We start from the raw sequence: 71,310 nt of genomic DNA on the forward strand, positions 1-71,310 counted from the left end.
CTGCATGTACACGGAATAAGCTTTGTGTGGTTTTAAACACCTGCATGTACGCGGAATTAGCTTTGTGCGATATTAAACACCTGCATGTACACGGAATAAACTTTGTGCGGAATAACACACCTGCATGTACGCGGAATAAGCTTTGTGCGGTATAACACCTGCATGTACACGGAATAAACTTTGTGCGGATAAACACACCTGCATGTACACAGATTAAGCTTTGTCAGTATTACACTCCTGCATGTACACGGAATAAGCTTTGTGCGGTATAACATACCTGCCTGTACGCGGAATAAGCTTTGTGTGGTATAACACACCTGCATGTACGCGGAATAAGCTTTGTGCGGTATAACACGCCTGCATGTACGCGGAATAAGCTTTGTGCGGTATAACACACCTGCATGTACGCGGAATAAACTTTGTGCGGTATAACACACCTGCATGTACGCGGAATAAACTTTGTGCGGTATACCACCTGCATAATAAGCTTTGTGCGGTAGAACACACCTGCATGTACACGGAATAATCTTTGTGCGGTATTAAACACCTGCATGTACACGGAATAAGCTTTGTGCGGTATAGCACCGGCATGTACACGGAATTAGCTTGGTACTGTGTAACACGCTTGCCTGTACGCGGAATAAGTTTTGTGCAGTATTACACCTGCATGTCTAGCATGACCTTCGTCGATGATGATGTTGTCCCTGATGAGCTATGCGCGGAATGAGCTTTATGCTGATAACAACAAAATAAACAAATGAAATACGGTCGGCAATAAATGATAACTTTGTTCTAACGTATGTTCAGTTAAAAACAAAACAAAAAGCAGTAAATTGTTGACAAATGAACGAAGTATACGTTATATGAAACCCAATGAAGAATATGTCCCCACCGGCGCCGTTGATGAGGTCGCTGGTCGCAAACCCAAATGTGCTGACGATTGTTTTCTTCTTTATTTTTCATTTGTGTCTAAGGAAAAAATGTTTAAAGAATTAATTCAATTTATAGCCAGCCATGATTTTCAAAAATGAAATTTAGAAGTATTTTTGATATAATCAAAAACGTTATGGATATTTTGAGACATTGTGACCGGTACTGAAACTAATCTCATTTTGATCGATCGAGATTAAAAAATAAAAAAGGCTGCTTTAATATACAGTTTTATTAATATACACTATCTACAATCTTAAAAAGTTTAAATTCAGGACATAAAGATGCACAAAATAATAATTTTGAAATTATTTAAATTCATATCCACTGTTTCGTATACAAAGTTTTTGTATTTTATTTATAAGGTCCAGAGATTGAATGATATGTTTTCTGCAAAAAAAAACTTATTCATACCCGCATGATATGAAATAAATTACATGAAATGCACAAAAACCTTTCAGTGGTTTATGTATTATAGCATTTCATTATAAGAGATCAGGTTCATAAACAACGTTCTGAACAAGCAGTTAAGATATAATTTATATTCTGTCATATGACATAACATTTTGGATTTCGTATTAATTATGCATACATACAACACATATCTTGATGACGTGAGACTCAAAAAGTAGTTCATACGTAGATGAACCCGCACACGTAGTGCGTCACGCCTCTACGTTGTAGCATATCGTATCTAAGTACTGGGCGAAGTTAAAATAAGTTTCATATATAGAAGTCACCAGCTTACTTATATTCATATATTTACATGTATTTTCACCTCAACTTCAAACAATGTGTCGAAAAATTATCATTTATGATTTGTTAGGATTATTGCTATTATTAGCGTTTTAATTTTACGTTAAAAAGTAATTTGACGTATCAACTATGAAATAATTATATTCTTTCTCGCGTTTGTATGACGTCATTTAATAAAGTGTTCCATGTGACGGTCGGGTCGATCCATCTACAGAATGGGTGAAAAGAAATTACTAAAAGGTATTCTCAAATGAAAGTATTTTTTTAACAATTATGGTAAGAAATATTGAACTTTTGGTGAAAATGAAAGGAATGATTGACTTCATTATCGAGGTATGAACGCATTTGGGCTGGTAAAAGTGTGTGGAGTCCGAAAATTCATTCCTGAAATAAACACTGACCAGTCAGACATGTTGTCGACAAAGCATTGTAAGGCTAAATTATCGATTTAAAAGAGGCACACTATTGGTTAACACTACGCAAAAAAATGCATTTATACAAACTGCAAAAATCATGTTAAAATCAAATAGTTAAACATTATAATATATCAAAATCAATACCTTTCTTTTGTGCATCTATAAAGTGTAAAACTATACTGTGCCCATTGCCGATTAACTTTTTTAAAATTGCAACACCATCTTGAAGTTACATTCCCCGAATAAAGTTAAAATATGACGTTTACATCGCGTCAGAAACATTGGAGCAATCGCAACATGATTCAATGGCTCAATTAACTAACTTTTCACAATAAATGCAGCAGAAAATTACATAAAAAATGTAGAACTTCACCGACAATTTATCATTTCTATACACACTACAAGAGTTGACATGGATTAAAATAAACAGTGGAGGAGGGCTGACACACTTGGCCTACCGAAATGTCATTTTCTGCTACTTGCTTTCAGGCGATCGATTGCAAGTAAGAATTTAACGTTGCGCGTATAAGACGTTTGTGTCCGTTACTTACAAAAAATCAAATCAGGAATGTTTTTATAAAGCCAGCCATTCTGTCACTAGGAAGCTACTTTCGAAATGGCTGACAACATTAGTATTAGTTTCTTTAGCACTTCCTTCACAGTTTGAATTTTGCATTTTGCAAAATTACCTGATCATTTGCTTTTTGCAATACGTCACACTTTGCTTTTTGCACTACGTTACATTTTGTTATATGAATTACGTCACAATTCGGTATTTGAAATACGTCACAGGTTTCACCACGTCATATTTTGTTATTTGAATTACGTCACATTTTCGTTCCATTCTGTTGCACAACTGGCACTTCAACATCTACAGAGTTTTCATACGCGTATTTTTCTGGACCGGTATTATCTGTATTGGAGTTCTTACAGCAGCAACACTTCTGACAGATCAGAGACACATCCTTGTCGAATGATGGGGAGATGGGGATATAGGCGCACCATCCGGCCCGCCGGAAGCACTTAGTGACCAAGGGAAGATCGTACATGTTGGAGTCTTTGTTGTAGATGGAATTCTCGGCGGCTAAATTCTGACGCCAGGATAGGATACCGCGCTCCTCCGGCGTCCCTGGAAGTGATTGTCTATTTTTAAAACAATGTTCTAAATAACTAGTAAAAGCACAATCCACAATATACTAGTTACCATTTTTTTTTTCTCAAGCGACACGAATATTCGAAATAAGACAAGGTAATAACACTAAAAGACTTAACCAAGAAGTAGGATTAAGAAACAAACAAATAATAATGTGTACAAATTATTAAAGAACCTTTTCGAAAATGTATGTAAAACTAGCTATAATTGCCACGAGGCACGTAATCTCGCAAAAAACACCAACATGATTTTTCTCCTTATGATTCGTTTTCGCTAACGACGTCACTTAATGTGTATAACCATTATAACGATATCTAGAAATCTGTGTGATTAAAGTACAACAATTTTGACCCACAAAGATATGCCTAGCAAGTTGTGGTTAATAGAGCAGTCGATACCAAAACCGATTATCATGGAAGTGGCAATACATATACTTCAAATGTAACCTCCTTTTGAAGTAATTGAAGCGTCTCTAAAGCGACAACACCTTTGTATCACATATTTTCCGGTAGTTTATAGAGATATATCAGTAAAATAAAAAAAAATCACTGTTTCAATCACAGAAAATGTTTTTCATAATTGTTTCCACTGTTTTTTTAGCCCGTTCTCACGCACAAAACAAACTTCAGCGGAAACAATTTCAACGACGTCATTTCCGAACTCGAAATGTAACTTTTTGCGGCTCGTTTGGTGAAATATATTGCGATCATACACTGAAACAATCAATATTCCTCTTTTGACCTACACTTGGACGTCTTACCCACAGTTACTTGGTATTTGGACAGCTTTTTTGGCCAGTCGAGCTACCTGATTCGAGCAATTTTCCTAGACTGATTTCTTTGACTGAGAATAATAAAAAAATGTGTTTTAGTACTCTATGATAGACATAATAAACAAATAATACACTTTTGGTCGTTTATTTTTACATATTAAATATTTTTAAATTTTATACAATCTTTATCATTGTAGAATTTTTTTAAATATTTAATATGTAAAAATATACGACTAAAAGTGGATTATTTGTTTATTATGTGTTATTATGTATTTATGATTCTCAGTCCAAGAGATCACTCTAGGGACCAAACGCTCCAATCCTGAGATAGCTCGACTGGCCAAAAATGCTGTCCAAATACCAAGTAACTGTGGTCTTACCTGGCACGGTATTATCAAGGAAGCAGCCGACGAAGCCGCCGACGAACATGGCGGTTCCCAGCATAACCCTGATCATTTGGTCCAGCTCCTCGGATCCTGCAAAGTGAACATATATGATCGTGGTAACATAAGGACACTAAACTAAACCTAAGGTGTGTACACATGGCAAAATAAGGTCAATAAACGCCCTGCGACAAACAACGAAGTGACGCACAAATCGGAACACCTCGGTCTTCTCCGCCATACGACGTGCTGCGGATGTTTGCCCGTGCATTAGTAAAAGTAGTTCGTTAAAGTAATAATAATTTCAATTAACTAATTGTAGTATTTTAACGTGTAATTTGAAGTTCAAATTTATTACCATTCAAGTGTTTTATTGCATAATTCAATCAAGTCCTTAGGCTTAACTGCTTAATCGAAATTACTCTGTGATCTACATACAGGGTAATCAAATGTAAAGATGCCTGACATTGTAAACCACCCATATACATCCAAGATTGTTTTTGATGGAAAATGGTTTAGGTGCTTCCATTGAAATTCGAACTGTACAACAATGGATAGTAACCACTGCGAAGAGTTTGGCCATACCTGTGTCAATGGCCGCGGCATTATTTGGATCATTGATGAATTGCGGAACCATGAGTCCAAGTAAAAGGGAGGTTCCCAGGATAGTGAGGTTCCGGGTAGAGTCTAGGTCCACATACTTAAGGGTGGAGATCCCGACGGCCGACACCATCCCAAACAGCACGGTCAGGGTGCCTCCGATGACGGGGTCGGGTATTAGAGACAGGACCGCCCCAAACTTGCCGACGACGCCGCACACAATTAGAATACCCCCCGCCGTCAAAAAGACCGCGCGGCTCGCTACCTGAAATATTTGGAGATATGTATTCGCTAACGGTTGTGAGGTCAGGGATTACCAAAAGGATCACCAAAGCTTGTCCATTTCCCCACATAATATCGGATTCAATGCCGCGCTGTCTAAATGGTTAGTCATAATTAACTGGAAAAATGGATGCATTTCTGGGTTAAAGAGTATCTCCTATATCTCCTCGTAGTAAAGGAAGCAATATGCATCAAGGTTTAGCGGATCAAGATTTTGATGAAGCTTCGTCTTCAACAAAGTGTTCATGTTCATAAGATAATTGTGTCGCATTTATACGGCACTCTGAGGCACTGATTATCCGGTCTGAGCCTTCCTTGGGTAAAACATTGTAAATTCACCAAGGCGCCGCGACAATTTAACCGGTTTCTTTTATTTTCTCGGTGATGTAACGCTTAAGATGTCATTTATCTTTCTTACACAGCAACCTTTTTGGGTCTAAACTGCTCTGCCATGCTTTAAACCGCGTTCAATAATAAGGGTACATTACATCCTTTCGGTTTCTTAATTGACCTTTTAACTACACAAGGACGGCGAGGGGGCTGTGTGGTCAAGCCATCATGCAGCCAATAGACGCGGGCAGACTTTAAAAGCCCTAAGACCTCATCTGTTTGTAGTGCAGCAGCAAATCTTAAGCAGTGTTGCTCGAAAGTATGATCGTTTCTGATAAAAAAAATATGCAACAGAAACAAGGAATTCGCGATCGTATCTGATAAAATTATACAACAATAACAAGGAAAAGGTGAGCGTTGAAGTTGTTCCTGGTTAAGCTTTTCTTGTGCGCCAATCGGCTGGCCGAGGGGTGGTGAGCGGCTATAAAGTTGCATACCTAACAACAATAGCAGTTTGATGGAATCAGTTCTAAGTGTCACTGTGTGAGTACCTTGTCTTTAAAACTCACTTCTTAAGAAAAAAGTAACTCCGTATAGAAAACAAATACTGACCTCTCGTGCATGCTTACTTCAAAAGTGTTCATAAACTGAAGGTGAGAGTGAAGTGTATATATCGGTCAATAAGAGCCTTTTGCTTTAACGTGGCGATATACACTTAAATGTTTTTATTGAATGCTATAAAATACATTCATTATCGTGTTCATGTATGAGAACCTTTGTGATGCCGATAGCTCCAATATTTCCGCTGTACGATGTGGTTCCATGGCCCGCCCCTACCAGACCGGAAACGATACTAGAGAGGCCCTCAATGCCGATCCCCCTGTTGACAGCATGCGCGGGCGGGGGTGGCGCCCCTGATATCCGGGCACACGCAAAGTAGTCGCCGATGGATTCTATGATAGAGGACAGAGTGGCTGCAAGGAGACCGACATAGCCGGCGGCACTGACGCTCGGTATTCCGAACTGAACTGAAACGAAAGGTTCGCCCAAAAAGGAATTACTGTATTGAGTCTATATCATGGGATGAGATCTTCAAGGCATTTTTTCGATAGAACGATTACATTTTAAGAAGAAAAAAATACGGGAAACGTGACCTTGATCCCAATGAGTGATCTTGACCTTAAATCACCGTTGTTGGAATCTTGCAATTTGTACTAAATTCAGTGTATATCAGGGAATTAAGACACCAATAAATCTCTTTCATAAAAAGATTAAAACATTAGAAAAAAATAAACGGGAAACGTGACCTTGACCACTAAGCGTGATATTGACCTTGAAATATTGCACCGTGTACGAAACTTCGTTCCTTATGAACAATGTTATATTGACATTTGTCAGTGGTTTAAAAGTACAAGAGCTCTCTGTGTGATCTTGACGTTCGATCAAACACTGTTTGAATATGCACCCTTGACGTAATCACGCTATGATGAACATTTATGCACCAGTCAACCGTAACCACGCACCCCCCCCCCCCAAGGTCCGAGGTATACCGGGAATAGCGGGGAAATGGGCCGTGTTTACCTTCCAGGTGTTCCCGCAGTGCCGGGTGAATGCAGTGGTTTTGTTATCGTACCATAAACGCGGGGAATGGTCCTTACCTAGGATGTCCCCGGGACGCGGGGGCATTTGGTGGGGATTTTACCAGCAGTTTGTCCCCGCAGGACGGGGATTAAACCTGGGATTGGCTGGGCAGAAAGTCAAAGTCCCCGCTATTCCCAAGAACTGGGGGCGTGGTTTCAATTGACTGGTGCATTACATGTGCGATATAACAACAAAATATTTTAAATGGTTAAGAACTATAGTACAATGTGAGCAGCGAGGGTGGCAATATTGTATCAATGAGAGGACATTAGTGTACCTACTATAGAAAGACTGAAGGTATTTCAAATTCATACTCCATTGGTCAAGGGATATAACTGTGTATTGTCTACCCCAACAGTGGGGGTCATTGAACAAATGTAAGCAGTGATTTGTCTGGATTAAATATAAGTAGTTAAAATACTTATTCAGTAAAATAGCTAATTAACTAATGGCCGATTAATGGCTTGTGTCTCAAGACTACTTGAATGTACATCAGACACGAGCTTTCTAGGAAACCTTTTAGGTGGGGGAAGCGTGTTTTAAATAGGACCAAGTTCACAAGACGGACAGTCAAACGGTCAGTATGATTAATAAACGTTTTAAATATGTTTCTAGACAAAAAACAAAACATTAAAAAAACGGCCATTGCGGTCCTCGTTCTTACAGGGGTAGGGCCAGTAAAACCATGGCGCCCGCTCGAGGACGTCAAGCCTCGCGTCTGTTCGCGCCTGGTACGCCGGAAGTGTGCTGTTGGTGGTGAACGTGTCCGTCACCGTCAAGATATAACAGAACAGCCAACTGAAGCAGATACTCAGGATCACCTAAAACACAGGCAAGGGAAGTTATCTCTGTGAAGTATTATTATAATCATAAGTAATTATCTCCCATTATTTATTAGTAGCATCAATGAATTGAAAAGGCAAGTACATGTAAAAAGGTTCAGTGACTTTAAAAATACAGTCATATGATCATAACATTTGAAAGTATTAAAGAGTAGACTATTACACCACAAATTAAACAAACCAGACGGATGCCCGTACCGGAAACAGCTGAAAGAGCGGGTATTTGATCATGTGACAGCCCTTGATCCGGGTCCAACCCGGAAATGGTACCCGTACGCCCCCTAGATACAGCGTGAACATCAGCGTTAGTGCCATGGCTCTGAAAATTACAACGCTAAATGTCAGATAACAGAGTTGTATCTAGGATCGTATATCTAGGATCGTTCGTAGGAATGTTGAGCTGAACGTCGAGCCAAATGACAGGGCAGCTCAACATTCGGACCTTTTGCCATTTTGTCAGCGCTCGATATTTGGACATTGTCATTTGAATGTCGAAGTGAATGACGGGCCAGCTCGACATTCGCAGTTTGTCTCTAAATGTTGATCTGGACGTCTAACTCAATGCCTCGAGCCAGTTCGACAATAGGACTTCGTCATTTTGAATATCGAACTGAATGTTGAGCTGAATGTCTAAATGATTACCAAGCCAGTTCGACAATAGGACTTAGGCATTTTGAATGCGAGCTGAATGTTGAGCTGAATGCTGAGCCGAAGGTCTAACTGAATGCCGAGCCCGTTCGACAATAGGACTTCGTCATTTTGAAAGTCGAGCTGAATGTCGATTGCTGATGGGTGAGCTAGCTTCGAGTACTAAAACTTAATTGTAATAAAACAATAGGGGTTTTACGTGTTATTTATTAACACGAGACAAGTGGTTCTGTACTCGAAGAAAAGCGACGCCCAACTGTTGATTGTAGAGCAATGGACGTGGCGATATTGAGAGGGCCGCTATTGCTCTGTGCGGCCCTTCACAACCCGTTAGTATACATATACATGCAGATCTATCTCATTAAAAAAACACATGCCCTACTCACAGAGAGGCGACGCCCCAATGTAGCTTTTTGAACTCGACGACGCGAAGAAGAAGCGATATGGCAGGAGCAATGATGAGATGGTCGCTATTGTTATCTGGCCCATAATCATGCCCGGCCCTTCTTAATCGGTAATAAACCTCTTATTTGATATATATCTATTTAAAAAACACACAAGCCCTACTCAAGGAAATGCGACAATTGGGGCTGTTATCGCCATACCGGGCTAATCTCCTCATTGTCCTTAAAGGGAGAGTATAGAATATCTAGTTAGAAACACGTAGACTCTACTCACAGGAAGGCGACGCCCCAGTGCACTTTGTTAAATTCTATAACGACGCCAGTTAGAGAGAGGCCGATAAGCGAGATGGTCGGGGCGATAGTGAGAGGTCCGATAAAACGCATTAGGACTCCAATTAGCCCCGTACAGCCAAGAAACACTTGCGTCAACGATGCAACCATCAGGTTTCCCTGGATCTGTAAAAGAATAAGGGACAGCATGTTTTAAAGGGGCTGGACACCAGATGATTCAATTGCAAAAAGAAAAGTATAAAAAAACTTATATAACATTGGCATCGTTGTGAACTTACTGATGTATACAATCGTTTACGACATATGCATCTTTCGCAGTTTTCAAATTCTAAATTTACTACGGTTGTCTGCCACGTAAATCACAGAAGGTTTGAAAACAGCGTCGGTATATTTATTGTTACTCATAAACCGATCAGATTTAAACTGGGAAACCGTTATACGTTATTTTAAAAGGGAAAACACAGATGAGACAGCAACATGGTTGTTACGGTTATTATTTTAACCATTATACCGGGGGGGGGGGGGGGGCTTCCTACTAGCTCCTTCCTCCTACATTAACAGTTCTAGGCTTGTTTTGGGGAAATACTGTATTTACCGATTTTTAAACCATCTGGTCCATATCCCCTTTAATTTTTAGGCCATATCAATTTAAAACATTGTTCGACGGAATTTGGCCGCGAAAGAGTGGATCGAGTGTTCACAATTTAATTTTTAACATTTAGTTCAAAAAGAGGAGCGGATCCTATATAATAATCATATTTAATGATAAATCTGAAATGTAACAACTTTGGTCACCCTTCTGAGTGTTAGTACAAGGAAAATACCCAATGGAATATTCAGCTTAACTCTCACAGATATATACCGTTTTGAAAACGTTTTTACTTTTCGTCTTGGAATGAGCCATTTTTTGCGTAAATATCTGCAAACCAGTCATATCAGAGTGCTGACAAAAGAACAGATCGCAGATTTTTATATTTCCGTTCGGAGGAGCGGTGGCGTGAAAAAAAAACGTGCGGTAAGTCTGTCGAACGAGACATCAGTTAAGAATACAACCTACATTTTTAGCCAATGAAATTGCAGATGCTGAGGCAATCATTGAGTATTAGGCTTAAGCATAAAGAACATAATCTTTCGCGAGTGTTTAAAGGTCTGCCTATTGTTACTCATCAGATACAAACTCCCTGTCTCAGATTTAGCGTTGACTGAAGTTGGATGACCTGTAGTATAATCTAAATGATTTAGCAAAGAGCTCGTTCGCTACGCTCGCTTCGCCCATTCTTAATCAGAAAGACCTTCCTTGATGTCATTAACTTCCACCTAGTGTCATGTCACGCTTGGTCGTCGGAGGGAGTCTGATCTAATCATTAATAAAGCATTTAACGACACTAACACCAACTTTCATTTAGTAATTAATTGATTTTAAAAAGTTGATTATATTGACGATCTTTAATGCGCGATGGCAAGGATAGAGACACTTTGCGTTGACACTTAGATAGTTCATGTTTATGTTTTGCCTTCTAAACCATTAAATTGGCGACAGACTGTGCTCGGTTTGCAGGTTTAATGTTAAGTAGACCAAAAATAAACTCTAACTAAAACTTGGTACGCAAATGCCAATTCAGTGTGATAGAATTTATGCAATCGTTCTAGATGAATTCAATTATATATACGTGTAGTTAGAAACAACAGAACAAACTGAAAATAAACAGCACTGAACTGGTTGTTATCATTAAAATACGTGCTTTAAAGGTAGACAAATTTGTTGTTGACCGGTAGACAAATTTGCCTTTGGCCGGTAGACAAAGTTGCCGTTGACCGGTAGACAAATTTGCCGTTGGCCGGTAGACAAATTTGCTGTTGATCAACTTTAACTCTGTCTCTGTGACTACCAATGAACGACTGTGGCAGCATTAAAGCAGTTTAGGGCCGGCCACAATACAAACGTCGTTTTAAGGACCAAATTAAATGTTTAAAAAAATCCATTTTTATTTAGATTTGAGGTTCAATGATTAGCAAGCATAATTCATATATCCGTTGCAACATGTAAAGCTGTAATTAACATTTGAGCAATATTTACGAAAGCATTTACGTTTTTCCGGAAATGTCTTAATACAAAATGAATATGTTTATGAGTCATATTTATAGGAACTACCCAATCTTAAGTCTTTGTGGTGATTGCAGCTATTTAAACAAAATATTTTTGCATTGTAACCAGGTAATGAATTCCATCCACTGCTTTCCATTATTTGTTTGAATAACTTTTTAATTTGAAAAGATAGCATCAAGACATTGTTGAAAAGGTAGTCTTGGGCATTTTGACGCCAAAAGAAAGTAATAATATTAACAGATTTTTCCAAAAGAATGTGAATGCTTTTTTATCCAAAATCAAATAAAATATTTCTTAGCAAAATCTGTTCAACTCCTTACTTCCACAAAACATGACACGGTCGGTCTTTTACCAGAGTTTGATCGAGAGTTTAGTTCCTTAAAAGACTTCGACAAACCTTTTTACATTACAGCCGTCTGACGGAGCAATGTCAAAACATTATTTTGGAGACAGGTTTGTCGAAGTGTTTGAGGAAAATTATCATCTAATTAAACTCCGGTAATAAAACGAAGGCTGGGCTCTTTAGACGGCATAGACTGCCCTTTGTTACATTTAAAATAGCGTCGTAAAAGAAAGGTTATCTTTGTTTTAAGTCTTCATTTTAAGCAAAATATTGCCTTCCGACGTAGCATATATGACGTAATCTTTCACGTGGTATACACAAACTGATTACATGTGCCACTATATGTTATGTAAGCGGGAAATATGACGGCAAACATTATGACGTTATCTATGGTATGACACGTGAAGTTGGTTGCAAATTGCAATATATTTATATGTATACAATCATATTTCGAATGGTGTCCAAGATTTACAATTTCGACAATTATCCAGGACATTTGTCTGTGTGAAATGGTTCTGAGTGGAGCAGCGTACGTACCTCCCTCATTCTGCTTTGCCAGACTTCTTCCCTGTCAATGGCTGTTCCATTTACTCCTACGGCACCTTCAAATTAACAAAAAATCGCTATATATTTTATTGAATTAGAATTTTAAAAAGATGTTTTGTGAACATCTGACATTTTAATAATTACTTTTTTGTCATACCAACTAAACCAACGAATTTGAAATTAAAACCGAAGGGGAGTAGGGGGTGATATACCCCAAGGCATCGATCTGCGTAATCCAAAATTGACCCTAGCTACGCGCATGTAAAGTTATTCCAACTTGTATATTTGCCATTTGTTTCAACCGAAATTGGACGTAAGTGAAATGTTTTGCAAATTTGAAGGTCAAAATACAATGTTTATTATATATATTTTTTTTTTAAAAATCTGAACACAAAACCTTTACATCCAAAATCAGCGTATATGTAAGTTGGATACCTTTTACCCCGAAAATTAATTACAAAGCAATAATTAACAAATTCTAACATTTTAAAACCCATTCAACAATGAATACCATATCCCATTCGGGCATTTTTTGCGGTAATCAGCTTTTCGAGTCAGGTCAGGCAGGCGCGTAGCTAGGGCCAGTTTTGGATTACACAGATCGATGACGGGCAGCATATTAACCCCTTCACCCCCTTACCCCTTCGGTTTTTATTTCTAATTGTTTGTTTTTTTTGTATGACAAAAACTTCGATCTGTCAAATTTTCATCATGCAACTGCGTTTTTGCGTACAATCAGCTACGCGCCTGTCTGGAATGGCACGAGATCTGTTTTCTCCCCTGTATTTAGCTCCCAGAGCTAACGCCTCTATATTTGGTCATGCATGGTACGAAACGCCTCTATGTTTGGTCGTGCATGGTACGAAACGCCTCTATGTTTGGTCGTGCATGGTACGAAACCTGTACTTTAACCTTCTCGTACCCGCACTATTCCCGACACACAATTAGCCGACCTATTTCCGGAAACGCTTAATTGTGCATCGCCATAGTGGCCATAAAGGTATCCACAACCCAGAATGATTCCTAGTAGGAAAACCTAGAGTCCCCTGACCCATCCCGCCACGCACTTAGCACATTTACACCCTTCCCATCGGGCCTACCTGTTTCCGGACACGCCCACTTATCCACCGCCATCATTGCCACAATGGGGGCTACAAACGTGTGGGAGCCACCCTGGACAATGCCTAGCCTGAAAAATAGTCAAGAAAAATACGTTTTTTTTTCTATTATGCATTCCCCTCATCCCCATGCCCTGTCAATTGTTGAATGAAGGGGTGATCACGGTGGTTGGCACACTCGCTCTCACAAAACGTTTAAGGGGTACGATTCCAAGCGTGGGGGCTCGTGAGTTTGGTTTGTGGTCACCAAACTTGACGAGTGTCTTTCCTACGGGTACTCCGGTTTCTCCCACTGCACAAGACAACACTGGCGTAGCATTGTGCCAACGAGAGTCATTAATATTATGCTGTAATACAATGTAGCTTGTTTCAAAATCGTTGAAAAATAGATCAGATTAAACTGGTAAAGGGGTCAAGGCAGCCCCCTTTATCACACTTTGCAATAATAAGCACTACAGTAAGAACGAATGTCTATGCATTACGATAGTCAACTTTCATTAAAACGTTTGTAGAATCGACCAGAAACTAAGAGAAAATGTTAATTAACATGTGCATGTAGTATTTTTCGTTCAGTAAAATATTATCATTGCCGATTAATGGTGTCGATTACCATGATTATATTTTAGTGTTATTCAATAGTTATAAAAGTTATCATAAGTTACACGAGTTAAAGGGACTAGACACCAGATTATCCAAAATTGGCAAATACAGTAATTTCTCAAAACAAGTCTACATTTATCAATACGAACTAGTATGAAGCCGAAAATACATCATTTAAACGATTAAAAGAATATTTCGTCGATGTCATAGCTGAATTTACCCGCTTAAAATAGCGCATAATTGTTTCCCAGTTTATAGTGTATATATTTAGCATTTAAAAGTTACGTGATTAATACAGATACATTTATTGACTTTATTTTAAATTTTACTACAATTTACGTAGCAGACAAATACAGTGTCCCTTTAAAAGCAAAAAGGCCATTAATGTAAATTTCCACTTTGTTTAGCAAAAACAAATAGTCGTGTCAGGTCATTATTCTCTTGACAGTGTTTGTTCATTCACTTGAACTAATTTTACTAGCGGCCTGCCGGCCTAAAATGCTATCCTATTTCAAAGCATGTATACATACATTTTCTTCTAAAACAGTGATATATTAACTGTTTTTAAGCACACACTATCACTCTGAGGCGAATATCAACAGTTGTTTTTCAAAAAGTCGAACAAGCAGTCAGCTTTTCAAAGCATGTGAACATGCCTCTCCTTCTAATATTTTTTATATATTTTCTGTTTTATGCCCAAATTATCATTCTTAAGCAATTATAAACATTTTTTCAAAAAAGTCGATCGAGCACTTCAGCGGCCTAGCGGTGTGAAGTTATTGGCCTGGCGGCCTAGCGGCCTAAAATTGGTTTCTATTATAAACCATTTATACATGCCTTTTCTTCTAAAAAAATGACAAATTTATGGTTTATCAGAGTGATAATTTGTGCATAAAAACAGTAAATACATCATTGTTTTAGAAAAACAGGCATGTTTAATGCTTTGATGTAGCTGACTGCTTTATCAACGATTTTGAAAAAAAATGTTGATAATCGCTTCAATGTGTTAATTTGTGCATAAAAACAGTTAATATGTCATTGTTTTAGAAGAAAATGCATGTTTACTGCTTTGAATTAGCTGACTGCTTTATCGACGTTTTTGAAAAAAATGTTGATAATCGCCTCAGAGTGATAGTCTGTGCATAAAAACAGTTAATATATCATTGTTTTAGAAGAAAATGCATCTATACATGCTTTGAAATAGGAAACCATTTTAGGCCGCTAGGCCGCTAGGCCGCTAGGCCGCTAACTTCACGTACATCTAATTTTATATATTTTTAAGTGTTCAGTGACCTAAAGTAAGATAACACCTATTGAAGGTGCTGAACAAGCTTCTCAGATAAGGCTTAAGTCGAGTCTAAGGTCAATGCCCTATGCGGGAGCGGTTCTAGGATTTAAGGTTGGAGGAAGACATAACTTTGGGGCTTAACCTTTTGACTTCCATCCAAAGCGAAATTTATTTGGTTTAAATTATTATAGGGGAGATTTATTTATTAAAATAAAAAGTAAACATGGACGATTTTAGGGAAGGATGGGGGCGCCAGGTGCCCGTAGACTCGTAGAGTTTATGATTACTGGCGTTATGACTATAAATGGTTAACAGTCAGCATATTAAAAGCTATGGAAGTCATGATACTATCACTACTAATGTTTGTACTATTTTATCCGTTGTTTGGGATTTAACGGTCAAGGTCGTATGGGTCCCTTGCATTTGTTCTATTAAGTTTAATAACGCATTCCCACTTTCCCCATAACAATTCGAACCTACACCACCCCCACCCAGCCTAAACTAAAAAAAAATATGTAATGGGTGTGCTTGACAGTTTTGGAACGAACGGAATCGCCGACCGACATTCGGAACACCTCGGCCAATTTTATCGAAAACAACCTAGGATGTATGCCGGTACATCAGTAGAAGTAGTTCGTATTTTTTTTAATTATATCATTAATTGAATGTATTGTTTTAGCTTATATTTATTGATCTTAGTTTAAATTGATTGTCAGTAAAGTTTATTATTGCAAATATAATTAAGATTCCAAAGAGTTAAGTCATAAAGTTTAACTGCTAAATTAAATTACTACGCGATCTACTTGCAGCGGGCTTAAACCTACCGATTTCTGAGTATGTAAACCGTCCATATACATCCGAGGTTGTTTTCGATAAAAATGGCCGAGGAGATCCCAATGGTCGACCCAGTGCACCGGATTTCAGTTCTTTTGGTTCCAAAAAGTAAGGTTTCAGTTGTTTTAATGAAATCGTGTTATTCTATTATAGCATAGTTTAAAGGATAACACAACAATAAAAACAACGGAATACTGAAAAATACTTTGGAAATCCGCTCAACACAGTATCTTAGCATACCTTATTCCGAAAATAATCTGCAGCAAGGTCGCTACGCCGCACATAAACATTGTAATACTGAGCAGTTCTGATGTCACTTCCGGCATATCACTTGCGCAAATCAGACCGGAAATTATGAATGGAATGGACAGCGAGCCGCCAATGCACATAATAGCTTGCTGAAAAAAACAACAACAAACTCTGGCTATGCTAAAAGTTCCATGAAACAGTCATTTAATGTAAGCCCATTGACCCGCACCTGCAGAGTAATATTACCCTATCATGAAGTACAAGTATCATAAATTGAAAGTACCCACTTTCCCGAAATGACACGTCACCGCGCCAGATAGTGATGAAAGCCACTTTCCCAGGATATAATTATATTTAAAAAACGCTCTTTCGAATCAGATAGTGACATTAGCACCCTTTCCCGCACTACACAGTGATAAAGGCCGCTTTTTCACACTAGAAAATGGCATAAGCCTCCTTTCCCGCACTAGATAGTGATAAAGGCCGCTTCCCTCCACTAGATAGTTGCATAAGCCAACTTTCCCGGCACTAGATAGTGATGGAAGCCATTTCACACACTAGTAAGTGACATAAGCCCTTTCCCGGCACGAGATAGTGATGAAAGCCGCTTTCACCCACTAGAAAGTGACATTAGCCCCCTTTCTCGGCACTAGATAGTGATGAAAGCATCTTCCCCCACTAGAAAGTGACATTAGCCACCTTTCCCGGCACTAGGTAGTGATGAAAGCCGCTTTCACCCACTAGAAAGTGACATTATCCCCCTTTCCCCGCACTAGATAGTGATAGAAGCCACTTACCGTATACCCACTAGACATAAGCCCCCTTTCATGCACTAGATAGAGACGAAAGCCGCTTCCCCCAATAGAAAATGGCGTAATCCCCAGTTCCCGCACCAAGTAGTAACAGTGAAATTAGCCTGCTTTACATATACCCCCACTGTAGTGAAATAACCCACTCCCTCTTGTTCGCACAAGGAAGTAACATCTGACTCCTTTACCGCACTAGATAGTGGCATAACCCCCTTTTCTCGAACAAAGTATGTATATAACCTCCTTTTCTTGCACCAGGTAGGGATAATAGCCCCAGCCCCTCTTGGTCGCAAAAGGTAATGACATTAGCCCCATTTCCCGCCAAAAGTAGTTGTATTAGCTCTCTTTCTCACACAAGATAGTTTCATTAACCCCTCCCCCCCCCACCCCTGGTTCGCACAAGGTAGAGCCTCTAACCCATATCCCCGATCCAGATAGTGACATTTGTCCCTCTTGTTCGCACAAGGTAGTGCCTCTAGCCCATATCCCCGATCCAGATAGTGACATTTGTCCCTTTTGTTCGCACAAGGTAGTGACATAAGCCCCTCAAGATAGTCACAAAAGTCCCCTTTGCTTCAGTTACTTCAAAATAGGAAAACAAATTCCAGTTTTGATATCTAGAAGTCTAAGTTTTTAAATTTACTTTAAAGGGTCATACGCATTAAGATTGTGCTGGCACCGAAATTGCTTTTTTTTACTGTTTATGAACAAAACGTACCAACGACGTACTACTCATTTGAAAGGAATTTTTTGAAAAACCCAAGCCTAAAATGATTTAATTTTCAGTAGCGTATCGGCTAAAGAAAGTATTTTCTGCACATTTTAATAGTTATTAAGAATACGATCAAATTCGAACTTTTGCTAAAACAATATCATTTAAATAACCCTATTTCCACATATCACACCCAAAGAATTTATTTGATGAATTATAATGAAAAATGTGACCGAGTTTCTTTAAAATTAAAATAATGTAATATTTCTTATAAATGTTAATTAATCATATTTATTGTCATAACGCGGTGATTATAGGCTGCATTGAGAGAAATCGTTGCAGTAATTTATAATGTCAAAGTCTATTTCAAATGAAAATGACTAATTTTAAAAGAGGAAAATTAAGATGTAACAGCAATTTATGATTAATTCTTCAAATGTTAATTAATATCGAAATTTAGACGAAATGTTTTTCCCCCATCAATTATGCATATTTTGTTAGCATTGATAATGTCAAGAAAAAGGATGATGTTTTTGTCAATGTGTTTTGTCAACAATTCCTAGAAATGTTCTTGTGAATGCCATGCATCATAAGTGACAATTTATTGCCTGCCCGTCTGTTTTTTTGTCTGTGTGTCAAAATTGTACTTCACAATTTACGACTGTGCTAGTTAACCTAAAAATCTTTTAGTCCAATTTTTAAATTTTGCTAAATTGATATGTCGTAAATTTCGAACAGTTGTATTTTGCAAGTAACGTTTTATGTCTTTTCACAGCAATAGGCCATACCAAATCGTTTTTATGTTTACCGTCAACCCATGGTACAAATACCTATCTCTCTGTCTGAACAAAACAAACGAATCCCCGAAAGAAACGAATACTAAATTAGTGGCATCCTATTTAGCATATAGACTCCAGATCCTTCTTAGTCCATTCATTACTATTTTCCATATAAAGTTAGATTTCCACTAAAATTGAGTGGAAAAAAACCTTGTATGCAATTCTGTTGATCATGGGGCTCACACAGAATTCATCATTCTATGATATTAAATGCCTATAATATAAAGTACAAAGCATGAAGCAAGTTATTAACACTTGAATGTATTCAGTAGTCCATATAATAGTTAAAATAAATTAAACATATTCGGCAAGATCGTTGATCATATAAAATGAAATAATTTCATCTTTCCTCGACTTTCCTCGTATTTTTCAATTCATACGTTTTTTTCGATCAGAAATCCCAAAACTTATCCCTCCGCGGTCGCTAAACATGAAAATGATTTGGTATGACTTCATGTTTTTGAACACCGACTTTTGAATGGTTTTACAACTTAAAAAAAAATAAAAAAAATAGCAAGAAGTAGAGTATGATCTGCATGTTAATGAGTTAGTGTAGGTGGTCTTACAACAGCAATATTTGTCTACTTATAAACTCGTTTGAATATATATTTGCATAACATAAGTGGTGAAAACATGAAAAAGGAGGATTCAAATATGGAGAGGATACCCTGGTATAGGCTGGGGCGAGAATTGTCGGCAAAAACGTAAACTGTGTTTTAAGTATGTTCTGCATACTAATGATTTTAAGTATGTTCTGCATACTAATGAGTGAGTGTAGTAAAATAAGATAATAATAATAATAATAATAATAATAATAATAATAATAATGATAATGATAATAATAATGATAATAATAATAATAAAAATAATAATAATAATAATGATAATAATAATAATAATAAAAATAATAATAATAATAATAATAATAATAATAATAATAATGATAATAATAATAATAATAATAATAATAATAGCGTGTCATATGTAAACTAATAAAGTGGCGAGACTAGACACAAAATGGTCACAAAATCGGCAAATACAGTCGTTCATCAAAACAAGCCTGGGAGTGTCCAACCGAGCTAGTGTGGGCCCGATAGTACATGTACATCATTTTACATGATTTAAAGATTACTTTGTCGCTGTCCTTGCTTACAAATAGCGCATAATGGTTTTCAAGTTTATCGTGTGCATATTTATCAAGTGAAAATCACGTGAATTGTACAGATACAAATACCGACGGTTTTTTTAATTTACTTGGATTAAAGTGGTAGACACTTTTTTGTGTGTCATCTGGTGTCTAGTCCCTTTAATATAATTTATTAAACAAATAACCTACTTCGGCCAATCCTATGTTCTGGTCACTGTGACAATCAAAAGTCCAGTTTACTTTTAATTTGGTTTAAGAGCCGTTCAGTCTGACTTTCACCGGCGATGTTTATCTCAAAGTATTTTGAATAATTGTGAAAATCAAACAAGTGGAATTAAGCATAATTATTGCTCTTATCAAAGTCGAAACTATTTTGAAGTCATGTGTGGTCTGTTACCACAATGACATTCTAGAAGTTAAAAAAAGATTCAGGAAATTATGAAAAAGCAAAATATTTTGTGATCATTTTTCTTAAACACGAATTGAAGCACACCATAGAATGAAAAATCGTGAAAACGTTGTAATTTCCACATTTTGATTTTTGAACCTAGTACACGAGCAATATTTTATTCGGATAAGAAAAACAAAAGGCTGAAGAATTCACTTTTTACGTGATGTTTCTTTTGTTTATATTTTAATGTAAAACACATGTCAATAATTTTACGCAATCAGTTTATTATTCTTATTTATTTAAGCTGCATGGTAAAGAAACTAAAAGCTGTTTCAGCTCATTGGCAATTATCAATATATGAATGACTCTCGACTCCGTTTTCTGGGTGGGAACTACTGGTATGCATTCTGAGAGGCCTTGAGACCACTGGTGGGGAGCGAGCCCACAACCTCTTGGTTGAGAGGCGGACACATTTACCACTAGGTCAATCTCACCAATTCAGCATTTATGCTATGCATACTATCGGAGATAACAGAGTAATAAAATACGTTTGAAATGCATTCTTTCGGACTTAAATTGTCAAAAAAATCCCCCTCCCCCTGCCAACATTTTAAACCATATGAACGTCGGTTTAGAGGGTGAGGAGAATGTCAAAAGGTTGCGCCCGTAAGCACCCCCCCCCCTCTCACGTCAATACCTTGAGCCGCCCATGCAATTATCAGTGTATTCCCTCTGTATAAAGCCTCCTTTGTAAAAATCAGTTTCGAAAGGTAGATTTTAAATCGTTCAGTAAATATAATGTCACGCCGGTTTTAAATGCTACCCATGGAGATCAAATATATTTAACGTAATATAAGTTGAGTTAAGTCACACAGACAGCCGACTTCTTCACAATCTCAAATGTTCCTATTCACATTCTCATTCATAGTAATGATTCGTATAGAATGAAGGATTAAGAGAGCCGTAACCGTCATTCAATGAGGTTAAGCTGAATAAAGAGGTTGTCATATTATGTGTTCACTTCAGAGCTTAATGGGCTTTGCTCATGTGTGGGCACCAAACATGAGTTTGTTTGTGAACGCATCTGAAAACACGTATATTGTAATTGTTTTACTCTTTGATACCGAAATTGCAGTGAAAAAAATACAGATAAAGTATGTAGAAACCTAGTTTAAGTGAGGACCGAACCCGCGCCGGTACAGTTAAGAAAAACAACAACAGAAACTGCTTCCATATCCACTCGCCCACAAGGACTAGTACATCAGCTGGCGGATTTTTAACATTTATTGAATACATTTGTAGCATCATGTGATAAAATCAATTATCTAATCACTCTACAGACTTTTGCTGAATCACGCTACTAACGCTTTTCAAAATCGTGGACTTCAAAGGCAATATTTGAGAATATATCAACGTTTGTTAAAGGGTTCAAGTGGTCAGTATCTTAATTTCCATACTCCTAACGATTTGCCACACTTAATTTCGTATGAAGAAGTCATTAAAAATGCATTTTACAAACCATGAAATAGTCCCTGTAATAGTAAGGACTGCATTGTTTCAAATACATACTAAAAATAAAGTATATCTACCGAAATTTCCCCGAACGGACTAAGTTTCCTTTAATTTATAATTATTCGATTCACTTGGAGTTTAAGAAAAACATTTAAAGAAAATCATTTAATGATCTTGAATGTAATTCTGACCTGAAGTCCAAACAGAAAACAGAGATGCGGTGCCGGCACATCTTCCACGGCGTACAGCACGGACCCAGGCCGCCCTTCCGGTTCAGCCTCCCGTGCCATCTCGCATGCTGCATCTTCCGGTCGTTGATTTCGGGAAGCCATGACTCAATGAAAATGTTCAATGTTCACAACCGATTTTTTGACATTCGGTTAAAATCAGACAAGTTTCACACCTTGCGAAAATCACTTATAAGCTTGCGTGGGGAAATCACTTCCGAGTTTTGGTAATTCAACGAACACTGTCATATTCGTCAATAAACACAAATTTATATATAATTATTCAGACTCTCACTTTATTTTAATTTGAATTCGAGTTTTAAAAAAAAAAACGCTTCACAAAAGCTTCCCTTTGACGAATATTAAAAGCATTGATGTACGCGAACACTTTCACATTCGTTTAAAATCACATGTATTGATTCCTGTGTATAAGATGCTTATTTTGTTTAAATCACTATCGAGCTGATAATGCTAACATTTTCGATAAAATCACGATGAAATATATCTGTTAATTAGCAAATAATCACATTCGTAGAAAAAAATATAATAAAGTTGTGGCGATGAACGTATACTGTCATATTCTTCAAAGTATCACATAAACTGTTTACATAAATGAAATTTGCTTAAGTGTTGACGGTTCGATAAACATCAACCACTTGGTATACGTTTAATTGGAAATTAATTTAATCCATTTTTCCGATGTACTGTCGCCGTGTTCACCAAGCTTTGGTCGTGATTCCTGTTAAAGATAAAATAAAGTAATTGAAATAGATTCTTATATTGGTGACTTTAATAATATTAAAGTTAATTTGACAAAATAAGTAACTGATATATTTGAAAATAATAATGCCGTCAATGAAAACATCTGTGTTATACTTTGTATTGTCACCGTATGATTGCAAGGAGTAGTAACGATACCGTTTTAGGCCATCTTTAAAAAATGCTTGTTTAACGGTTAGAAGACCAACTCAGTGAAATCGGCCCGTTTAAAAAACATGGCGTCTGAGTTATCAAAAGAAGTCCATCTTTTTTCTACAAAGGGGCGTTATAAGTTGACATAGGGTGTATACTACTGGATAAAAACAACTATTTCAAACATTCCCATTCCCCAAATTGTGTGTGTGTGTGGGGGGGGGGGTTAACCGCAAACAAACAATTGTTTAAAGTGTAGCCTCATAAAAACTTTTTTTTTAAGTATTACCATGTGGGCCAACCATCATGTCGTTTTTAGTTTGAACAGTACGCTGGTTTTAAGTGGAATGCCAAGTGAAATGTTTAAAGCGTTTCAAATTTCTTCTTTAGCATTTCATTTCGGTTTTACTTTACTTAATTAATGTGATTAAAAATACTTTTGTCGAGGCCAGTTTACATTTATAAGCAAACGTGAGTTGACTTTTAATCCATTGTACATGTTGTTTTGTGTCATTGTTTGAAGAAAATAAATCGGTAGTTTCAATATCATAGAAATCGTGTTTTTAAAAGGAAAAATAGGTGTACTCTAGAATAACATATGAGAAAACAAAATAAGTGTTTATATTGAATGATAATTGATTATTAAGTCGAAACCCGTTGTCTCGAAATCGCTTGGCTCGAATTCCTCGTTGGTTCGAAATATATGTGAAGGACCGATTTCTTTATACTGAAGGTAAACACAATTCCCGCTTGGCTCGAGTTTTCCGAGACTCGGGGTATTATCAATTATTATGTGTATATGGTTAAGAAGATGATGTACTTTGTACAAGTCTTAATAAATTATCTGTTCTGTTCTGTTCTGTTCTGTTCTGTTCTGGTATTATCGCCGGTCCCTGGGAGTTCGGACCAACAGGGTTCGACTGTAATTATAATGATTCACTTTGAAAGAAGAAAATGATATTTAAACCAATATTTAATTTCTAATTTCTAATTTATTCATTTGAACAAAAAGGAACTTCTACAACATAGCATTCATTTAAGAAAGAAAATATAAATCAAACTAGGCAAAAACAAGGTTACGTATCTTGCATAGCCGTTCAACTAACGGATGTTGTCATGGCAATAAGTTTTATGATCGTTAGTTTTTGTTTAAACATATCTTAAAATAAACCTTTATATTTCAACTCATAAAATAATATAACAAAAGCATTCATTTGAGCTTAAATGTTGAATGGCTGAACGCTTAAACAATGCCGAAAATTTTCAAAAAAAACCAAAACGCTATTGTAATATTAGGACCGTTATTGTAAGTTCGAATTCGACATTGTTTCAAAAAAAGAGCGAAATGTTCTTTCGTCATGATACATTTGACACTCTGCATAACAAATAAAAAAAATAAAGTCTTAAAAATTTAGCCAGCTCTCAATTCCAAATCCAACGACTGCGCGCGCATAGCCATAGAGCTGGGACCCAATTTTAACGACGTCATTTCCAAAAATGACGCTAAGTTCGCGTACAATTTGGCGCAATTTTCTAAAAAACTTAAAATAAATGACATTATATCCTATTTAGGCATATATCAAAAAATGCTCGTTTTAGTAAAACATCGCAATATTTTTCACCACGTGACCACCACGTCACTCGTGAAACATAGCCTTTGGTGCTGAATTAGTGAGAAAAAAATAAAGATCTCACACTGAAACAAACCATTATCCTCTTAGTATATATTAGGGCATACACTTATTGCATTCGGAGCTCCTCGGCCATTTCATCGAAAACAACCTCGAATGTATATGGACGGTTTACATACTCAGAAATCGGTATGATTAAGTCCGCTGCAAGTAGATCGCGTAGTAATTTAACTTAGCAGTTGAACTTAATGAGACTTAATTCCAGGGAATCTTAATTATGTTTGCAATTATACACTTAACTGGCAATTAATTTAAATTTAGATCAATCAATACAAGCTAAAACACTACATTTAATTGCTGATATGATTTAAACATTTACGAACTACTTTTACTAATGTGCCGGCATACATCCGAGGTTGTGCTCGATAAAAATGACCGAGGAGTTCCGAATGATCCTCGTTACTGGGACTCTGTAACAACAAACACCACGGGGCAGTAGGCTGATATATATATTTTTACATTGAGGGCATAAATTAAAATAAAATACAAATCCTATTCCATTCCTTATTATAATCTCAAGACTTTTGAGGCTATCGCTTTAAACATAGTAATAAACCGACGTAGTGAACGATTTCCTCTCCATTTACATCTCTGTTTACAATCGGAACACCTCGGCCACTTTTCATCGTATACAACCTTGGATGTGTAGGTTACAGACTTCTAAATAAAGTTCCTTTATAGTCAATTGTCTAATTTTCACGCGAAATAACACTGAATTATTGTGCTTTACGACCCCAGGCACCATATATGGAGAAAAAGTTCCGCATGTTTACTTAACATTAAGCAACGTTAGAAAAAAGTTGAACGTAGCCACTGTGTATTCGATATTAAGTGACCATATCTGATGTAGGAGTACAAATAATGCGTTGGAATTGTAAACAAAAAGTAGATCTAGTATGTTCGGCATATTTTTGAAACCACAAACCATTCAACCTCAAAACATATAAATAAGGAACGTAGCCAATTGTATGAGATGGTATAACCCTGCTTTGATTCATTGCCATTGGTAAATTAAAAGAAATAAGGCATGTAACAATGAGTAGACACTTCCGAATTGGTGTGATTTGCCCTGTTTGGACGGTTAACGATGTCATATTGTTTTACATTTAACTACGCGTAGTAATTTTAATTTAGCAATTAAACCTAAGGACTTATCTTATAGGAATAATAAATAATTTAGTGATAACAAACTGCACTGCGAATGAATTTCAACTTAATTATACAGATTACACTACAATTAATTAATAGTTTATGACTCGGAATACAGAGGAAATGTAAACCACAAATTACATGAAGTTTTTTATGCATATAAAAAATTATATCGATTTAAAAAGAGTTCAATTGCATGAATTGTGTCAACTTACGAGTTTACATGTCCCCATTATATCGTTTAAGAGGCTAAATCGTGCTGCAGGTTTTGTATAAAGATAAGCAATTAATGTTAGATATGGCGTTTATTTGGACATTGAATTTCACATATGTTAAAAATCTCGAGTTTCACTTTTGTTAAACAAGAGATTTGTCGAACATTTTGCCCTTCTTGAGCGCCAAGTGGTCAGGAATATTTGGACAATTGAATGAAATATGCATGGACCGAAATGACAGCTAAGTTGTCATTGACATTGGATGCCTCTGAACCAGTTAAAAGATTATTTCTATTCAAAATGTGAGGATAATAGGTACAGTTTTTAATCATGTTCAGATGATAACTGTTATTTGCATATATCTTGCATATATCTATGTATCCTCTTAGCAACAGAGAATAAGTAAATATGACGTAAATTTTAATGACCAATATGAGTTGTGACCTTGAACTTCGACTCACCTAACCTAAATGTCAAATTTGATGGCCATGGTTCCAGTCATTCCCAAGTTATAACACGGACAAGCTTTTTGCGTTCAAGGTCACTGTGGCCTTGACCTGATGACCCCGAAATTCAATAGTGGTCATCTACTGGTTAGACCAAACCTCGGAGTCATGGGTCATGTGTGCATGCATGGTCGAGTTATCACTCGAGTTATCACTCGGAAAACCCTTTCGCATTGAAGGTCACTGTGACCATGATCTTTGATCCGATGACCGTTAATTCAAAAGGGGTCATCTGCTGGTCAGGTCTAACATCACCATGGGTGCAGTCATAGTTATCACTTAGTTTTTATAACATTTCGCGTTAAAGGTCTCTGTGACTATGAGCTTTGACCAGATGACTCCTAAAATAGTTTGATGACTATAGGTACAGGAATTGTCGAGTTATCACTCGGACAAGCTTTGGTCTACTGACAGACCGACCGGCCGACCAACCTGTGCAAAGCAATTTAACCCTTCTTCTCTTGTTCCTTAGAACACATTTCACAGACAAATTGGGAACATAAATCAACAATATGTCATATTTTATAGATGCACTCTCACAGATTGAACGTTTTGAAATAAAATTAAAAAAGTTTTGTCTCGAAATGAATTCATCTTTGCGTAAACATCTAGAAAGTGATATAAGACTGGAGGCAAAATATCAGATCGCAGTGTTCAATGTTCGAACAATGAAGTGTTGTGGCTTAAAGCCATACTAACGCTTAGGAAATTGTTTTGCAAAACACATACATTTTCGAACGTAATATGAAAAACTGCGATCTGATCCTTTGTCAGCGGTCTTATATCACTGGTTCTCAGACATTTACGCAAACAATGGCTCATTAATGACAAAAACTAAAAACAAAGTTGTCAAAATGGTCAATCTGTAAGTATGCAGCTCTAAGAAAACATTCGTTTGAAAACAATGCTTTAAAACTTATTTTATGGGTCCTCTGGCATAGGAGTATGGTATATACATGGAGTATGGTATAAAGATGGGGTATGGAATATATACATGCAGTGTTGACAATTCTACTAGGTATGTTTATCGTATTTTTGCAAATTCTGTGGAATATAGCTGTACGAGCTTTCGGCCATAATGTCTGGAAATTTCTTCAGCGTTAAAAGTTTCTTATTTCATTAAGCCTTAATTCTTACTTTATCGTTATATTATTAAATAAAAATTAGCTTATTGTGATAAGTACTTGATAAGTTTGAGAGGTCTTAAGAAAGCCAAAATAATTCAAATTAAAACAAAAGGAAACAAAATTAGCATAGCTTAATCCTAGGATAGGGGACGTCGTGTAGTTGCTTGGATGAATTAGGGCCTAACATATAAACCCATTGGTATATGATTTAAAGCTGAAATCTCACAGATTGACTGGTTTAACAACTTTTTTATCTTCGAATAAACCAATCTTGGCAAAATATCAGATCCAAAGTTTTAATATGCGATCCGATCCTTTTTTCAGCAGTATTATATCACTAAAACAAAATTTAAAAACAAATATGGCTAAACGGTCTAAGTCCTATTGAATGCTGAAATTGATAGTGTATTATTATCGACTCTAGGAATATTGTTAGAAAACGGTTAATAGATGCGATATTTAGTAAAATTTTCTGAGCAATATTCGCCTCCTCGAATTATATTATGTGCTGTATATGTTATATAACAACCTCTAACATAAAAGTCGATATGTTGTATGAAGTATTCTCAGACTGTCATTTTCATATAAAAAAACCTTAATTAAGATTGATGTTACAGTATTTACATAATTACATATATGATTCAATTATCAATGTCTTAATCTGAATTTTAATAAGACAGACAGACAGACAGACAGATAGACAGAGTTGTTTATTGTCGTAAACATGTAAATAACAGTTTCTTGACAAAACATGATATGTCAAATAATAAATATTATGGTCACAATAATACATGGCAAAAAAGAAGGAAAAGAGAAAAAAAAGAAGGAGCAAAGTTGATTTCTTACCTGATGTCTCGTTAAATCCAGTAATAAACGTACATATCTATAAAAAACATGAAGTCAAGCAAATCCATATCCCTTATATACTGTTGTTGTTTTTATTTCAGTGATGAACTATCCTAATGAAGTGATGTTTTTAGTGTCTAATCAGTATTTACATACTATTTGCATTTATTTTCATTATCATATGCAATATCACAATCTCACAAAACTGTATTCAACCTCCACTCTTTCTGATCTTATAACACCACCGACAACATAACTAATATTTTGAAGTTATGATGAGAATTTAGTGTATCCAACTCTTTGTTCAAAATGCATAGCGTAATTCAGTTTGTTTCTTTAGAAAAACAACAACAAAACAACATGTAAATATACTGCTGTCTACTTTTATTTTACAACAACGTGTGAAATGACTCCTTATAAGTTCGTATTGAGGTTGACGATGACGACTGTTGACCTCAAATACTCCATACATAAGGTTTCATAAACACATTGCAAAGGTTTGATTCATCATTTGTTTTCTTAAAGCTACAGTATTAGCTTTCACAATCATTCTCTCACATTATCATTTGGAAGGGTATACTATTGACATAATTTCTATGAATAGCTGGCAAATATTTCCTTCTTTCTTTGGCAAAGTGGGTGCATTTAAGTATATAAAGATATTCATCGCCAATGTCATTTAAGTTACATAAAGTACATTTTCGGTCATTTCTTTGAATACCATGCCAGCGATCCGTCTCAACGGGCAAATAATTATTGCAAAGTCTGAAATTTATGAGCGGTTGGATAAACATTTCTGGAATTGAACTATAAAAATCTTCAAACTTATGCTCCGTTTTGTAAATCCTATAATTGTTACACTTTGGAAACTCATTTACAGTACTATTCCAAGACTGCTTGTATTGATCATTTAGCAAATTTTCAACAAGATTTAACAAATATTCCTTTGTACCGTCAAAGTACTGTTTTTTTTATTCAGTTTTATATTACATAAATATGTTGTGCAGAAGAACATCAATATGTACATTTCTACATTTCTTGTACGGGTTTTGTCATATAAAACTAAGTCAACAATCATCAAAAATATTCTTAACATTGTCTAACAACGGATCATGCCATTGACTCATTAGAAAGTAGTTAATACAATATCGACTATAAATTGTAGTTAGTGTGAGTAAGTTTATACCAGAATCCTATAATCCGTTTCTTAATAACAATACTTTATTACTTTCTTTACCTTTAAAATATGCTTCATACAATGAGTTTGTATTCTTTTAAGTGTGCTTAGGTCTCCGAATCCCCAAACTTCACAACCATAAAACAAAATTGGTGCAACAGTATTATCAAAAAAAATCAATTGGCAATCAATTGGTAAATCTAAATTTCTTAGTTTAACATACAGACTAAATAAAGCTTTTCTCGCTTGATCAACAACATGTTTTTTTGGCATTTGCAAATTTTCTTTTCTTTGAAAATATAACACCAAGGTATTCAAAAGTTACTACAACTTCAAACCTTTGACCTAACACTGTAATATTTCTATCCCTTCTAGCTCTATCACCAAATACTATTATCTTTGTTTTATCTACATTTATATCTAACTTCCACATTTTGCTATAGTTAACAAAGTTTTCCATAGACAACAGCCCTATGTTTTCAGCCATATGCTCAAAGATGAGCTCATTCCAAGACAAAACAAAAATTTGTAAACCCGTGAGAGTGCAGCTATGAAGAAGCTCGTTGCTGGAACATTTTGTTTTCACAATTGTTCAAGTATATTTTAGAGTTCAATATGTTCGTTCTACAGAAAAGTGAGCTTAAGATCAATAAGTTTATGATACCTTTTACTACTGATACTTGTTTATCAAATAATCCTTGGTTGAAAATATACTCTATGAAACTAGTGTTGGTGCATTCGTCATAATCGATCTACAAAAAAATGCAAACATAATTTAAAAAAATTCCTCTATTGTCATTGTCCAGCGCAAAAATGCATACATCAAATTAAAGTATTTTCTAACTTTCACCTACAAATTGCAGGCACTCATTTAAAATAGATAATGTTCGACAGCGATAGTTTCCCTTTTCGGCAAATTCGTGCATTTATTGTCACATTTTCAAATAGATATTAACACAATAGCTTCATTTAATGGAACCTGTGGTGATGGTTTATCATTAAATCAAATCTTTTCTTCACATTACACGAATTTATTTTCGATATCTGATGCTCAAAAACGTGAACTTTAAGGCTACGTGCGTCAGCTTTTGTTTCACTCGGCTGACACTGATGTTTTCCGACATTTCGGTGGATTTGCCGGCAAGATCAATGATCTGTAAATTAACTTTTATGGTGTATATAACACATATTTAAATAATTTTACGAGTTAATAAATAGATTAAATCTTCCGAAATTATCGACAGAAAGTCACCTTGTACTCAATGAAAATAACTTGATCACTTTCAATAAGTGTAAGAGTGCGTGATTTGACCTTTATCTTCACTTCAGTTAAGATAATTTGCGTCAACCTATTTTGTGTGCCTTATATGTGTTTCTTTCTTATTTCCCAGATGTTTGATTAAACGGTACATAACAATATTGTAAATGTAACAGCTTCGATCAACGAAAACCATTGCGCCCTTTCTCTGATTTACAACTTTATTTTGACCGCGCTATTCATCGATCTCTCAGTTCTATTTTTAAATCATTATGCATGATAGAACGCGTTTTGTTTCAGTATTCGTATTTCCTTTTTTAATTTGTTTTAATACAAAAATGAGCACACATTTCTAGTTCCTTATTGTGTGAATATATGTATGTGTGTTAATCACCATATAAGTACCTTACATTATGCTGTATGTAGATCATTTATTTGTATTGTGTTTTGTTTTTATTCTCTAAAACACATGCTTTGAGTGGCAATATATTTCTTTCTTATTTTATCATGAAATATATTAACGTTGAATTGATGAGCTTAAATTAACCATCAAACTCTTTGTTTTGAAATCGAGGGTTCAACTGTTAAGGTTATACTTTAAAGTAAAGCAGTTTTGCTATTACTTCAGGTTAAATTTGTTTTATTCGTTTTATCTGGCCATATATTTGTTACCTATTAACGTTTGAGAAAATAATTATATTAGGTAATACCAAATGATTGGGCAAATCATTTTAATTATTACAGGAAACCAACTAGTAAATAAAGCTAGAACAAACAGGAACTTATAAAGACTTACCACTCATTTCAGACGGAAAAGGAAGAGATAATATAGATCAAACTAGGCAAAAAACAAGGTTACAGAGTATGTAGTTAATATTGAAGACCTTCAACTAACGGATGTGGCATGGCAATTATTTATATGATGTTTTTTTGTGTGTTTTTTTAAACATTACTCTAAATAAACCTATTTATTTCCACTCATAAAATAATAGGAGTACACCGAACAGATTAAAGGGCTGAACGCCACAACAATGTTTGATTTCTTGAAAAAATATTGTAATGACCAGACCGGTAATGTAGCGTCGTATTTGTTATTGTTTCTTATATAATGCGAAACGTCAAATTATATTATTTAGGCATACATGAAAATAAATGAATAAAAGATGCTTGTTTTAGTGTAAGATCGCGATATATTTTACCTCGTGATCAACACGCCACTTGTTGAATATGGCTTTTGGAACTCACTTGGTGAAAAATATATTACGATCTTACACTGAATCAAGCCAATATCCTCTATATATCGAGGCTATCACTCGTCACTGAGTCCCTGTAGCAATAACACACGAGGAAGTAGGCTGATATATTTGTTAAACTAAGAGCACAAATTAAAAAATACGACTCCCATTCCATCATTTAACAAAAACTATTTATCCTGACTTTTGTGGCTATCGCTTTTGACCTAGCAATAAACCGACATAGTGAACGCTTTCCTCTCCATTTTCATTTCTGTTTAAAATCGGAAAACCTCGGCCATCTTCCATCGAATGCAACCTCGGATGTGTAGGTTACAGACTACTTAATAAAGTTTCTTTATATTCCATAGTCAATTGACCAATTTGCACGCGAAATTACACTGATTGCTTGTGCTTTACGACCCCAACACCATATATGGAGAGAAAACTCCACATGTTAACTAAACATTTAGCAGTGTTGGAAAAAAGTAACCACTGTGTATTCGATTAAGTGACCAAATTCGATGAAGGTGTACAAACAATGCGGTAAAATTGTAAACAAAAAGTAGATCAAGTAGATCTAGCAATTTTCAGCATATTTTCAAAATCACAAACCATTCAACCTCAAAACATATAAATAAGGAAATAAGCCAATTGTACGAGATAAGGCGTGTAACAATGAGTAGGCACTTCCGAGATGGGGTGCTTTGCCCTATTTGGACGGTTAACGATGTCATATTGTTTTACATTTAACTACGCGTAGTAATTTTAATTTAGCAATTAAACCTAAGGACTTATCTTATAGAAATAATAAATAATTTAGCAATAACAAACTTCACTGCGAATGAATTTCAACTTCATAATACAGATTACACTACAATTAATTAATAGTTTATGACTCGGAATACGGACGAAAGTTAACCAGAAGAAGTTTTTTTATAAATATCATTCGATTTAAAACGAGTTCAATGGCATGAATTAAGTCTACTTACGTGTTTACATGTCTCCCCTATACCGTCCAAGAGGCTTAATCGTGATGCAGGCTTTGCATAAAGATAAGCAAATTATTTTAAATATAGCGTTTATTTGGACATTGAATTTCACATCTGTTAAAAAGGTATCTCGAGTTTCACTATTGTTAAACAAGAAACTTGTCAAACGTTATTTTCCTTTAGGCGCCATGTTGTCAGAAATATTTGGTCAATTGAATGAAAGATGCATGGACTGAAATGACAGCTGATTTGTCATTTTTATTGGATACCTTAGAGGCAGTTTTAAGATTATGAGCATCTAAATTGTGAGGGCAGCAAATCAGTAAATATGACGTAAATGTTAATGATCGATATGATTTGTGTCCTTGACCTTTGACTTTATGACCTCAAAATCAATGGGGGTAATCTACTAGTCACCCCAACCGAAATGTCAAAGCTGAGGGCCATGGGTGCAGGCGTTGTTAAGTTATCTCTCTGACAATCTTTTCGCATTCAAGGTCACTGTGACGTTGACCTATGACCTGATGACCTCTAAATTTAAAAGGGGTCATCTACTGCCAAGACACCATGTCAAATTTGATGACCATATGTGTCGACATCGTTGCGTTATGACTCGGAAAAGCTTTGACATTTTTTCGTGTTAAAGGTCACTTAGACTTTTACCTTTGTCCCGATGACCTCTTAAATCAAAAGGTTCATCAACTGATTAGGCCCAACTTTCATGTAACGTTTGATGACCATAGGCTCAGACATTACTGAGTTATGACTCGAACAAACACTGGTTTACTGTGACCTTGACCTTTGTACCGATAACCCTTAAAATCACCCGGTCAAGTTTGTGGGCCATGCGTGCAGAAAATTGTCGAGTTACCACTCGAACAAGGGTTGACAACCTTTTCGCGTTAGAGGTCACTGTGACCTTAAACTTTGACCCGATGACCCGTAAAATCCAGAGGGTTCATCTACTGGTCAGGTTCAACCTTCATGTCAAGTTTGATGACCATAAGTCGAGGAAGTTGAGTAATCACTCCGACAATATTTGGTCCACTGTGATCTTGACCTTTGACCGATGACCCCTAAAATCAATCGGGGTCATTTACTTGTCAGGCCCAACCTCTCATTAAAGTTTGAGAACAATGGGTGCAGACATTGTCGAGTAATCACTCAGACAAGCTTTGAAAACCTTTTCGCGTTAAAAGTCACTTTGACCCGACGACCTCGAAAATCAATAGGGGTCATCTCATGGTCAGGACCAGCCTTCGTGTCAAGTTTTATTACCATAGGTCCTTGAATTGTCGAGATATCACCACTCAAGCTTTGGTCCAAAGTGACCTTGACCCATGACCCGATGACCACAAAAATGAATAGGCGTCATCTACTGTTCAAGCCCAACCTCCACGTCAAGATTGAGGGCCATGGATGCAAGCATTGTCTAGTTATCACACCAACGATATTTTTAACATCCAATGTCACTGTGACATTAACCTTTGACCTGATGACCCCTAAAATCAATAGGGGTCATCTACTTGTTAGACCCAACCTTCATGTAAAATTTGATGACCGTAGGTGCAGGAAATGTCCAGTTTAATAGTACAAGCTTTGTTCTTCTGGCGAATGGTTCGACCGACCGCCCGACCAACAAGTGCAAAGCAATATACCGCGTTTTCTTTGAAGGGGTGGGGGATCGGGGGCATAATTTGTTTGTCTCAATCCGTATTTAGAACTCATTTCAAAGACAAAAAGGAACTTGCGTACAAGCAAAATAAAAACGTTTAATGAAATCAAAATGTTGATTAAATAATAATGTTATATAACTACCGCTACCATCATATTCGATAAGTTGCAGGAGTTATTTTGACATTTTTATAAAAATTAAACAACTTTATTTAGATTGATGTTACAGTATTTACATAATTGCATATATGTTTCACTTATCAATGTCGTAATCTGAATTTCAATAAAAAAATGTTTTCTTACCTGATATCTCGTTAGATCTGGTAAAAAACGTACACATCTATCAAAAATACAGTTAAGCAAGCCCACTTCCCTTATAAACTGTTTTCGTTTTTTGTCTAACGGATGCATCATTCTAATGAAGTGCAGTGTTTAGTATTTAACTCATATTTACATACTATTTCCATTTATTGTCATCATTATATGCAATATCACGATCTTAGATTATAACAATACAATCACACAACTGTATTTAAACTTATCAGTTTTTCATCTTATAGCACACTTTACAACATTCTTTATATTTATACGTAATGATGAGAATTCAGCATATTCAACCCTTTATTCAAAATGCAAAACATAAATCGGTTTATTTCTTAAAAAAACGTAAACGTACTTCGGATATCAAGAAAACTTGTTGTTTATAGTTACAAAAACATGTAAATGTATGAAATCGACTTATATAAGTCAGTATTGTGGTTAAAGATGACGACCGCTGACCTAAATTCCTCCATATATAAGGTTTCATAAATACATTGCAACAGATTCATTCATCATTTGTGTTCTTAAAGGGACTCGCTAATAGATTTAATGCAGGCAACATTTTGTTTAAAACTGTGTCCAAATTTTGTTAGTGTGCTTACTTTCATAAACCCGAAACAATAACTGACAGATATTCATTTGAACAGTCACTTTTCAACAGCATTAGGAACCCTTTTTCGGGGAAATAGAACAGTGTCATGAAGGTGACATAACTACAATAATAATAATAATAATAATAATAATAATAATAATAATAATAATAATAAATTTACAACCGTAAAATAGAGCATTAATTTTGCTATCACATGTTTGAATAAATAAAAAACAAGAGTTTTATTTGAAACTTTTGGTGATGTTTTATCATTTAATTAAAGTTTTTCTTCAATTTTCTTCGATTGTAAATAGATGCGATCTAGTATAAAGGTGTCATAGCAATATGGGTTTAATGAAATTAAAACATTTGGTATGTGTTATATAACTACTGCTTACATTAAATCCGATATTTTATAGGAGTTATTATGACATTTTCATATATAAACAAACTTAATTTAGATTGATTTTACAGTTTCTACATTATTACATAAATATTTCAATTATCAATGTCGTAATCTAAATTTCAATAAGGAACAAAGTTGATTTTTTACCTGATATCTCGTTAAATGAAGTAAACAACATACGAATTTATCAGAAAAACAGTCAAGCAAATCCACGTCCCTAATAAACGTTTTATTTTGATTTCAATGATGCATTATTCGACTGAAGTTCTGTTTTTTAGTATTAAACTCATATTTACATACTATTTGCATTTATTTTCATTGTCATATGCAACATCACAATCTTAAATCATACAAAGAAAATCACACCACTGTTTCTCGTCTTATAGCATACTTTACATCATATCTGATATTTATAAGTCATGAAGAGATTTCAGCGTATTGAACCCTTTGTTCAAAATGCAAAACATAATTCGGTTTATTTCTTTCATAAAAACGTCGGATACCAAGTAAACTTGTTGTTTATCGTTACAGAAACGTGTAAATGTATGGATTGACTCGTTCTAGTCAGTATTGAGGTTAACGATGACAACTTATGACCTAAAATCCTCTTTATATAAGGTTTCATAAATACATTGCAACAGATTCATTCATCATTTGTGTTCTTAAAGGGACTCGCTCATAGATTTAATGCAGGCAACATTTTGTTTCAAACTGTGTCCAAATTTTGTTAGTGAACTTTCTTTCATAAACTCGAAACAATAACTGACAGATATTCATTTGAACGCTCAATTTTCAACAGCATTTCAAACCCTTTATCGCCGTAATAGTATGGTGGCATGAAGTTGAACTAGTAATAATAATAGTACTACTACTACTACTACTACTACTAATAATAATAATAATAATAATAATAATAATAATAATAATGATAATAATAATAATATAAATAATAATAAAAATAATAATAATATTAATATTAATAATACCTTTACCACAGTAAAATAGAGCATTTTCCGTCACATTTTTGAATTAATAAAAACACAAGAGTTTTATTTGAAACCTTTGGTGATGTTTTATCATTTTTTTCACATTTCACGAACTTGTTTTTTCAATATCTGACCCTGTAAAATGTGACCGAGCCCCTTTAAGGCTACATGAGACACTTTTGTTTTCCACGGTTGACACTTATTTCTTCCGACATTTAGGTAGATAAAACTACGATTAGTGACAATATTTACGCTGTTTTACCTTTGGCGGCAAGATCAAAAGTATGTCCGATTCACCTTATGGTGTATAAAACAAATATTTCAATAATTTAACGAGCTAGTAATTCGATTTAATCTTCCGAAATTATCGACTGAAAATCACCTTGTTCTCAATGAAAAACAACTTTGTCTCTTTAAATAACACAGGGTTAGAGTATGTGTTTTAAAGCATTTTCTTTAGTAAAATCATTTGCATTAACCTATTGTGCGTGGCTTATTATAATACGACAGCAGTTGTTTCTTATTTCCCAGATGTTTTATTATACGGTGCATGACACTTTTGTAAATATAAGAACTTCGATCAACGAAAATCATTGCGAATTTAGATTGATGTTGCAATATTAACATAATTATATAAATGTTTTAAAACATCAATGTCGTTTTCTTAATTTCAATAAGAAACAAAGTTGATTTATTACCTCGTTTAATCCAGTCAAAAACACAAATCATTCAGAAAAAAACATGCAGTTAAGGAAATCCACATCATATTGTTCAAAATACAGAACGTAGTTCACTATATGTCTGAAGAAAACAAAACAAATAAAAGCTTAAAAATACTGCTGTATATTTTTACTTTACAAAAAAGTGAGAAATGACTCCTTTTAAGTTCATATTGCGGTTTACGATGACGCTTGCTGACCTAAAATCCTTCATATATCATTATCACATTGCAACAGATTGATTCATCATTTGTTTTCCTAAAGCTGCTCTCTGACAGATTGACTGTTCCGGCATTTTTGGTTTATTTTGGACTCAGAATCAGCTGACTTGGCATCAATCTCTTCAATTAGGTCAATATAACATAACTTATAATAGAACAAATCTCAATTCTTTGGTAAACTGCAAAATGTTCAATTTTCCTTCAGGCATAAGTAACGCTTTTAGCCATAAGACATCAATTTTCGAATGTAAGTAGTTGCGAAGTAGTGTAAAATTTACTTGGCAATATGCGTTTTATTGAATTAAATATGTGTTTATATATGTTGTATAACTACTGCTAACATTAAAATCGATATGCTGTATAAGTTATTGTGTCATTTTCATATATAACAACTTCATTTAGATTGATGTTACAGTAGTTACGTAATTACATAGATGTTTCAATTATCCATGTTTGATCTTAATATCAAAAAGAAACGAATTTGAGTTTTTACCTGATATCTCGTTAAATAAAGTTTAAAAAACACACACAAATTTATCAGAAAAACATGCAGTCAAGCAAATCCACATCCCTTATTAAGCAGCGGTGTACCTGAAGCATTTTGAAATGTACACCCGAACACTTGAGAGCGGTGAAAAAAAAGTAAAGTTATTTCTATATTGTGGTCCCAATATGATATATGGGGTTGGAGCGGGATCGATATCCCCTGACGTGGGACTTTTTACTGGCCATTTTGCGGGAACCTTAATACATTTGTACGCCTGGGCGTACTGGAGTATGCCTAGGTACGCCCCTGCTTATATACTGTTGTTGTTGTGTTTAACTCACGGATGCATTATCCTAATGAAGTGATGTATTTAGTATTTTTACTCATATTTACATACTATTTGCATTTATTTATTTATATTATCATATGCAATATCACAATCTTAAATCATATAAAGAAAATCATGCAACTTGTATTTAACCTCACCTGTTTCTCGTCCTATAGCACACTTTACAACATAATTATGTTTATAAGTACTGATGAGAAATAAGTCTATTCAATCCTTTGTTTAAATTGCATTGCATAAATCGGTTTATTTCTTAAAAAACGTAAACATACTTCGGATACCAAGAAAACTTGTTGTTTATCGTTACCAGTATATATGCAAGCTACAGAAACATGCTCAGTAGCAAAAAGTTTAAACATAAACCCGGTTTAGTGGCAATGGGCAACGCCAAAGACATAGAACACAAATTCACAAATAAGAAACATAGAACAGCACACAACTCTACAAACAGCACAGTGCATAAATACTATATATATATATATATATATATATATATATATATATATATATATATATATATATATATATATAATTGGTATGTTTATCAAGAATTGTTAGGTACCGCCTTGAAAGAACGTGTAAATGTATGAAATTGACTCGTTTAAGTCAATATTAAGGTTTACGTGAACGACTGCTGACCTAAAATCCACCATAGATAAGGTTTCATGAATACATTGCAACAGATTCATTCATCATTTGTTTTCTTAAAATGACTCGCTCATAGATTTAATGCAGGCAACATTTTTGTTTCAAAATGTGTCCAAAATTTATTTGTGAACTTACTTTCATAAACTCGAAACAATAACTGACAGATATTCATTTGAACACTCACTTTTCAACAGCATTAGGAACCCTTTTTCGGGGAAATAGAACGGTGTCATGAAGGTGACATAACTATAATAATAATAATAATAATAATAATAATAATAATAATAATCATAATTATCCTCGATACTCCCGTAAATAGAGCATTTGCTATCACATTTTAGATAAATATTAACAAAATAGCTTAATTTGTAATCTTAGGTGATGTTTTATCATTGAATCAAGATTTTTCTTCCCATTTTACGAACTTATTGTTTTCTATATCTGATGGTCTAAAACGTGATCACGCGACTTTAAGGCTGCATGAGAAAACTGGTAGACACTTATATTTTCCGACGTTTAGGTAGATATAACTAAGATTTGTGACAATATTTACGACGGTTACCCTTGGCGGCAATATCAAAAGTATGTCCTACAAATCGATCAAATCTTCCGAAAGTATCGACTGAAAATCACCTTGTTCTTAATGAAAAAACACACAACATTATCACTCTAAATATTAAAAATGCCAAAATAATACAAATTATAACAAATTGTAGCTTTATTTGGCATAGTTTAATCATATTGTAAGGGACTTGCTATAATTGCTTCGAGAAATTTGGGCTTAACTGACAACCCATTTATCTCAGGTTTAAGTCTTTCTGGATGCTGATATTGATAGTGTATTTTACTGTCGAAACTAGGCAAATAAAGCGATATTTAGATGCCATATTTCCTTTGCAATGTGCGTCTCATCGAATTAACATATATTTAATATACATTATATAACTTCCGCTAACTTTTTAATTGATGTGTTGAAGCTGACATTTTCATAAAAATTTTTAATTAAGATAGATGCTGAAGTATTTACATAGTTACATATATGTTACATTATCAATGTTTTAATCTGAATTTCAATAAGAAACAAAGTTAATTTCTTACCTGATTATGGTTATATATATGTTTCATTATCAATGTTTTAATCTGAATTTCAATAAGAAACAAAGTTAATTTCTTACCTGATTATGGTGACATATATCTACCGTAAGATAACCTGTAAACGTTCGCGAATTGTTTCGTGTTAACCACTTAATTTTTGCGATAATGATCTAGTTAATATTCGCTTTACTTTTTGGTAAGATAAATATCATAAGACTGAAAACAGGCTTGAAAGTGCCCAGAACTGCCACCTGTTACTTTTTTAGGCTGTACAATATTAACAGGTTAACTAGGTATGGTTTGCGAATTCCACTTAATAAGTAACATAATAACTGGTTATCTAGATAAGATTCGTGTTTAACACGAAACAATAAGCGAACACTATCAGGCTACCTTACGGCAGTAATATGCCCCCATATCTGCTATCTCGTTAAATCCAGTAAAAAACTTAAATATCTATCAGAGAAAAAATAGGCAATCCATATCCATTATTAACTGTTGTTTTTATCTCACGGATGCATTATTCTAATGATGTGCTGTATTTAGTATAAAACTCATATTTACATACTATTTGCATTTATTTTCAATATCATATGCAATATACACTCTTTAATCATAAAAAGAAAATCGCAAAACTGTTCTTATCTTATAGCACAACTTACAACATAATTTATATTTTAAGTAATGATGAGAATCCAGCGTATTTAAGCCTTTGTCCAAAATGCATAACGTAATGCAGTTTATTTCTTAAGAAAACAAACAAAACAAAACGCAAAAATACTGCTGTCTATTTTTACTTTACAATAACGTGTGAAATGCCTCCTTATAATTTCATGTTGAGGTTTACGATTACGCTTCTGACCTTAATTGCTCCATAGTTAAGGTTTAATAAACACATTGCAACAGATTCATTCATCATTTGATTTCTTAAAGCTGCTCTTTCACACATTGACCCTTTAGATATTTTTTGTTTATTACTGGTATCAGAATCAGCTGATTTTGTCATCATTCTCTTCGATAAAGTCATATAAGATAACTCATAAAAGAACAGATCCAAATTCTTTGGTAAACAGCAAAATATTCAATTATCTTTAAAGCATATGTAACGCTTTTAGTCATAAGACATCAATTTTCGATTGTAGATAGATGCGATCAAGTGTAAAATTGCCTTAGCAATATGGGTTTAATGAAATTAAAACATTGGGTATGTGTTATATAACTACTGTTAACATTAAATCCTACATGTTATAGGAGTTATTATGATAATCTCATAAAAACAACTTGATTTAGATTGATGTTACAGTATTTACATAATTATATGTATGTTTCAATTATAAATGTCTTAATCTGAACATCAAGAAGGAACAAAGATGATTTTTTACCTGATATCTCGTTAAATCCAGTAATAAACGTACAAATCTATTAGGAAAAAAAAATGAAGTTAGGCAAATCCATATCCATAATAAACGGTTGTTTTTATCTCGCGGATGCATTCTCCTAATGAAGTGCTGTATTTAGTATTATACTCAAATTTATATACTATTTGCATTTATTTTCTTTATCCAATGCAATATCACAATCTTATATTGTAAAACGAAAATCACACAACTCTCTTTAACCTCATCCGTTGATCATCTTATAGCACTAATACTTATGAGTTGTGGTGAGCAGCGTATTCCCCCTTTGTTCAAAATGCAGAACGTAATTCAGTTTATTTTTTAAGAAAACAAAACAAAACAAATGTAAAAATACTGCTGTCTATTTTTACCTTACAAAAATGTGTGAAATAACGCCTTATAAGTTCATCTTGAGGTTTCCGATGACGCTTGCTGACCTAATATTCTTCAAATATGAAGTTTCATAAACACATTGAAACTGATTCATTTTTCATTTGTTTTCTTAATGTTGCCCTCTCACAGATTGTCCGTTTCGACATTTTTTTTTGAACTGAGAATCAGCTGATTTTGGCATCAACCTCTTCAATTAAATCATATAAGATAACTAATAATAGAACAAATCTCATTTTTTTCGGTAAGCGGCAAAATATTAAATTTTCCTTCAAGCATAAATAACGCTTTTAGTCATAAATCATCGCTTTTCGTAACATTAAATTCGATATGTTGTAGGAGTTATTGTGTCATTATCATATATTACAACTTTATTTATATTGATGTTACAGTGTTTACATAATTACATAAATGTTTCAATTATTAATGTTTTTCATCTGAATTTCAATAATAAAAGATGTTTTCTTACTTGATATCTCGTTAAATCCGGTAAAAAACGTACAAATCTATCAGAAATACAGTTAAGCAAACCCACTTTTCTTATAATATGTTGTTTGTTTTTATCTCACGGATACATTATTCTAATGAAGTGCTGTATTTAGTATTAAACTCATATTTACATACTATTTGCATTTATTTTCATCATTATATGCAATATCACAATCTTAAATTATAAAAGAAAAATCACACAACTGTATTTAAACGCATCTGTTTCTCATCTTATAGCACACTTTACAACATTCTTTATATTTATAAGTAATGGTGAGAATTTAGCGTATTCAGTCCTTTATTCGAAATGCAAAACATAAATCGGTTTATTTACTAAATACGTCAAAATACTTCGGATACCAAGTAAACTTGTAGTTTCTAAAACATGTAAATGTATGAAATCGACTCATATAAGTCAGTATTGAGGTCAACGATAACAACTTATGACCTAAAATCCTCAATATATAAGGTTTCATAAATACATTGCAATAGATTCATTCATCATTCGTGTTCTTAAAGGGACTCGCTCATAGATTTAATGCAGGCAACATGTGTGTTTCGAACGTTGTCTAAATTTGGCTAGTGTACTTACTTTCATAAACTCGAAACAAAAACTGACAGATATTCATTTGAACAATCACTATTCAACAGCATTAGGAACCCTTTTTCGGCAAAATAGTACGGTGTCATGAAGGTGACATAATTACAATAATAATAATAATAATAATAATAAAAATAATAATAATAATAATAATAAATTTACAACCGTAAAATGGAGCATTTGCTATCACATTTTTAAATAAATAAAAAACAAGAGTTTTATTTGAAACTTTTGGTGATGTTTTATCATTTAATTAAAGTGTTTCTTCAATTCGATTGTAAATAGATGCGATCTAGTGTAAAGGTGTCATAGCAATATGGGTTTAATGAAATTAAAACATTGGGTATGTGTTATATAACTACCACTAACATTAAATCCGATATGTTATAGGAGTTATTATGTCATTTTATATACATAAAAAAGCTTAATTTAGATTGATTTTACAGTATTTACATAATTACATAAATATTTTAATTATCAATGTCGTAATCTGAATTTCAATAAGGAATAAAGTTGATTTTTTACCTGATAACTCGTTAAATGCAGTAAAAAAACATACGAATTTATCAGAAAAACAGTCAAGCAAATCCACGTCCCAAATAAACTGTTTATTTTGATTTCAGTGATGCATTATTCGAATGAAGTTCTGTTTTTTTAGTATTAACATCATATTTACATACTATTTGCATTTATTTTCATTATCATATGCAATATCAAAATCTTAAATCATACCAAAAAAAATCACACAACTGCATTTAACCTTATCTGTTTCTCGTCTTATAGCACACTTTACATCATATCTTATATTTATAAGTCATGATGAGATTTCAGCGTATTCAACCCTTTGTTCAAAATGCAAAACATAATTCGGTTTATTTCTTTTATAAAAACGTCGGATACCAAGTAAACTTGTTGTTTAACGTTACAAAAACGTGTAAATGTATGAAATTGACTCGTTTTAGTCAGTATTGAGGTTAACGATGACAACTTATGACCTAAAATCCTCAATATATAAGGTTTCATAAATACATTGCAATAGATTCATTCATCATTTGTTTTCTTAAAGGGACTCGCTCATAGATTAAATGCAGGCAACATTTCGAACGTTGTCCAAATTTTGTTAGTGAACTTTCTTTCATCAACTCGGAACAATAACTGACAGATATTCATTTGAAAACTCACTATTCAACAGCATTAGGAACCCTTTTTCTGCGAAATAGTTCGGTGTCATGAAGGTGACATAATAATAATAATAATAATAATAATAATAATAATAATAATAATTATTATTATTATTATTATTATAATAATAACTATAATAATAACAATAACTATAATAATAATAATAATAATAATAATAATAATAATAATAATAATAATAATAAATATAATTATTATTATTATTATTATTATTATTATTATTATTATTATTATTATTATTATTGTCCTCGATATTCCCGTAAATAGAGCATTTGCTATCACATTTTAGATAAATATTAACAAAATAGCTGAATTTGGAACCTTTGGTGATGTTTTATCATTGAACCATGATTTTTCTTCACATTTCACATTGTTTTCTATATATGACGGTCTAAAACGTGATCACGCGACTTGCATGAGATAACTGGTAGACACTTGTTTTTTCAGACATTTAGGTAGATATAACTACCATTGGTGACAATATTTACGCTGGTTACCTTTAGCAGCAAGATCAATAGTATGTCCGCTTCACATTTAGGCTTAAATAGCATTTTATAATTTGACGATAAATAAATCGATTTCAACTCACGAAATTTCCGACTGAAAGTCCCCTAGTTCTCAATAAAAAACAACTTTATCACTTTGAATAACAAATGGATACATTATTTGACATATAGCTTTTACTTAACTTAAGATAATTTGCATCAGCCTATTTGTGTGCTTTAAAATGCGACCATAGTTGTTTTTATTTTATTTACTAAATGTTTGATTATACAGTGCAACAGTATTGTAAATGCTTAACAGTTTCGATCAACGAAAACTCCTTTGATTTACACATTCATTCTTACTGCGGTGATAATCGATCTTTCAGTTCTATTTTTATTTCTATTTTCAATAGTCTTATTTACCTTTTTATTTGTTTTAATACAAAGATGCTTTAAGTCCTAATCGACGCTGATATTGATAGTGTATTTTATTGTAGAAAACGGTTAATGGAAGCGAACAAGTGTTACATTTTCTCACCAATATGCGTTTAATGGAATCATAATAGTGATTATATATGTTATATAACTATCGCTTACATTATATTCGATATCTTGTAGGAGCTATTCTGACATTTTCATAAAACAACTTAATAAAGATTGATGTAACAATATTTACATAATGATATATATGTTTCAATTATCAATGTAGCAATCTGTATTTCAATAAGGAACACAGATGATTTCTTACCTGATATCTCGTTAAATCCAGTAAAAAACGTACATTTCTATCAGAAAGAAAGGTAAAGCAAATCTATATCCCTTATAAACTGTTGTTTGACCTCGAGGATACATTATTCTAATAAAGTGATGTATTTAGTTGTTTGTTTCTTTCTCATATTTACATACTATTTGCATTTATTTTCATTATCATATGCAATATCACAATCTTAGATTATAAAAGAAAAAACACACCACTGTATTTAACCTCATCTGTTTCTCGTCTTATATCACACTTTACAACATTCTTTATATAAATAAGTAATGATGAGAAATAAGTGTATTCAATCCATTGTTCAAATTGCAAAACATAAATCGGTTTATTTCTTAAAAAAACGCAAACATACTTCGGATACCAAGTAAAATGGTTGTTAATCGTTACAAAAACGTGTAAATATATGAAATGTACTCATTTACGTCAGTATTGAGGTTAACGATGACGACTGTTGACCCAAAATCCCCCATACATAAGGTTTCATTAACACATTGCAACAGTTTGATTCATCATTTGTTTTCGTAAAGGGACTCGCTAATAGATTTAGTGCATGCAACTATTAAACTTAAAGCTGTGTCCAAATTTTGTCCGTGTACTTACTTTCATCAACATACTCGAAACAATAACTGATAGATATTTATTTGAACAATCACTATTCAACAGCGTTAGGAACCCTTTTTCGGCGATATAGGACGGTGTAATGAAGTTGACATAATAATAATAATAATAATAATAATAATAATAATAATAATAATAATAATAAATAATAATAGTAATAATAATAATATGTCTCCTCTTTACCAACGTAAAATAGAGCATTTTCTATCACAGTTTTAAATAAATAAAAACACAAGAGTTTTATTTGAAACATTTGGTGATGTTTTATCATTTAATCAAGATTTTTCTTCACATTTCAAGAACTTGTTTTTTCAATATCTGACCCTGTAAAATGTGGCCCTTTAAGGCTACATGAGAAACTTTTGTTGTCCACGGTTGACACTCATTTAGGTAGATATAACTACGATTTGTGACAATATTTACGATGTTTTACCTTTGGCGGCAAGATCAAAAGTATGTCCGATTCACTTTTAGGCGTATACAACAAATATTTAAATAATTTTACGAGTTGATAAATCGATCAAATCTTCCAAAATTATCGAATGAAAATCACCTTGTTCTCAATGTAAAAACACAACATTATTATTCAAAATATTAAGAATGCCAACATAATACAAATTATAACAAATTGTAGCTTAATTTAGCATAGCTTAATCATATTGTAAGGGACTTGCTATAATTGCTTCGAGAAATTTGGGCTTAACTGACAACCCATTTGTCTCAGGTTTAAGTCTTTCTGGATGCTGATATTGATAGTGTATTTTACTGTCGAAACTAGGCATATTGTCAGTTCTTAAGCGATATATAGATGCGAAATTTCCTAAACAATGTGCATCTCATCGAATAAACATACATTAAATATACATTATATAACTACCGCTAGCATGTTAATTGATGTGTTGTAGGTGTTATTCTGACATTTTCATAAACACAAATAAGATTGATGCTGAAGTATTTACATAATTACATATATGTTTCATTATCAATGTTTTAATCTGAATTTCAATAAGAAACAAAGTTAATTTCTTACCTGATTATGGTGACATATAACTGCCGTAAGATAACCTGTAAACGTTCGCAAACTGTTTCGTGTTAACACCTTTTGTGATAATTATCTAGTAAATATTCACTTTACTTTTTGTTAAGATAAATATCATAAGACTGAAAACAGGCTTGAAAGTGCCAAGAACTACCACCTGTTACCTTTTTTAGGCTGTACAACATTAACAGGTTAACTAGTTATGGTTTGCGAATCCCACTTAATAAGTCACATAATAACTGGTTATCTAGATAATGTTCGTGTTAAACACAAAACAATAAGTGAACAATATCAGGTTACCTTACGGCAGTTATATGCCACCATACCTGCTATCTCGTTAAATCCAGTAAAAAACGTAAATATCTATCAGAGAAAAAAAATAGGAAATCCCTATCCATTATTTACTGTTGTTTTTATCTCACGGATGCATTATTCTAAAGATGTGCTGTTTTTAGCATTAAACTCACATTTACATACTATTTGCATTTATTTTCAATATCATAAGTAATGTAATACAATCTTTAATCATAAAAAGAAAATCGCAAATCTGTTCTTATCTTATAGCACAACTAACAAATTAATTTATATTTTAAGTTTTAAGTACTGATGAGAATCCAGCGTATTTAAGCCTTTGTTAAAAATGCAGAACGTAATGCAGTTTATTTCTTAAGAAAACAAACAAAACAAAACGCAAAAATACTGCTGTCTATTTTTACTTTACAATAACGTGTGAAATAACACCCTTATAAGTTCATGATGAGGTTACGATGACGCTTGCTGACCTTAAATTATCCATATATGAAGTTTCATAAATACATTGCAACTGATTCATTCATCATTTGTTTTCTGAAAGTTGCCCTCTCACAGATTGGCCGTTTCGACAGTTTTTTATTTCTTTTTGGACTCAGAATCAGCTGATTTTGGCATCAACTTCTTCAATGAAATCATATTAGTTAACAAATTTCATTTTTTTCGGCAAGGGGCAAAATATTAAATTTTCCTTCAAACATAAATAACGCTTTTAGTCATAAAACATCACTTTTCGAATATAAATAGATGCGATCAAGTGTAAAATTTCCATAGCAATATGCGTTTCATCGAATTAAAATAGTGGTTATATATATGTTTTATAACTACCGCTAACATTAAATTCGATATGCTGTAGGAGTTATTGTGTCATTATCATATATCACAACTTAATTTATATTGATTTTACAATATTTACATAATTTCATAAATGTTTCAATTATTAACGTTGTCATCTAAATTTCAATAAGGAAATATGTTTTCTTACCTGAGATCTCGTTAAATCCGGTAAAAAACGTACAAATCTATCAGAAATACAGTCAAGCAAACCCACTTCCCTTATAAACTGTTGTTTGTTTCTATCTAACGGATGCACTATTCTAATGAAGTGCTGTATTTGGTATTAAACTCATATTTACATACTATTTGCATTTATTTTCATCATTATATACAATATCACAATCTTAAATTACAAAAACAAAATCACACCACTGCATTTAACCTCATCTGTTTCACGTCTAATAGCACACTTTACAACAGAACTTTTAGTTATGACGAGAATTTCGCGTATTCACCATTTGTTCAAAATGCAAAACGTTATTCAGTTTATTTCTTAAGCAAAACAACAACAAAAACAAACGCAAAAATACTGCTATCTATTTTTGCTTTACAACAACGTGTGAAATGACTCCGTATAAGTTCGTATTGAGGTTAACGATGACGACTGTTGACCTAAAATCCTCCATAGTTAAGGTTTCACTAACACATTGCAACAGTTTGATTCATCATTTGTTTTCTTAAAGTTGCAATCTCACAGATTAACTGTTGTTGTTGTTTTTACTTTTTTAGCTGATTTTGTCTTCAATACACCTTAAATTCAGCAATTTAAGATAACTCATAAAAGAACAGATCACAAATGATAAGTAAAATCCCAAATATTTAATTTTCCTTAAAGCGTTAGTAACGCTTATAGCCATAAAACATTAACTTTCAAATGTTAATGTTAAAAACCTGCCACTTTTGTCAACAGTCTTATGCTTTCAGCCAATTGCCCAAAGATTGGCTCATTTCAAGTCAAACCAAATATGAAAAAAAGTTTCGAAACGGTCAATCCGTGAGAGTGCAGCTATGAAGAGGCTCGTTGCTGGTATCATTTTGTTTTCACATTTTGTTTAAGTATATGTAAGAGTTCAATATGTTCGTTCTACATAGAAGTGAACATTAGATCAATAAGTATATGCTACCTTTTACTACTGATACTAGTTTAATGTCTATGAAACTATTGTTGATACATTCGTCAGAATCCATCTACTACTAAGGCCTTAAAAAAATACATTTGGTTAGGGTTACCCGACCCTACCTACGGAATAGGCGCCGACCCTACCGTTTTTATAGTCAGTTTCAAACAAAAAAAATGAAAAACTAAAAAAAATAATATGTAGTTTAAAACCTTAAATGCTCATACAGAAGATAACTTTAACACCATTCTCCAATGTTGAAAATAACATTCTTATATAAAGCATAATAAAAAAATAAAATAATAAAAAGCCTACCTACCCTACCTATTTTTGAAAAGGATGTAACCCTAACCAAACAAATTTTTTTTAGGCCTAAGTGAGCTTTTGTTTTCCAGTCGGTTGACACATATTTTTTCCGACATTTAGGTAGATATAAGTACGATTGGTGACAATATTTACGCTGTTTTACTTTGGCGGCAAGATCAATAGTATGCCCGATTAACCTTTTGGTGTGTATAACAAATATTTAAATAATTTAACGAGTTGTTAAATCGATTAAATCTTCCGAAATTATCGAGTGCAAATCACCTTGTTCTCCATGAAAAAGGAACTTTATAACGGAATAACAAAGGGTAAGATAATGTGACTGAAAGCTTTTACTTCATGTAAGTTACGTTATTATATGCCTATCAATTTCCTTTTACCATATCCAAGTATTGAAAAATCCGTATCACCATACCGTCGTTTTTGGACGGTACTGCAAGTACCGTTCATAGGTACCATGCTACTTTTCGACAGGCGTGCATCGATTGGTTCCCGCATTCAAAGCTGAATATAACAGCAAGCGTAAACTATACCCAGCATTATACACCGTCACATCACTCAGAAATATTTTCTATGTACGCGAACTGGGAGTAAGATTACACTATTATTAATAGTCCCAGACGCGAAGCGAGATATCTGATATTCTGAACACGCATTGTATATGTAATGAAAGTTAAAGACGAAATCTTATCCAGAATAGAAAACTGGTCATACAACTGCTGTTTCAATTTTGTTCAAACTCGGGAGTAACATATGCATTCAAAAAAGATGAAAAAAATGAATACGCACATCTTTTCTCACCTCGATCATGATCATTTATGACCTTTAATAATTAACCCCGAAATTTCAGAACGAAAAAGGTTTGTTATTTATTATTTTATCACGGTCAATAAGGAAACATATTGTATAAAATTGATAAAATGATTATAATTCTTCAATCTATCTTTCAGCTTAAGTTTATGGAAAGTTAATTTTGTACAAAAAAGTTCGTCGTTTGATTTTCGTTCAGTAGTACATCCAGGTTGTTATGATGTTTGTGAACGGTTTGAGAAAGCAGACAGATGAAATCGTATTTTAGTCTAAAGTAAGTATCATTATATGAGGTGGCTTATTATAAACCCATTATTTGGTAAAACATATGTAGCCGACCGGTTTATATTACCATTAAAGACGGTATTACGTGATTTAGATACGTTAACTGCAATAACAAAGAAAGTACTTCAAGTAGGCAAGTTGCCGTGTGAAGAAAGCAGGTCAAGAATGTGCTATGTACTATTAAGTAAATGCTATTTTGTTTACAGTCTGAAGTAGATCTTGATTGAAATTGTGTTTAAGCTGTCTTGAACAAATGTTTACATCAGTGTTTGTGATATTTTTAATATGCTGTTGTTGCAGGTTTCTTTGTAAGATATGCTAACTTGTACATTAGTCTAAAATAATAGAGGTATTATGCACCAGTCTATTGTAACCATGGCCCCCAAGGTCCGGGGAATAGCGGGGAATTTCGGTCCAGCCAACCCCGGGTAAAAGCCCCGTCCTGCGGGGACGAACTGATGGTAATACCCTGGCCAAATACCCCACCCCACCCCAGACACTCTATATAATCTCCGCTTAATTTGGCACTAAGACAAAGCCACCGCGGTCACCTGGCCCTGCGGGGCCACCTGGAAAGTAAAAACACGGCCCTTTTCCCCGGCTTTCCCTGGTATATCTCCGGACCTGGGGGGGGGGGGCATGTTTACAATTGACTGGTGCGTTATACGGGATTCTTCCAATCCCTAGTGTCTAAACAGGTTTGTGCAAAAACGGGTGTGTTTGAAAAATATTAATATATCGTTATGTTTTGACAAAACGAAATGAAGAAACACGTCAAACTCATAATTATTCGTTGGATATTTAATTTTTGTGTACAGAACTAATATAAAATAATGTTATTTGGTAATATTTCTTGTTTTTATTATATTTTGTGATGCAACATGCTTTAACCAGGAATCCCGATCGGAATAACTACCCACTTTTCGTACAAAACTTGTACATATACTAAAATAAAACACATCGTCTTATTTGGATAAATTTGACGTATTACATGTGGAATACCTTGAGTAGGCTGTAGGCATGAAATTTTGTATGAACTATTCCTTTGTCAACTTCTTTGATACACATTTTGGAGACAAGCTTGCCAGAACTTTAATAACAAATTAAGATACACAGTGGTCGAAACTTGCACTACCCTGAAAGCAAAAACCTTAAAGATTTTCTCTCGGGCTGGTGAACATCCAAATGTTATAATTACCAGACCAAAATGGGTTGTGTGCAAATAGTTTTATATCATTTTGTACCAGTGGTTAGAGAAATTACTCGCCTCAGTATAAATAAATGTAAAGTAAGGTTTTTAATTCATTTATTTTACTATCATTTTTAATGAACATCTTTTAAATTGCCACCTTGAAACCTTATTACTTGTTTAAGAACTGGTTGAGGCTGTAAATGCTTCTGTAGCTCAGTGTTGTTGTACTGAAAAAGAACCTTAGTTTCATCATTTTTCATAAAAAATATTGTGCTTATAAATTGTAATAAATTCCTTAATAAACCATATCATTAAAATGTAAAATACTTATTTGCAGATGCCCTCCATCAAAGAAGCCTTTGAAAAAATCAAGTGGGCCATACTAAGTTATTTGAAAGTCAAAATATTGCGGTATACTGCAGCAGCCCAGACGGCATTTGGTGGTAGCAATGATTTTATCTTGCCAAGGTTTATTGTGACACCAATTTCAGCAAATCAAGAGTTGGATGCTCTCTACCATCAAGAGACATTATTTGGAAGACTGAGGACAAGACAGTTCACATTCTCAAAACACAAAAGTCCTGGTAACAGTTGTTTGAATGTGCTTGAAATGCAAAGGCTCATCGGGCAAGCAATTGTTCAGGGGCTGCCATTGTCTCCTCCAGGTGGCTCGCCATTCACAACAGAAAACAAGGGTGTGTGTCTCCGGCATACTCGTTCAGGTATGGAATCTTTCATACATTTCTTAAAAGGCATTTTATCTTCAATATACATGTCTCAATGTCTGGATATGTGACCACCAACAAAGCTCACAGGCTTCAAATCGTACCCATGTCGCCTTGTTTTGAAGCTTAAACCGTTCCAAGGAAATGTGTACCTTCATCCCTTTCAAACACCATAAATCACATATGACCACAACTTCTTTTAGTTTTGCATATACTGCTTTCTGAACAGTAAATGTAAATTACGCAGGTTATTTTTTATTTCCTTTTATCTATGCAGGTTGAAGTTCAGCACATAATGACAAGGTATACAATGTGGATGTGACCATTATGCTCCATGCTGTAGACAGAGAAATGGGAGGGCAGGAGACGTACTGATGTCGTGCATAAATGATGTCATTGCCAACACCCACAACTCATTCACATCACCTTTTACACCACCAACAAATATACAGGTAATACATTTTCTGCATTGATGGAGCTACTATATTGTATCTGCTATAGCCATCAGTTCACCCCTGCCAAGTCATACCTTTAATTTCCATTCAACTAAAATAAATATATTTGTTTACATGAAATATAATTAAAATGGCGCAGTACTAAATTAACAAATCAAAATACATTTCAACTAACTACTATGTACACAGAATGTTTAAGATTAAAATTTAATAATAGTGTGTGTGAACATTTGCAGAAAATCTGAGCTAAAGAGAGCATCAAGGTCGTCAACCTACGGCAGACTGGAGTTACATTTGGCTTATGTCACAAGGCTGACTGTTTCCATGGAACTGATTTTGCTTCCTTACCCTTCCTACATTTTGATCCATTGCATCTTAAATAAAACTGTTCCGACATCTGACAGCAGCTTCATCAATATAGAACTGAACCGCTTGGAATGAAACCAACTTTAGTCATAAACACACATTTAATGTGTGCTTGGACATTTAGTAGTGAACAGATTAGTGCTTAACATTATCAAAATAAGCTTTTTTAACATTTTGAACTTTCAATTCTCTGCCTATCCTTCATGAACATTTTTATGCCTAGAAATATCTTTATATGAACAATCAATTTAAATAACAGCTTCTCACAACATAATATTTTGTTAAGTTTTAGAAAACATACTCAAAGACACTTAAGTAATGAAATTGCTTTTGAAAAAACATTTCATTTGTTTACAGTATGAAATAAATAAATAGGTATTTCACCAGCAAAGAGAACCTCTTAACCTAAAAATACATGAAATTTAACTTCAATAACATTATTTCTAAAAATTGGAAATATTCACTATTACTATGTGTTTTGAAATTTGTTTGTACAAATCGCTGCAAGTATATCAACTGATATTGTTCTTTCAATTGTATCATGTATATTTAATTGTTTGCACATAACTAAACCACAAATGATTAAGTTTTTATCTCATTTTATGTTTGTCTTGTCTAATACAAATGTTACTCAATAGATTTTTATGATGGGTATACTTTCTAGTTTTTCATGTAGTATGTTATAATTGTCAGCTGCATCTTTTCATTCAGGAAAATCTGTATCTAAATTTCTTTGCAAGCCACTGACCCATTCTTTGCCTCAAACGTAATGATACATGTATGTTTTATGTGGTTGCTGTCAGAACAGGTATTCATATTTATGAACCCGATAGTCAGTACACGATGTGCTCAAGGTGAGCTATTGTGATCGCCCTGTGTCTGTCATCAACAATTTGAGTGTTAACACTCTAGAGGACACAATTTACGCACAATCTTAATAAAACTTGGTCAGAATGTTACCCTCAATAAAATCTTGGACGAGTTCGATATTGGGTCATCTAGGGTTAAAAATAAGTCACCAGGTCAAATTAAAGGAAAAGCTTGTTAACACTCTAGAGGTCACATGTATGACTGTATCTTCAGGAAACTTGGTCAGAATGTTAATATTAATAATTTCTAGGTCATGGTCGAATCTGGTTCATTTGCAGTCAAAAACTAGGTCACCAGGTCAAATTGAAGGAAAAGCTCTAGAGGTCACATTTATAACTGTATCTTCATGATAGTTGGTCAGAATGTTTATAATAATAATCTTAAAGTCAAGTTAAAATCTGGGTCATGTTCGGTCAAAATCTAGGTTACCAAATCATCAAATCAAATCATAGGAAAAGCTTGTTAGCACTCTAGAGGTCACATTAATGACTGTATGTTCATGAAACTTAGTCAGAAAGTATATATTGATTAGCTTTAGGCCAATTTTGATTCTGGGTCATGTGTGTTCAAAAACAAGATCACCAGGTCAAATTTAAGGAAAAGCTTGCTAACACTGTTGATGTCACATTTAGAATTGTATATTTATGAAAGTTGGTCAGAATGTTTATATTGATAATCTCTAAGTCAAGTTTGAATCCGGGTCATGTGTGGTCAAAACTAGGTCATTAGGTCAAATCATAGAAAAAAGCTTATTAGCACTCTTGAGGTCACGATATGACTGTATGTCCAGTAAAGTCATAATGTTTATATTAATTAGCTCTAGGCCAAGTTCGAATCTGGGTCATGAGTGGTCAAAAACTAGGTCACCGGGTCAAATAATAGGAAAAGCAAGTTAACACTCTAGAGGCCACATTTATGAGCATATGTTCATGGAACTTGATCAGAATGTTATTCTTGATGATCTTTAGGTAGAGATTGAAACTGGGTTATCAAAGGTCAGAAACCAGGTCACTAGGGTCAAATCATAGAACAACTTTTTAAACACTGTAGAGGTTATATTCTCACTTTGATCACCATGAAACTATGTCAGAATGTTTGTGTTTATGAAGTCTATGTCACACTCGAATTGGATCAGTTGAGCTTTATAGGGCCTTCAGGGCCCTCCTGTTAAAAATATTTTTTTCATTTGCTCAATTGCTATGGTGATTTTTTTTTTGTTTCAAAAAATCAATCTTGTGATATAGCTTTCGTGTTGCATCCACCATGACCCCAAGCCTTACCTTTTCTTAAACATCTGAATATTCAAGTAAAAACTACTAAAAATCATGATTTTCTGTTTTGTCAATTCACAAAAATTAAACAAACAAGGGCTGATATCCAAATGGTACTTATTGTGTACTGCCAGAAATGAATAATTTTATGTCAATAACTCGAGCACACCTCACCTGTCAACAGTCATTAATTCTTTAATAATTACTTCATTGTTGACATACATTCAAGTAAGCCTTCCATTCAACTGCAAATAATCTAATAAACTCTGGTATGATTGTTTGTTAAAAATGTCTCTTTTCTAGCAGTTGTGCATTGACTCATTTTCAATCCCATATAGATCAATAAACAAACACCAGAGTTTAATTGAGATTTTAGTTTCTTAAAATGCTTCAACAAACCTTTTCACATTAGGGCCTTCTGACAGAGGCTAGAGCACTGTCAAAACATATTGGAAACACGTTTGTCATTGTTTGATGAAACGTATCGCCTTATCTGCCTTTGGTAATGGAACGAAGGAGGGGCTCCTTGAGCGGCATAGACTGTTCATTGTTTTATTTACAATGATGTAGTGAAAGAAAAGTTATCTTTTATTTTAGTCTTCATTTTAAACAAAATGTTGCTTCCGAAGTAGCATAAATGACGTTATTTATCACTTTGATATACGCACACTGTAAATTATGCTTTGTGTGAATTTGTTAATGTGGTTTTACAAATTGAACTGGTCTGTGGTTGTTGAGGCATTGGTATCTCAGTGGTCTATGTGTTTGCCTGTTATGTTTTGAATTGTTCTGGAAATCATTTTTCCAATAAATTCATAAAGGTATGCACCTCTATATTTCTTGCTTTTATTTTATTATAAAGACGAACATTTAAGTTGTTGTTTTAGCCTTTGTGTAAAAGTTATCGTTCCAGATTAATGTATGATGTATGGTTCAAATCCCTATTACATATATTTACACTACCGAACGTTACATTGATGTTGCCAGCATTCAGCAGTACCGTCCCTCAGCACTTTCAGTGCTTTGATCTGATTCCATATCATGCGAGTACCTGGTGTAGTCTCGGAACTACTTTCGTGTTGCTAAAAAAAGCGTGACAAAAAACTGGTAAAATCTAAATAACTTTATCTAACTTTACTCACGCTCCAGAAGCATGTTAATATTCAGGAACATGGTTCTTTAAAGAAACATGAGGATAAGCACGAAGGTCGAAGCAGACAACACTTCCAACCTATCTAGACAACTAGGTGTTTGCTAGTCTAAAATAATAGACGTGTTATACGGGATTCTTCCAATCCCTAACGTCTAAACGGGAATGTGCAAAAAACGGGGGTGTTTTAAAAATATTGAAATTGTTTTAAGTTAAGTATTTTATTGTTGAAATCGATCATAAAGAGTAATATTCATATTTTACCATGTTAGTGAAATGTTATTTTGCACTAAACAAGCATTTAATGCATAAAAACAAGTTGTTTACCTTTCCAATGAAACGAAAGTTGACTGACACAAACAACAATTATGCGAAGGGGAACAACTCGATACAATCGTAATAACTCGGCCTCCTCCGACAAAGCTTCGAGATAGACCTCGTTATACAATCGAATCGTGTTTAGTACTGTTTACACGGGGAAAATTGAAGATTTTAATTTGCTGTACTCTTTCCGACTAAAGAAAAACATGAGAATTTGACATTGAATTATGCTCGTTTGTCTAAAGACAATATAGTTATATCAACATATCGCACACCATTTTAAAGGTAATTGACTCTTCTTTCCATGTCACTTATTTAAAAATGGATTGTTTATATGTTGGTTGAGAAATTTACATAAAACTGGACTCTACCGTGAAATCGGGTAAGTTTGAGTTACATACCTTGTTTCTTTTTTGTATATCAAAGACACTAAATATCTTCAGATGTGTTGTTTATCTCATTGTATGTACCCAAAATGGTTTTAAACAATATTTTAGTGACAAACAATGATTCAGATGCCTGTGATAATGATCGTCAAAAAATCCCACGAATGTTCATTTTTTTAGAAATGGCCGCGTTACGTCTAAAGGAAATGACGATTAGTGTATACTCGTAAAATAAGTACCGTTTTATTGTTGTTGCTTTTTATGCTGTGATATTTAAGTGTTTTAGTATCAGCAATATGTTAATTTGGCTAAGATAAAGAACAATTCTTTCTTATTTTGCTCAATAAAGTGAGTTCTGTAACTTCTGACTTCGTTTTGCTGTAGTAGCCTCCCTTGAATTCAATACACAAAAGTACGTAACACATTCATACGCGGTAAATTTAAATCAAATTGAAACCGAAAAATAAAAAGGAATAATTAGATAGGCAGGTACGTAATAAATGGAATATTACGACAAAACGCTTTTCTGGTGACCTGCATCACGTCTCGTTCGGGGGGATAGGTGTTTACACACCGAACTCGACGTGATACAGGTGATATCCCCCAAGTCTTTGGTTTACTTCGTTTTTACTAAAAACAACAACTTATGTATGCAGTACCAGTGAGCAGTTTCTTGAGTGGTGACGTGCAGCCGACAAAGAAAACACATGTAAGATATGTAAAAACAAGTAAATTTTAACACTGAAATACAAAAGTCCTACACTGTGCACCCGACCGGCAAGAGATGTCCTACACTGTGCACCCGACCGGCAAGAGATGTCCTACACTGTGCACCCGACCGGCAAGAGACGGTAAACTCTGGAAACCTTTGCTCATTTGCCGAGCGTCGGCTCACAAAGTATGACTGTTGAGCCTCATTCATTTGTTTAGATTCATTTTATGATTCATATACGACATAATGTGCAATGCAAACAAAATAAACGATGTAAACAGCGTGAAGTCGACTTGTATAATGACCACATGGGGGGGGGGGGATACCCATTTGGCGAGCACGCTTCGTTTTACAGTATTTCTACAGATTTAATAACATTTATAACATCTCGTCTTTAATCGTAGCGTGGGTGCTTTGGACTGTATATATATAAATATTCCTACACAGTATGTACAAATCTCTGGTTAAAAATTCAATATTTAAATAATGTCTTAAGAATCTATCACATAGGCATTAAAATCAAACACTTCAAATACATCATAGAAATTATGCTATATTTTTTTAAAAGGCTTAAATTGTGTTTTAAATGCCACAAGTGACATGATAGAAATGATTGCAAATCCCAGGCAATTCCAGATCTAAGAAAACTTCAAGAAACATGATGTAATGTCAGGGGCGATACCAAGATTTTTAGTCGATAAAGAAAAAAAACTTATTTAAAATGATTCAGTAAAGGTATAAAGCTAGCATGATTTACTATTTTATCTGGGAAAAATTTACGACTAATTTTGTAAATTGTTTCTTTTAGACCTAGTACATTTTCAAAGGTAGGATAATTGACTTACTTTTTGCTGTAAACAACTCGCCGTATGCCTGCTTTGGTTTTCAACAGGTGGCTGTTATTTGTCAACTACCTGCTGAATACCATTTTATAAAGTATGATAAAAAAACGGCCGTCCAATCGATTAACACCGTAACCTTTAGGCTTGAGCTAATTAAAGTTAAAAACATGAAAACTAACCGGCGCTCGTCGACTTGGTAGATATTCGGTTTTCTACTTTATAACAACAAAGGTCACGTGATTGGCAGCCGTGTTTGTTATCGACCACAGAATTCAACTGAGTCAGTTTGGAGTTGAAAATCGTACTCGTAGGTACCATATTTCAAAAAAGTAAGTTTGTAAAATAAACCTGGAATACTGTTTTGTTTACAAAAGTTTTCCAAGTCTGTTCCTAAGTAAGAATGTGTAATAGTTTGTAAAAACTTCTAGCACACCGGGTGGGCGTTTTCGTTTTTTAGCCGTGCTGGAAAACACTACCTGGCTGTGACGCAATACTTCTTGTTTCTTAATTATACACTTTATAGAAGCGTAATGATGATATTTCCAGGATGATTTCCATAAACATTAACACTACAAACATATAGCTTCAAAACAAAACAAAATAATCCTTAAAAGACGTAAATTGCACTGATTAAGATAATAATTATGTTCAAGGTATTATATTCAATACAATTACTGTAAGAGATAATCTATTCAATGTTTACACCGGAAAAGTACTGTATTGAATATCTGCACTGTAAAAGATAATGTATTCAATGTTTACACTGGAAAAGTACTGTATTGAATATTTGCACTGTTATTGATAATGTATTCAATGTTTACACTGGAAAAGTACTACTGTATTGAATATTTGCACTGTAAAAGATAATGTTTTCAATGTTTACACTGGAAAAGTACTGTAATGAATATTTGCACTGTAAAAGATAATGTATTCAATGTTTTCAATGGAAAAGTACTGTATTGAATATTTGCACTGTAAAAGATCATGCATTCAATGTTTACACTGGAAAAGTACTGTATTAAATATTTGCACTGTAAAAGATAATGTATTTAACGTTTACACTGGAAAAGTACTGTATTGAATATTTGCATTGTAAAAGATAATGTATTCAATATTTATACTGGAAAAGTACTGTATTGAATATTTGCACTATAATTGATGATGAATTCAACGTTTACACTGGAAAAGTACTGTATTAAATATTTGCACTGTTATTGATAATGTATTCAATGTTCGCACTGGAAAAGTAATGTATTCAATGTATGCACTGGACAAACTAGCGGAATTCATTTTCCAGATCTGTCTGATTGACAAGACAAACATGTATATCTTAACATTACGAATACAGTATTACATGAGGGACCACATCTCCAATATACACGTTAGGCTTTTTCTCTACAGTTTCTTGAAAAACCCATGAGTGATAAAATTTGTGAGAAGTAAAAGTATAGTTTCCATAGGATCTCAACAGTCCAGCTTTGAAAACTTCGTCACATTTCAAGTCAAATATTGGTGAGTTTAGCCCGTTAGGACAAAATTTATCATAATAGTTCGTACTGTTTTTGACATCGGCTATATTCTGTGAAATTGTTATTCCTTTCTCGTGCAAGCCTCTAGCTATGATTTCGTTACAAGCAATTATTATATTTTCACTTCTTTTCTTTTTAACACATCCTGTTTGGTACAATCCCTGATTCTTTTTTCGCCCAAGTTCATCATTAAAGAAAACAGTACTCGCTATGTGAATGTCACTTTCAGAACCGTGATAAGTATTGCTCCATCTAAACGTTATTCCATGATGTTCCTCCGCTAAATCGTACAAACCGTTTGCACTGACATTTTGAATGTAAGAAAAAAATGCATCCGTGACAAATGCTGGTCCTGTTGCCTCCAAAACACCTTGTTTTGATCTCTGATCCAAGTTTTCTATCGTGTGCTTGAAAAAAGGATGTTTTGGTCTGCAAAGCATAATCCCATTGTTCAACACAATAGGACTCGCGAATAGAAACAAGCCCTGCTCCAGTGGTTCGGGTGGTATAATGCAAGAATATTTACCAGTGACTTGATCTAGTGGTTTGTAAACAACAAAGTCCAAGTCCATATAAACACCACCGAATTCGTACAGCACGAAGTACCGCAATGCATCCCCACGTTTTATTCCCTTGTCATACGAGTCCCATGTTTGCAAAAAGCCTGGATGTCTGTCTCTAATGAGCCTTCGTGCAATTGTGTCTGTCCAAAAATAATACTTCCAGTTAACAGTGTGCTTGACAACAGACCTAACATATTCAACCTCATCTTTCGGAATCTTGGTATCCCAATGTGTCTGGTGTAATATGTGTGGTTTCAGTGGCGGTTGTCTGTTATCTGTTGGAAAACTGTCTGTGACAGGAAATGATTTGCGTAACATGGTGACGATGGAATATCGTATATTTTTGTTATCTAGAACAGTCCTACTTTTGACAGATGATTTTCTTTCGGTCGCTTTCATCTTTGATACTTGATAGGATCCTTGCAGAGGAAAAGTACTGTATTAAATATTTGCACTGTTATTGATAATGTATTCAACGCTTACTCTGGAAAAGTACTGTATTGAATATTTGCACTGTTATTGATAATGTATTCGATGTTTACACTGGAAAAGTACTGTATTGAATATTTGCACTGTAATTGATAATGAATTCAACGTTTACACTGGAAACGTACTGTATTGAATATAAGCACTGTAAAGACAATGAATTCAACGTTTATACTAGAAACGTACTGTATTTGATTTTAGCACTGTAAAAAATAATTAATTTAACGTTTACAATGGAAAAGTACTGTATTGAATATGTGCACTGTTATTGATAATGTATTCAATGTTCGCACTGGAAAAGTAATGTATTCAATGAATGCACTGGACAAACTAGCGGAATTCATTTTCCAGATCTGTCTGATTGACAAGACAAACATGTATATCTTAACATTACGAATACAGTATTACATGAGGGACCACATCTCCAATATACACGTTAGGCTTTTTCTCTACAGTTTCTTGAAAAACCCATGAGTGATAAAATTTGTGAGAAGTAAAAGTATAGTTTCCATAGGATCTCAACAGTCCAGCTTTGAAAACTTCGTCACATTTCAAGTCAAATATTGGTGAGTTTAGCCCGTTAGGACAAAATTTATCATAATAGTTCGTACTGTTTTTGACATCGGCTATATTCTGTGAAATTGTTATTCCTTTCTCGTGCAAGCCTCTAGCTATGATTTCGTTACAAGCAATTATTATATTTTCACTTCTTTTCTTTTTAACACATCCTGTTTGGTACAATCCCTGATTCTTTTTTCGCCCAAGTTCATCATTAAAGAAAACAGTACTCGCTATGTGAATGTCACTTTCAGAACCGTGATACGAATTGCTCCATTTAAACGTTATTCCATGATGTTCCTCCGCTAAATCGTACAAACCGTTTGCACTGACATTTTGAATGTAAGAAAAAAATGCATCCGTGACAAATGCTGGTCCTGTTGCCTCCAAAACACCTTGTTTTGATCTCTGGTCCAAGTTTTCTATCGTGTGCTTGAAAAAAGGATGTTTTGGTCTGCAAAGCATAATCCCATTGTTCAACACAATAGGACTAGCGAATAGAAACAAGCCCTGCTCCAGTGGTTCGGGTGGTATAATCCAAGAATATTTACCAGTGACTTGATCTAGTGGTTTGTAAACAACAAAGTCCAAGTCCATATAAACACCACCGAATTCGTACAGCACGAAGTACCGCAATGCATCCCCACGTTTTATTCCCTTGTCATACGAGTCCCATGTTGGCAAAAAGCCTGGATGTCTGTCTCTAATGAGCCTTCGTGCAATTGTGTCTGTCCAAAAATAATACTTCCAGTTAACAGTGTGCTTGACAACAGACCTAACATATTCAACCTCATCTTTCGGAATCTTGGTATCCCAATGTGTCTGGTGTAATATGTGTGGTTTCAGTGGCGGTTGTCTGTTATCTGTTGGAAAACTGTCTGTGACAGGAAATGATTTGCGTAACATGGTGACGATGGAATATCGTATATTTTTGTTATATAGAACAGTCCTACTTTTGACAGATGATTTTCTTTCGGTCGCTTTCATCTTTGATACTTGATAGGATCCTTGCAGAGGAAAAGTACTGTATTAAATATTTGCACTGTTATTGATAATGTATTCAACGTTTACTCTGAAAAAGTACTGTATTGAATATTTGCACTGTTATTGATAATGTATTCGATGTTTACACTGGAAAAGTACTGTATTGAATATTTGCACTGTAATTGATAATGAATTCAACGTTTACACTGGAAACGTACTGTATTGAATATAAGCACTGTAAAGACAATGAATTCAACGTTTATACTAGAAACGTACTGTATTTGATTTTAGCACTGTAAAAAATAATTAATTCAACGTTTACAATGGAAAAGTACTGTATTGAATATGTGCACTGTTATTGATAATGTATTCAATGTTCGCACTGGAAAAGTAATGTATTCAATGTATGCACTGGACAAACTAGCGGAATTCATTTTCCAGATCTGTCTGATTGACAAGACAAACATGTATATCTTAACATTACGAATACAGTATTACATGAGGGACCACATCTCCAATATACACGTTAGGCTTTTTCTCTACAGTTTCTTGAAAAACCCATGAGTGATAAAATTTGTGAGAAGTAAAAGTATAGTTTCCATAGGATCTCAACAGTCCAGCTTTGAAAACTTCGTCACATTTCAAGTCAAATATTGGTGAGTTTAGCCCGTTAGGACAAAATTTATCATAATAGTTCGTACTGTTTTTGACATCGGCTATATTCTGTGAAATTGTTATTCCTTTCTCGTGCAAGCCTCTAGCTATGATTTCGTTACAAGCAATTATTACATTTTCACTTCTTTTCTTTTTAACACATCCTGTTTGGTACAATCCCTGATTCTTTTTTCGCCCAAGTTCATCATTAAAGAAAACAGTACTCGCTATGTGAATGTCACTTTCAGAACCGTGATACGAATTGCTCCATTTAAACGTTATTCCATGATGTTCCTCCGCTAAATCGTACAAACCGTTTGCACTGACATTTTGAATGTAAGAAAAAAATGCATCCGTGACAAATGCTGGTCCTGTTGCCTCAAAAACGCCTTGTTTTGATCTCTGATACAAGTTTTCTATCATGTGCTTGAAAAAAGGATGTTTTGGTCTGCAAAGCATAATCCCATTGTTCAACACAATAGGACTCGCGAATAGAAACAAGCCCTGCTCCAGTGGTTCGGGTGGTATAATGCAAGAATATTTACCAGTGACTTGATCTAGTGGGTTGTAAACAACAAAGTCTAAGTCCATATAAACACCACCGAATTCGTACAGCACGAAGTACCGCAATGCATCCCCACGTTTTATTCCCTTGTCATACGAGTCCCATGTTGGCAAAAAGCCTGGATGTCTGTCTCTAATGAGCCTTCGTGCAATTGTGTCTGTCCAAAAATAATACTTCCAGTTAACAGTGTGCTTGACAACAGACCTAACATATTCAACCTCATCTTTCGGAATCTTGGTATCCCAATGTGTTTGGTGTAATATGTGTGGTATCAGTGGCGGTTGTCTGTTATCTGTTGGAAAACTGTCTGTGACAGGAAATGATTTGCGTAACATGGTGACGATGGAATATCGTATATTTTTGTTATCTAGAACAGTCCTACTTTTCTTTCGGTCGCTTTCATCTTTGATACTTGATAGGATCCTTGCAGAGCTGTAAAATAAAACACATATGCTTGCTGTATATAATATACATAATACATTTATATTCAAATGTTAATACATAGAGGACAATAGTTTCAGTGTTGTGTTCTGTTTCGTTAGGGTGATTACACAGCAATACTTGTATGCATTTGCATGTATCGTATTCTTATACATACCTGTTATTATACTCATCAAAGCTATGTTTATAATCACTAATTAAATCGCTAGCTCAAATAACAATGTGGACCCGTTATAAGATGAAAAAAATAGAATATAAAACCTAAAAACAAAAGCATCCAATGTACATATGTGTAACTAAATATATACATATATATAATTATGTTAGATACGTTTTCCTTGTTTATTGTGTTAACTTGTTCTATATTGCTCAATATAAGAGCACTTTACAAGTTGTAAATATATTTGCATATCTTCTGTATAGGAGGAAATAAAGATTTGATTGATTGATTGATTGATTGATTGATTGATTGATTGATTGATTGATTGATTGATTGATTGATTGATTGATTGATTGATTGATTGACCATAGGAATAGCCACGAGTGAAATATATACGTTTGGTGATTACGAGGTGAAACATAATGCGATCTTACCCTGAAACGGTTCTATTTTTTATTTATTTTTTCGTTTGAATGCCTAAAAGGATATTAAATGACAGATAGTTGCTATTTTCAGAAGATCGCGCCGAATTGTTTGCAAACGTGACGTTATTTCAGAAACTACGTTGTTTAATTCGTGTCCCAGCCCCTTGCGCGTTGACGTTTATTTGCACGTGAGAGCGGGATAATTTTTAAACAGTGAAATATCATTTTTATTTCACTCATAAATCTCTATAAATCACCGGAAAAAATATAATAAAAACTCCTTATCGCTTGCAGTCTGATAACCTTATACATGTACATGTGTATGATACAGGAACATTCCGATAAGGACACTGTGACGTCGGTTGAATATGTATCTACCAAATCAAGAAAGCATTTCATTCCGCGGAAGAGTTATGTCGAATGGTCGTGAACATTTTTGTTGGTAAACATATCTGTCAAATGTACATTTATTTCAGGTAAACATTTCTAAACCTCAGTGAACATTTCGTTTCAGTAAACATTTCAGTGTGAAGAATCACGTGACTTAAAGGGGTTCTCACATTGGTCACCACGGGGCACAACCCATGTAAACAAACAAGTAAGTTAATTTTTAAATAACATTCTCACAGAAAAGATTTGAAAATATTTCTTAGCCTATAAAAGATTCTGCTATTTTCTGCTTCTACACGTGTGAAATATAAGATTTGCTTGTATTTTAATGATGCAATCCCTGGCCAAAATTTTAACGTTCCATCCTTCTACAAAATTGATACATCGTCAAGTTGAAATTTTGACCAAGGATTGCATCATTAAAACAACGAAGCAAAATGTAATTTTTGCTTCAATACCCTTCTTAGTCTATATCTATTTCTTATCCAAGTTGTAGAGGTCAAGAGTGCCTACATTGATGTCAAAAGAAATGATTTAATGAGCACATATATGAAGACTACACAAAGACAAGTGACATGAATATAACAAAATACAACCTCTTAATTTCTATACTATTTGCTTAGCTTACATCGCGAAACCAGCGCATATAGCATATCGGCAAGTTTAACTAAAATTTTAAGTAATAGTTAATGTCCTCAGCAACCAAATCGGCAGGCCCGGCGCATCTGCGTAATGAATGTTTAGTTTTCAGAGTTCTTCTAAATGAATTAAATGTGGATATATGTCCGTTGATCACGTTGACAATACGTAGTTGTACAGATCGAGAGCGTAAACACATTTCTAAAAAGGAACAATAACATTGGAATTCTGAGAGGTGAATAAATGATATCGATCATTTTACGCTGTCTATAACCGATATTGGTTATACGCGGCCTATAACTGATATTGGTTATGCGCGGTTTATAACTGGTATTGATTAAATGCGGTCTATAACTGATATTGATTATACGCGGTCTATAACTGATATTGGTTATGCGCGGTCTATAACTGATATTGGTTATGCGCGGTCTATAACTGATATTGATTATACGTGGCCTATAACTGATATTGATTATACGCGGCCTATAACTGATATTGGTTATGCGCGGTCTATAACTGATATTGGTTATGCGCGGTCTATAACTGATATTGGTTATACGCGGCCTATAACTGATATTGATTATACGCGGTCTATAACTGATATTGGTTATGCGCGGTCTATAACTGATATTGGTTATGCGCGGTCTATAACTGATATTGGTTATACACGGTCTATAACTGATATTAGTTATGCGCGGTCTATAACTGATATTGATTATACGTGGCCTATAACTGATATTGATTATACGTGGCCTATAACTGATATTGGTTATGCGCGGTCTATAACTGATATTGGTTATGCGCGGTCTATAACTGATATTGGTTATACGCGGCCTATAACTGATATTGATTATACGTGGCCTATAACTGATATTGATTATACGCGGCCTATAACTGATATTGATTTTACACGGTCTATAACTGATATTGGTTATACGTGGCCTATAACTGATATTGATTATACGCGGTCTATAACTGATATTGATTATACGCGGTCTATAACTGATATTGGTTATGCGCGGTCTATAACTGATATTGGTTATGCGCGGTCTATAACTGATATTGGTTATACACGGTCTATAACTGATATTGGTTATGCGCGGTCTATAACTGATATTGATTATACGCGGTCTATAACTGATATTGGTTATGCGCGGTCTATAACTGATATTGGTTATGCGCGGTCTATAACTGATATTGGTTATGCGCGGTCTATAACTGATATTGATTATACGCGGTCTATAACTGATATTGGTTATGCGCGGTCTATAACTGATATTGATTATACGCGGCCTATAACTGATATTGATTTTACACGGTCTATAACTGATATTGATTATACGTGGCCTATAACTGATATTGATTATACGCGGTCTATAACTGATATTGATTAAACACGGCCTTTAACAGATATTGATTATACGCGGCATTTAACTGATATTAATTAAACGCGGCCTATAACTGATATTGATCATGGGCGGCCTATAACTGATATTGATTAAACGCGACCTATAACTGATATTAATTAAACGCGGCCTATAACTGATATTAACCATGGGCGGCCTATAACTGATATTGATTAAACGCGACCTATAACTGATATTGGTTTTCCGCGGCCTATAACTGATATTGGTTATACGCGGACTATAACTGATATTGATTATATGCGGTCTATAACTGATATTGGTTATACATGGCCTATAACTGATATTGATTAAAGGCGACCTATGACTGATATTGATTATACGCGGCCTATAACTGATATTGATTATACTCGGTCTATAACTGATATTGATTATACGCGGTCTATAACTGATATTGATTATACGCCGCCTATAACTGATATTGATTAAAGGCGACCTATGACTGATATTGATTATACGCGGCCTATAACTGATATTGATTATACGCGGTCTATAACTGATATTGATTATACGCGGCCTATAAATGATATTGGTTATACGCGGCCTATAACTGATATTGATTATACGCGGTCTATAACTGATATCGATTATACGCGGCCTATAACTGATAATGATTATACGCGGCCTATAAATGATATTGGTTATACGCGGCCTATAACTGATATTGATTATACGCGGTCTATAATTCATATTGATTATAAGCGGTGTATAACAGATATTTATTATACGCGGTGTATAACTGATATTACTCATACGCAGTCTATAACTGATAATGATTATACGCGGCCTATAACTGATATTGATTATACACGGCCTTTAACTGATATTGATTATACGCGGCCTTTTACTGATATTAATTAATAGTGGCCTATAACTGATATTGATTATAGGCACACTAAGACTGAAATTAATTATACGCGGTCTAAAACTGATATTGATTGTATGCGGCCTATAACTGACATTGATTATGGGCGGCCTGTAACTGATATTGATTATACGCGGTCTATTTATAACTAATATTGATTTTACGCAGTCTATAACTGATATTGATCTTGGGCGGCCTATAACTGATATTGTTTATACGCGACCTATAACTGATATTAATTTAACGCGTCCTATAACTGATATTGATATAGGCACACTAAAACTGTTATTAATTATATGCTGTCTATAACTGATATTTATGGCACGCGGTTGTAAATGAAATTGATTATATGTGGTCTATAACTGATATTGATTATATGTGGCCTATAACTGATATTAATTATAGGCGGTCTATGACTGATTTTGATTATACGTGGTCTATAACTGAAATTTATTATAGGCAGTCTATAACTGATATTGATTATAGGCGGTTTGTAACTGATATTGATTTTAGACGGTCTATAACTGATATTGATTATACGCGGTCTGCCACTGATATTGATTATAGGCGGTCTATAACAGATATTGATTATACGCGATCTGTAACTGATATTGATTCTTCGTTCAACGAAGGCATGCGATATGGGGAGTAGGTTATTTTGTTATTTTTAGGCATTTTTTTCAGAAAACGCTAACAGGGCATTTTTAAATATATCAAATTCCGGTCTTTAAAATATGTAAACCACAGCACTTACAGAGTTAACAAAATGGCATAATGCAGAAAATCCTTAATACGCCTATTTCAAACTTACCTTTATAATCAAAAAGGAACTGTATGCAACAAACGGTCACTGTTGCACAGATAAGCACTGTAATAATTGTTCCCGCAGGTTTTCGGCATCGTCCGCACTTCAATTTCATGATAAAATTCCTAAATTCATTCAGAGAACACAATAACTTTTGTACCTATCTTATTTTTCCTAAGATTAGACAAAGTGTTTCGGGATACACAGAACTAAAGTCATGATACAATGTGCAACCATTTATAATATATGATTATATAATCAATAAATAATGAAACACATGTGTATTGGAAGATCGTTTGTTCAAACAAAATAGCACTCGATGACAATTACTTATTGATAATCATTATAGACTACAGCTGAAGCTGAGCATCCTGTTTGAATAATGCACACAATTCAAGCGCATTTATACATGGAATCCATACTTCAAGTATCACGCTCTAAAGTCAAGTCAAGTCAATATTCCATTGGCAAATACATTAAATGCATTGCCATAACACTGAATTAACAAGCATGGTGGTGAAATTTAAAAGTCATTTATTAACATGAAAAAGTATTATCCTCGCCGTTTAAAAGCTTGATATAAATAAGTTGCGGTTTTGTTGATGATACATGAATTTACATTTGTTGTTGACAATAATGTTACAAATTTGGACAAACATGGCCAACGTGTATAATACTTAGGCAAGTGGGATGTTTTAAGATCACAATAAAATGGACATATAAGTAGGAAGTGGTATTCATTTTCAACACAGTTCACAGTTGTACAGATAAAGACCATGTATTAATATAATGACCACGGTCATTTTTCATATTTTAAACTATGTATACAAGTGAATCAGGTTTACTCTTTAATTTAAACCAGAATTTCACAATACGTATTTTTCGCAAAGCTTTCATTGGAAATCTTGCTATTTCGCCGTATACAGCGACATTACTAGTTTGTTGTCTTACACAAAGCATATGTTTCAAAATTTTAAGATGAACACGTTTTATATCGGGCGATTTATGAAATCCCCAAATCTCCGAGCCATAATTAAATGTTGGACTAATTATTACATCAAACAATTTGAGCCCATCTCTTATATCAA

The 71,310-nt window shown here is 34.1% G+C and overlaps 1 protein-coding gene across 8 annotated transcripts; it reads right to left on the minus strand.

Moving 5' to 3' along the window:
• Nucleotides 1-1,144: 1,144 nt before the first annotated feature.
• Nucleotides 1,145-49,098, minus strand: LOC128210356 (solute carrier family 23 member 2-like). 8 transcript variants are annotated; one of them, XM_052914658.1, is made up of 12 exons: nt 49,056-49,098; nt 22,135-22,909; nt 16,525-16,682; nt 13,545-13,633; nt 12,436-12,500; nt 9,432-9,613; nt 8,304-8,424; nt 7,928-8,084; nt 6,397-6,650; nt 4,996-5,275; nt 4,408-4,503; nt 1,145-3,231 (listed from the first exon to the last, which is right to left on the minus strand). In XM_052914658.1, the coding sequence occupies exons 2-12, from the start codon at nt 22,273-22,275 to the stop codon at nt 2,930-2,932; spliced, it is 1,845 nt and encodes a 614-aa protein (XP_052770618.1). In that variant the 5' UTR covers nt 22,276-22,909; nt 49,056-49,098; the 3' UTR covers nt 1,145-2,929. The 8 variants fall into 8 exon arrangements, with proteins under 8 accessions (XP_052770618.1, XP_052770620.1, XP_052770614.1 ...); XM_052914660.1 differs by lacking the exon at nt 49,056-49,098 and adding an exon at nt 46,081-46,183; XM_052914654.1 differs by lacking the exon at nt 49,056-49,098 and adding an exon at nt 42,153-42,394.
• Nucleotides 49,099-71,310: the final 22,212 nt, after the last annotated feature.

The sequence above is a fragment of the Mya arenaria genome, chromosome 12 (assembly GCF_026914265.1).
Source record: "Mya arenaria isolate MELC-2E11 chromosome 12, ASM2691426v1".
NCBI lineage: Eukaryota > Metazoa > Mollusca > Bivalvia > Myida > Myidae > Mya > Mya arenaria.

What these genes read in the sequence shown, in the direction of transcription:
- LOC128210356 (XM_052914658.1), bottom strand. Translation starts at nt 22,275, where the DNA reads ATGGCTTCCCGAAATCAACGACCGGAAGATGCAGCATGCGAGATGGCA. An exon ending in GTTTTCTGTTTGGACTTCAG is followed by an intron (nt 16,683 to 22,134) that starts GTCAGAATTACA and finishes TGTTTTTTTCAG; the next exon opens with CAAGCTATTATGTGCATTGG. An exon ending in CCTTGATAATACCGTGCCAG is followed by an intron (nt 3,232 to 4,407) that starts GTAAGACCACAG and finishes AATCACTTCCAG; the next exon opens with GGACGCCGGAGGAGCGCGGT.